Source organism: Myxine glutinosa, unplaced genomic scaffold, assembly GCF_964187855.1.
Source record: "Myxine glutinosa unplaced genomic scaffold, kmMyxGlut1.1 SCAFFOLD_154, whole genome shotgun sequence".
Taxonomy (NCBI): domain Eukaryota; kingdom Metazoa; phylum Chordata; class Myxini; order Myxiniformes; family Myxinidae; genus Myxine; species Myxine glutinosa.
In genome coordinates, this window is record NW_027616366.1 from 206,309 (window position 1) to 278,397 (window position 72,089).

General features: G+C 47.1%; 1 protein-coding gene, 1 long non-coding RNA gene and 2 pseudogenes across 4 annotated transcripts in view; 1 reads left to right on the plus strand and 3 right to left on the minus strand.

Moving 5' to 3' along the window:
* Nucleotides 1–10,512: 10,512 nt before the first annotated feature.
* LOC144888928 (uncharacterized) lies at nt 10,513–60,298 on the plus strand. Of its 3 annotated transcripts, none has more exons than XM_078768699.1 (12): nt 10,513–10,649; nt 18,185–18,250; nt 18,356–18,415; nt 18,504–18,548; nt 20,539–20,604; nt 20,710–20,769; nt 28,411–28,505; nt 35,112–35,200; nt 47,088–47,174; nt 47,931–47,972; nt 48,234–48,282; nt 59,612–60,298. In XM_078768699.1, the coding sequence occupies exons 1-12, from the start codon at nt 10,618–10,620 to the stop codon at nt 60,127–60,129; spliced, it is 1,209 nt and encodes a 402-aa protein (XP_078624825.1). In that variant the 5' UTR covers nt 10,513–10,617; the 3' UTR covers nt 60,130–60,298. The 3 variants fall into 3 exon arrangements, with proteins under 3 accessions (XP_078624825.1, XP_078624826.1, XP_078624827.1); XM_078768700.1 differs by lacking the exon at nt 10,513–10,649 and adding an exon at nt 10,829–11,116; XM_078768701.1 differs by lacking the exon at nt 10,513–10,649 and adding an exon at nt 10,829–10,965.
* On the minus strand, nt 23,423–24,253 carry LOC144888932 (uncharacterized; annotated as a pseudogene).
* Nucleotides 25,565–26,650, minus strand: LOC144888933 (uncharacterized; annotated as a pseudogene).
* An 11,028-nt stretch (nt 60,299–71,326) lies between the features above and the next one.
* LOC144888931 (uncharacterized) overlaps nt 71,327–72,089 on the minus strand; it is a 3,245-nt gene continuing 2,482 nt past the window's right edge. Inside the window, exon 3 of the long non-coding RNA XR_013621476.1 lies at nt 71,327–72,089. This exon is cut by the window's right edge and continues 9 nt beyond it. This is a non-coding gene — a long non-coding RNA (uncharacterized LOC144888931).

Below are 72,089 nucleotides of genomic sequence, written 5' to 3' on the forward strand. Positions count from 1 at the left end.
GGCTTCCACCGCCGAGCTGGTCTACGGCCAGCCACTGCGCGTGCCGGGCGAATTCATCCCTGATGCCACCGACCCCTGGTCCACGGCTCGCCAACGCTCGGTCCTCCAGGAGGCCGCCAGGAGATTTGCCCCCGTGCCCAAGTCCCACCACGGCTGCCCCCAACCCCACATCCCCCCAGCACTTCGCACTGCGGGGTACGTTTTTATCCGGCACGACGCACACTGGGGACCGCTCCGGCCGCCGTACGATGGACCTTTCCGGGTCCTGAAGAGGGACGACAAGTCGTTCATCATCGACATCGGCGGCAAGCCGAACGCATCTCCGTGGACCGCCTCAAGCCGGCCCATTTGGACCTCGACCAACCTCCACGGTTGGCCCTTACTCCACGACGGGGCCGTCCCCCGTCAACCAAGCCCCCCGCCCGACCATCCACCGCTACGCCACCTACCACCCCCACACGAATCGCCAGGGGTCGTTTCCGGTGCATGTTAATTCTGGGGGGCACATGTAGCGGTTACCGGTCGCATGACACAATTACCTTGCCCCGGCCGATGACGCAACCGGCGAGCGGTCACGTGTCCGGACTCGCCCGGGCGTGTTCAGACTTGCCTTTCCCGGGCGAACACTTGTCTTGCATACCACGCCCCATTGAGAGGCGTGGCTTACCTGTTTGCATACCACGCCCCACCTGAGAGGCGTGGCTTTTGTGTGTTTAGTTTCTCTTATAAATTGCTGCCCGTTCGATGGGCGGATTCAGTGCTTTTGAGTTATTTTGAGTGAGCTTGAAATAAACACGGAGGTATATAATAAACCTGGAGAGCCAATGACGGCTGTCGGCTGAAGCTAGCGGAAGTTGCTTGGCGGCCATATTTGGAAGCCGATTGTGTCTGCGTCCGTGTTTGATCTCACAATCAGCTGATCTCACAATTTCTGATTCATTTTGGATGCTTACCGACTGTAAGGAGTCTTATTTGTGAACGCGCTGTTTCAAAATGCCACAGTGTGTTGCATTTGACTGCACAAATACCTCAGGGAAGGCCTCCACATGCACATTTCACAAGTAAGTGACAAACCGCGATCGCGGGTGTTCTGCTTTTTCAGTTTTTGGCGTGGTCACGGTGGTGGGGCTAGGTAATTAAGTTTCAATGAAGTTTGAACACTGTGTTTGAATTTGATGATGTTAGACCACGCGCAGGGTGTGCAATACGACACAGATCTCAAATATAACTGTATTGTGTATTCACTAGGGCTATGTGAGTATGTCAGACTGATGTCTGATTGACTCATTCATTGATTCAGATTGAAGTATCGAGATTGACTCGTCAGCTCGTGATCATTGTCAAGTGATTTAATTTGTGATGAGCTTAACTTAATTGTCCAGTCTACTACTGTCAGGGTTTCCATGCCCTCCTGTGTCACTCGTGAGCAGAAAGAGCAAATGGGGGTTACTTGTGGAAGGTACGAAAGTCCGACACATGGCAAACATTAGCAGATGAAGTTGTATTTAACTATACATATGAAACTCAAAATATTATTTTGATATGGAGTCGTTTTGACTCGGATGTTTTGACTGCCCTCTGAGGTTTTGACCCGCAACCACATTTTGTGACCACAATGTATTTTGTTTCAAGGTTTCCAAAGGATAAGGACTTGTGCCCCACCCAGCAAATCCCGAAAAGAACATTTGTGTTGTACTCGATGCATGTCACATGCTTAAACTTGCAAGAAACTGTCTTGGATCCATGAAAATGATGGAGGATGGCAACAAAAACGTCATCGCGTGGAAATACATCCAGGCACTCTTTGATCTGCAGAAGAGGGAAGGCTTGCGTCTGGGAAATAAGCTCTCCCGGAAACACATCGAGTGGAAGAGCAATGTCATGAAGGTGGACACAGCCGCTCAGACATTGAGCACTAGTGTGGCAGATGCAATTCGGTTTTGCAGGGACACTTTGCAACAATCAGAATTTCAGGGCAGTGAGGCTACCTGCCAATACATTGAAACATTGGACAAACTGTTTGACATTCTAAATTCTCGCAATCCATTGGCACGAAACTACAAGGCACCACTCATGACATCACGAGAAGGACTTTTCCTGCCATTCCTGGATACTGCCTACAGTTACTTGTCCAACATCAAAAACATGAATGGTCAAGTTATGACCAATACGCGTTTGAAAACCCCCTTCATTGGTTTCATGATCTGCATAGAGAGTGTCACAATTTTGTATTTCACATATGTCAAACCTGCCTCATCTCCCCTGCGATACCTGCTCACGTACAAAATGAGCCAAGACCACATTGAACTTTTCTTTGGAGCGGTCCGCATTGCATGTGGAAGTGGGAATAACCCAACGGCCCGGCAGTTTGTTGCCGCATATAAGCGCCTCTTGATGCGACATGACATCAAGTCTGCAAGTGGGAACTGTTCTGCACAGGACTCAACCAGAATCCTGAATGCGGCTTCCTTCAAGTGCGTTGCAAAGCAGGCTGTGCCTGACGAGAGTCACGACATGTTGGTGGCCAGACGATACGACCTGGAGCTGAGATCGCCGGCAAAAGAGGACCACGACTATGCGGATATTCCAAATTTTGAGCAACTTTCCATCTTTACAGAGTCATGTGTTGGCTATATTGCCGGCTATGTGGTGAGGATGGTGAGGAAGACTCTGAAGTGTAGCCAATGTCTTTCTGCATTGACCAGTAACAACGAAGAATGGCAAACCACACCAATGTACAGCCTGATTGTTACCAAGAACAGGGGTGGCCTCATAGTTCCCTCGCACAGTGTTGTTCGTGTCTGTGAGGCGACTGAACGCTGTGTCAAGAGGCTCCTGGCTGTAACCAATGGCAAAATGCCTCGTGAAAGTGGGATAAGAGCGGCAATTTCCACTTCTGTCCTTTCTGAGGTCGGTCGGTCTACATTTGCTTCCTTGGATCGGCACATGTTTGACTGTGAGGCAGACAGCAACCATGTGTTTGCTTTAATACATTCTGTATCACAATCATACAGCAAGATACGTTTCCATCATGTTGTGAGAACACTCGATGATGACATGAAGGAAGAGCGCATCAGGAAAAAATATTGCAAACTGGTCCTGTTTGCTCACCAGTGAGGCAACACCAGAGCAAGCTGAAATATAAGAGCGACCTCATCTCTACATGGTAGTCGCGTGAATTGTGCATAAATATATATTGGTGTTTAGTTGTGGAAGATGTAGTCCTGTATATCTATTGATTTATGTTTTAATACTGGAAGAGTAAGTCGGGCTGGAAGCTCGAGAAATATATATTTCTACTTTGTTTGGTGACTTGAGTACCGATACGTTTGTTTGAAAAGCAATGAAGTACCTGGTCCAGTAGGCCTACTTTTGGTTGCAATTTATGATGTTCATGCAAGTGCATTTTCAATGTATTTAAGTACAATTGGCATTACTTTTTCATTATGTCCATGTTTATATCATTGTTTGATATGGGATGAATTGCTTTGAGGTATGTGGAATAAGTTGTGGGTGTTATGTTCACTGCAAAATTGCCTGTGTAGAACAACTGATCAAACATGTATTAACTGTCCTGCATTGTTTTCAAAAACTCGTGAACTTTGGTCAACCATTAACCATGGAAAATTAAAGATTTGTGTTCACAGATAGTTCATAGAACAGTGGCAAGCAGATCTTATCTGATGGTATATCTGTGAACACAAATCTTTAATTTTCCATGGTTAATGGATAGTTGCCCTTTGTCTGATATGGCGAGTTCACCAACACTTCATGTAAATATTTAAACTGTAAAAGATGTGTTGCATGAGATGTCTATATCTCCGCTCCATTATTCATGTAACAATTACCATGTCCTGCTGAACGTTCCATTGCAACATGTAAGTCTTGTATGTTATGAATAGCAAAAACTTCCGAAACCCAAGAATTGTGTGGGTTAACTACATGACAGCGTTTCATGTCATTTATGTGACTGACTCACTGTTGATGTGTTGCTGACCCATGTCAGTGTAGAATAAACTCTGGTTATCATTATATCTGCGTGGTTTCTAACATCTCGGTAATAGAAACATACACATCTTAGTTACAATATAATGACTGAATTAAGTAACATCATATAACATGACAACACATCAGATCTTTATATTGAGGAATATTATAGAACAAGCCAAAGAATGGCAAACGACGATGTACCTCAATTTTATAGATTTCTAGAAAGCTTTCGACTCCTTGCCCAGAGAAAGTCTGGGTCATAATGAAGAAATATAGCATACCTGGAAAATTAGTGAACCTTGTAAAAGCCCTTTACCAAGACTTTCAATGTGCGGTCGTCGACCAAGGTGAAACAACAGAATGGTTCAAGGTGAAGACAGGAGTTAAACAGGGGTGTAACATATCAGGATTCTTATTCCTACTAGTGGGTGATTGGGTCATGAGAAGAACGATAAAGAACACCGAGCGGTAATTTTGGGCACTTTTTTTTCAAACAAGCTCTAAACCATTGGATTCCCCAGGAAAAATGCGTCTAGAATCAACTTCAAACTTAATGAACACCATTTCCTTAAAGAACGGGATTCTGAGCCCGAATATCAGTTCAAATATTAGTATTCTATATTAATTAAATAGTCGGCGGTCCTAAAATTCGCTCCAGCTGCATCATCAGTGCGCCACGCCTTTGCTTTGACAGGCTTTGTTTACAAAACAATCGGCTTCCCAATATGGCCGCCAGACTATTTCCGGTGGCTTCACGGCGGCTAATGCTGCGAGGTGGCCAATTGGCTCTCCATATTATATACCTCCGTGGAAATAAATAGCTCAAGGAAACTTCATTCCTGGCGTCGTCCATTTTGTCCGGTTTTATCATGCGAGCACAGCTCCCACAAAATCGAATAAGAGCACTATAAAGTGCTTCTTACAATAGTGTTATGTTTTCATCTCTGTTGAAGCCTACACGTGTGTTCAGTCTTGGCAACCAAGATAAATAGAGGTTTCCTTTTTTTTTCTAAAAATGTTTTTGAGGCTTATGGCAGAGTATAAAGATTGAGTTTTTGAGGAATTCTTGCAGAAGTATATGAAACCCCAATACACACGGATAAGTGAAATAGAAGCGTTAAATACGTCAAAATAGATCCAAAGATAAATTCATGTCAATGGATATTAAAATGTTGGTGCACCGACACCTCATAAAGTAAATGTGATGCTGTGGCGGACACGAAAGCTCACTGGCGTGAGAACATCATTCCGCGCGCCAAGTGGGCGGCGGCCACGCCCGAGGGGTAGGCGTGGCCACGGGATATACACCGGGCGCGCAGCCCGGAACGCTTCAGTGTTACAGTGAGCTCTTGAATAAAGACTCTTACAAATTACCGCGTTGTCCGCTTCCTCCTTGCTTACAAGCAGCGCGCGTAACACCGCGCTTTATTGGTGACCTCGACGTTCTGGTCAGCCGTCACTGACCACCCGACCCCGCCACAGCCATGGCAACCAACGCGCTAGCGATGAAGCTTCCCGAGTTCTGGGAAGCTCAGGCGGAGATCTGGTTCCTGCAGGCCGAAGCCCAGTTCAGGCTTCGAGGCATCACGGCAGACGAGACACGCTACTGCCACGTGGTCGCCTCCCTCGGGGCCGGCACGGCCGCCCGCGTCGTGTCGGTCCTGAGGAACCCACCGGCCGACGACAGGTACGAGGCGATCAAGCATCTCCTCCTCGCCACGTTCGGCCTTACAGTGGACGCCCGAGCCGATCGTCTTCTGGACCTCCCCGACCTCGGTGACACGCGACCGTCGGTCTGTATGGACCACATGCTGTCGCTCATGGGCGGCGAAACCCCGAACGCTCTATTCCGGGCGTTATTTCGATGCCAGCTGCCGGCACGGGTCCGCCTCGCGTTGGCCGGTTCCGTGTTAACGGAACCCCGAGCGCTCGCTGCCGAGGCCGACAAGTACTACGCGGCGTTGGACACGCAGGCGAGTTTTGGCGCGGCCGTGGCGCATCCCGAGGCAAATGCGGTCCCTGATGCACACCTCGCGGCCACTGCTACGCCCCGCCCACCACCACCACCGCCGCCGCGGAGAAAACCGCGGCCGCTGCCGCCTCCGCCGCAAACCTGGTGTTTTTTCCACGACCAGTTCGGCCACGAAGCTCGGCAGTGTCGCCCGCCGTGCTCATTCAGCAAGTCGGGAAACTCCCGTGCCGGCGCTCAGTAGCGTCCCTGAGCATCGGCCGGTCGAACAGCCTGCTGTTCATCAAGGACACCTTGTCCGGGCGCCGTTACCTGTGCGACACAGGAGCGCAGGTGAGTGTCGTTCCTGTCGGTACATCTGACAAGCAAACCGCGGGCTGGGGTCCCGCGCTGCTTGTGGCCAATGGTACGTCCATACGCACGTACGGAAAACGCTGTCTCTCTCTGCGGTTCGGAGGGCAGGTTTTCTGGTGGTCCTTCGTCACAGCCGACGTGCCCATGGCATTGCTCGGCGCGGACTTCTTATGTGCTCATGCACTATTGGTGGATGTACAGCACAGAAGGCTTGTCCAGGCTGAGACGTTCAGCTCGCTCGCTTGCGCGCTGCCCCGCTCGTTGAGCAGCTCACAGAGCGGCTTGCTGAGCGGTTCTGTTCCGGCCAGGTTCATCTGTACGCTTCCGGCAGGGGACGAATTCACCCGCCTCCTCGCCGGCAACCCGGCCCTCACGCGGCCCACCTTCTCGGCGGGGACCGTCAAGCACGGGGTGGAACATCACATCCCCACCGCCAGGCCACCGGTCTACGCCCGGGCACGCCGCCTCGAGCCGACGAAGCTCGCGGTTGCTAAAGCAGAGTTTGCTACGCTGGAGCGGCTCGGCATCGTGCGGCGCTCCGAGAGTGCTTGGGCATCGCCGCTCCACATCGTGCCCAGGCCCGGCGGGGGATGGCGACCGTGCGGGGACTACCGCCGTCTCAACGACGCCACCACCCACGACCGCGACCCCGTCCCCCATATTCAGGACTTTTCCGCCTGCTTGGCGAATATGTCCTTCTTCTCGAAGGTGGACCTCATACGCGGTTACCACCAGGTCTCCGTCAGGCCGGAGGACATCCCGAAGACGGCTGTCATCACGCCGTTCGGACTTTTCGAATTTCTTCGGATGCCCTTCGGTTTGAAGAATGCGGCTCAGGCGTTCCAGCGCCTCATGGACAGCGTCTTGCGCGACTTGGATTTCGTCTACGTCTATCTGGATGATATCCTCGTCGCAAGCGCGTCCCGCGAAGAGCACCTCCACCATCTCCGCACGCTCTTCGAACGCCTGGGCCAGCACGGCCTGATAGTGAACCCCGCCAAGTGCCGGTTCGGTGTCACTGAAATCGACTTTTTGGGTCACCGGGTCACCAGGCACGGGGCCGTCCCCCTACCGGCCAAGGTGGAGGTGGTGAAGGGGTTTCCGTGCCCCCGCACGATCAGGGGGCTTCAGGAGTTCCTGGGCATGGTAAACTTTTACCATCGGTTCCTGCCCCGCATCGCCCAGCTCCTGCGCCCCTTCCACGAGGCCCTCCGAGGGAAGCCGGGCAAAGGTGACGTTACCTGGACCGAGCAGATGGACGCGGCGTTCGTGGGCGCGAAGCTCGCCTTGGCTTACGCCACCATGCTCGCGCACCCGGTGCCCGATGCACCGATCGCCCTCCCCACCGACGCCTCGGACTATGCGGTGGGCACGGTGCACGAGCAATGGGTGCGTGGCGCTTGGCAACCGCTGGCGTTCTTCAGCCGGCAGCTTCGCCCGCCCGAACGCCGGTACAGTACCTTTGACCCTGAGTTGCTCGGGCTCCACCTGGAGGTCAGGCACTTCCGCCATCTGCTCGAGGGCCGTGCGTTCACGGCCTTCGTCGACCACAAGCCATTGGTGTTCGCGATGGGCAAGGTCGCCGAGCCGTGGTCGGCCCGGCAGCAGCGTCACCTCTCGGCTGTGTCCAAATACACGACGGACATCCGGCACGTCGCGGGGAAGGACAACCCAGTGGCGGATTGCCTTTCCCGGTCCGTTGCCCATGCGGTCCACCTCGGCATCGACTATGCCCGGATGGCGGCGGACCAGGCCGCCGACCCCGACGTCCAGGCCTTGCGGACCGCCGTTATGGGCCTCCGTGTCACCGAGGTGCCGTTCAACGGCGCGGGCACGGCCCTCTGGAGCGACGTCTCCCTCGGGCGGCCTCGCCCCATCGTGCCCGTGGGCTGGCAGCGCCAGATTTTCGACGCCATCCACAGCCTCCCACCCGGGCACGAGGGCCTCCCAGAGGTTGATCGCCGACAAGTTTGTCTGGCGTGGCCTCCGGAAGGCCGTCCGCGCCTGGGCCAGGACGTGCCTCGCGTGCCAGCGCACGTAGGTGCACCGACACACCCAGGCCCCATTGGCCCCGTTTGTGGTGCCGGAACGGCGGTTTGACCACGTTCACGTGGACCTGGTGGGACCTCTGCCCCCCCGCGGGGTTTCACCCACATCCTGACCATGATGGACCGCACCACTCGGTGGCCGGAGGCCGTGCCGTTGGCGTCAACGACGGCGGCGGACGTCGCGCAGGCGTTCATCGCCACCTGGGTCGCCCGGTTCGGCACCCCCTCGGACATCTCGTCCGACCGCGGCCCCCAGTTCACCTCGGAGCTCAGCGGGGCGGTCGCGCGGGGGCTCGGGGTCCAGCTGCACCGCACCACGGCCTACCAACCCAGGCTAACGGCCTGTGTGAGTGGTTCCACCGCTCGTTGAAGGCCGCGCTCCGGGCGACCCTCCGTGACGGCGGCTGGGTCGACAGGCTCCCCTGGATGCTGCTGGGCCTCCGAACGGCGCCCACGGACAACCTGCGCGCATCCGCGGCGGAGTTGGTCTTCGGGCAACCGCTGCGGGTGCCGGGTGAGTTCCTCCCCGACTCCACGGCACCATGGTCCGCGGCGCAGCAGCGCTCGGCGCTGCAGGAGACCGCCCAGAGGTTCGCCCCGGTGCCCACGGCGCACCATGGGCACCCACCTACGCACGTCGCCCCGGAGCTTCGCACCGCGGAGTACGTCTTCGTCCGGCACGACGCCCACCGGACACCACTGCGGCCCCCGTACGACAGGCCTTTCCGCGTGCTGGAGACCGGGGTGAAACATTTCACCTTGGACATCGGCGGCACTCCTGACCGGGTCTCCATAGACTGCCTCAAGCCGGCCCACCTCGACGTGGACCACCCACCGCCGATGGCTCGGCCCCCGCGTCGGGGCCGCCCCCCGGCGGGCGGACCCCCGGCACCGCCCGGCCCCGCCGGCACACCGCCCCCCGAGCCTGCACCCATCCCGGGTGCAGCCGGAGGCATCCCAGCGGGCATCCCTGCACCCCGGACGCCGCCAGTCGCCAGAGGGCACTTCGGCCGGGTCATACGTTTGCCCCGCAAACTGGCCCTCCAGGTGCGCGGGAATTCTGGGGGGGGGGGCACGTGTGGCGGACACGAAAGCTCACTGGCATGAGAACATCATTCCGCGCGCCAAGTGGGCGGCGGCCACGCCCGAGGGGTAGGCGTGGCCGCGGGATATACACCGGGCGCGCAGCTCGGAACGCTTTAGTGTTACAGTGAGCTCTTGAATAAAGACTTTTACAAATTACCACGTTGTCCACTTCCTCCTTGCTTACAAGCAGCGCGCGTAACACCGCGCTTTAATGCCAATTATTAAGTATGTAAAATTTTGAAAATTGCTCTTCTTCTTCCTGTACTCTCCTACCTTTGCCCTCCCCAAACCAACCCAGCGGTGACACGTGTTCCGATAGAAACCCTCACCTGCTCGACACGCGCCGAATGTTTCGCATTTTGTTCGTCCATAGCCCACTGTAACTCGATATATTGCGTTTTTCTTCCGTTCCTCTTGGATGGCCAACCTCACCTCCTCCTCCTCCCATTTCACCCCTGCTGTCCCCCACCCCCAAGACCCTTTTATGTTCCCTGGGAACGTAAAACAATTTCATAATATTATTTTTGCAATGAGTGTGCAGATGACTATAAGTTAACACTGGGTTGTTCCCAGTGAACATAAACTGCCTATACACTGCCCAAACAGAGGGACAGTTTTCCGTGGAACCCTGTGGTAATCCAACATGGCGGATCAAGTATGGTGACGTCACATGCTGATTATCGCGGCAGCGGTGTTCCTGCGTGCGGGGCGGTTGAGGAGGTCAAATGGAAATAACATCTATTAAAACAATTACAATGTATTAGTTCAAGAAAGGATTTTAAAATCGACATTACTATTATTATGATTAAAATAGAATCAGAAAATCAACTTCCGGTGTCCCAAACTACCCCTAAAGCAACTTCCCAAAAATAAATATAAAACGATTGCTTTATTTTAAAAATTAATAAATAACGATGATGAAGACTTCAAATCTACCAATTAAACTTTACTCCTCATTATTTGAGGATGAGGATGGCTGACGTCACAAATGTATCACGTGGTAACGGTGAACGACGGTCGACGACGAAAACATCATATCAATGCACATTGTCGATGAGCTGGATGTTTTGTTTTCTCGGGAGCTAGCGAATTTTTCGTTGAAATTTTCTCAACACACTCCTCCTCCTTCTCCTATTCCTCCCCTCGTTCGATCTGTCTTTGTTTCCCAAGATGCGTCTTCGTAAGAAGACATCGCAACGAAGGTATCTTATCGTTATACGGGTTTTCACAACATCAAGTGAATTTTATCTCCAAGTCGAGTATTGCGTGCTAATCGATGTACGTCCGGCATCACCTCCTCAGGAAAATGACGCAGTGGCGACTGGCGTTTATTATTTATTAATTACGAGTATAAAGCCCGCCAAAAATGACGGGTTGGAGCAGTTTTTGACGGTGCAGCAGCGGCGTGAGCGTGTTGAAGTCTGGGCCAACTGGCCAAGTGGCGGTGTCAGGGCCCACGGCCCAGGGGTGCTTCGTAGGGTGCCTTTCTCATCTTTTTTTATTCGACGTTCGACAGACGTAAATGAACACTCGTTTTACTCTCCGCACTTTGCACGTCACTTTCAGCGAATGTCGTCTCCCTGTGCTTTGTATTTATTGTGATTTAAAAAAACGCTTCCATACACCGACCTTGAGGCTCGGTTTGCAAGCCACCGTCTACAATTCCAATGTAAGAGACATAATTACTCTTCTTTTGGGTCTTCAGAGTCCAAAGGGTCTCTTGGGTTGGGTCCTCTGGTTAATTTGGGTTTGTTGGGTGCCCAAGCTCTTTTGCATCCTTGGGATCTTCAGGTTAATTTGGGTCTTCAGGATGTTTTAGGTCATTTGGGTCCTTTGGGTCCTCTGCCTCTTTGGGGTCCTTGGGTCTTTTCAGTCATCTCGGTATTTTGGGTCTTTGGGTTCCACTGGGTCCTCAGGGTCTTTAAGAGTCTTTTTGGTGTTTTGGATTGTTTGGTTCTGTGGGGTCATTAAGGGTCTTCGGGGTATTTTGGGTTTTCAGGGACTTTTTGGTCTTCTGGGTCTTTTAGATTTTTTGGGGGTCTTTGGGATATTTTAGGTCTCTGGGGTCTTTTGGGTTTTGGGGTCTTTTTGGTCTTCTGGGTCTTTAAGGGTCTTTGAGATATTTTGGGTCCTTGAGGTATTTAAGGGTCTACTGGGTCTTTTGGATCTTTGGGGTATTTTTTTAGTTTTCATGGTCTTTTTGGTCTTCTGAGTATTGAAGGGTCGTTTGGGTCTTTGGATCTTCAGGGTCTTTGGATCTTCATGGTCTTTTGGGTATTTTGGTCTTTGGGGTAATTTGGGTGTTAGTGGTCTTTTGGGTGTTTAAGGGTCTTGTGGTATTTTGGGTCTTTTGGGTCTTGTGGATATTTAATGGTCTTTGTTTTTTGGGGGGGGTCTTCATGGTATTTTGGGTGTTCATGGTCTTTTGGGTCTTTAAGGGTCTTGGGGTCTTTTCAGTCTTTTGGGTCTTTGGGTCTTTATTGGTCTTTGGGGAATTTGGGGTCTTCAGTGTCTTTTGGGTTTTTGTGGTCTTTTGGGTATTTAAGAGTCTTCGGGGTCTTTTGGGTGTTTGGGGTCAATTGGGTTTTCAATGACTTTTCTGTCTTTTGGGCCTTTGGGGACTTCTGGGTCTTCATGGTCTTTTGTGTCTAACAGTCTACGGGGTATTTTGGGTGTTTAGGGACTATTTGGTCTTCGGGGTCTTCTGGGTCCTTGAGGTCTTCGGGTCTTTTGGGTCTTTCCAAATTTTTGGGTATTTGGGGTCCAATTGGGTCTTTAGGGTCTTTTCAGTCTTTTGGGTCTTTCGCGTCTTTTGGTTCTTCAGTGTATTTTGGGTCTTTGGGATATTTTAGGTCTCTGGGGTCTTTTGGGTTTTTGGGTCTTTTTGCTCTTCTGGGTCTTTAAGTGTCTTTGAGGTATTTTGGGTCCTTGAGGTATTTAAGGGTCTTCTGGGTCTTTTGGATCTTTGGGGTATTCTTTTAGTTTTCATTGTCTTTTGGGTCTTCTGGGTATTTAAGGGTCATTGGGGTCTTTGGATCTTCAGGGTCTTTGGATATTCAGGGTCTTTGGATCTTCAGGGTCTTTGGATCTTCATGGTCTTTTGGGTATTTTGGGTCTTTGGGGTATTTTGAGTATTTTGGGTGTTAGTGGTCTTTTGGATCTTTAAGGGTCTTGTGGTATTTTGGGTCTTCTGGATATTTAAGGGTCTTTGTTTTTTTTGGGGGTCTTCAGGGTATTTTTGGTGTTCATGGTCTTTTGGGTATTTAAGGTTTTTTGGGGGTCTTTTGCGTCTTTGTAGTCTTTGTAGTCTTGGTTCTTTAATGGTATTCGGTGTCTTTCGGGTCATTTGGGTCTTTAAGGGTCTTGGGGTCATTTCAGTCTTTTGGGTCTTTGGGGAATTTGGGGTCTTCAGCCTGGTGTTTGCTTAGCGGTTAGGGTGCTGGCTTGGGATCCTAGAATCCTGGGTTCGAATCTCGGTCGATCGCTAAATGAACACCAGGGGGGTTGGCACAGCCTGTCATCCTTCCGAGGTCAGCAAATTGAGTACCAGTTTGTTGGGATGAATGATCCCGGTGTGTACGCTGGTTTAGAATAGGTACACCGTATCCCTGCGCATCGTAAGAGGCGACTAAGGGTTGGCGCCAGGAAGGGCATCCAGCCATAAAACCATTGCCTCAAACACGGAACCATGATTGTCATGGGACCCGCAAGGCTAACCCCCGCTCTAGCGGGGAAAATGGCCTTAAAACGATCATTCATTCATTCATTCAGTGTCTTTTGGGTTTTTGTGGTCTTTTGGGTATTTAAGAGTCTTCGGGGTCTTTTGGGTGTTTGGGGTCAATTAGGTTTTCAATGACTTTTCTGTCTTTTGGGTATTTAAGGTTTTTGGGGGTCTTTTCAGTCTTTTAGGTCTTTCGGGTCTTTTGGGTCTTCAGTGTATTGTGGGTTTTTGGGGTTTGGGATTTTTGGGGTATTTTGGTGGTTTTCTGAGTCATTGGGGCTTTTGGGTCCTTTTTGTCATTTGGGACCTTGGGGTTGTTTGGGTCTTTTGGATCCTCATGGTCTTTTGGATCCTCATGGTCTTTTGGATCCTTGGGGTCCTTTGGGTCTTTGGGGTATTCGGGGTATTCAGGGTATTTTAGGTCTTCAGAGTCCTTGGGGTCTTTGAGGTCTTCGTTAGCTTTTGTGCCTGTTACAGTCTTCAGGATATTTTGGGTCTTTGGGTATTTTGAGTGTTTGGGGTCTTCTGGGTCCTTGGGGTATTTTGGGTCCTCAGAGCGTTTTCGGTCTTTTAACCGGTGGACACACAGTCATGTTCAAAGATTGCCCCTTAACCCCCCCCCTCCCCCCCACTCATATCCCTCCGAAAGCACTACTCAAAGCCTTCAAAACCTAGCCTTATGAAGGGGGACAGACACACAAACACACACACATTGTGTTTTAGATGGTAGATCTCTGTGAGGTGGTTTAGGATGAGACACCCGAATTGCGTACGTACTAAATATGTAGATACTTTCCAAACGCTGCAATCCATCGAATAATCCGATTTTTCAATCCCTCATCAGAACCCTTGTAATTCCAATCGGGGAAAGCGAACTCGGTGCTTTAATGATGAGAGTGTCCGCTACAAATGAGGGGATGTCGGTGGATCAAAGCCTGACCGAGTCATGCCATAGACTTTAAAAATGGTTTGTGCTGCTTCCTCTGTTATCGTTCAGCATTTAAAAGGATGAGAAATACGGGGCCTTCAGGGGCATTGACAATTGTCGTCCGCTCACAACCCCCTCCCACTTCGCACGTTTCCGCCCCTCCCCTACCTCCCACCCCACGACTCCCCATCCCCCCATACTCCCTCTCCCCTCTCCCTTCCCCCCTACCCCCTCCCCCCTACACCTCCTCGCCCCTCCCCCTTCTGCCGTACATGCCCTCTCACATTCCCACACCCCCTCTCACACATTCCCACACCCCCTCTCACACATTCCCACACCCCCTCTCGCACATTCCCACACCCCACATCACACATTCCCACACCCCACATCACACATTCCCACACCCCACATCACACATTCCCACACCCGCTCTCGCACATTCCCACACCCCATCTCACACTTTCCCACACCACATCTTGCACTTTCCCACACCACATCTCGCACATTCTTACACCCCCTCTCGCACATTCTTACACCCCCCTCTCGCACATTCCCCCACACCCTCTTACACATTCCCACACCCACTCTCGCACATTCCCACACCCCCTCTCACACATTTCCCCACCCCCTCTTGCACATTTCCACACCCCCACATGCACATTCCCACACCTCTCACACATTCCCACGACCCCTCGCACACATTCCCACACCCCCTCTCGCACATTCCCACACCCCCTCTCGCACATTCCCACACCCCCTCTCGCACATTCCCACACTCCATCTCTCACATTCCCACACCCCCTCTCGCACATTCCCACACCCCATCTCGCACATTCCCACACCCCATCTCACACATTCCCACACCCCATAACGCACATTCCCAAACTCCCTCTTGCACATTCCCACACCTCCTCTCGCACATTCCCACACCCTCTCCCACACCCCCTCTCACACATTCCCACACCCCCTCTTGCACATTCCCACACCCCCTCTCGCACATTCCCACACCCCCTCTCGCACATTCCCACACCCCCTCTCGCACATTCCCACACCCCCTCTCGCACATTCCCACACCCCCTCTCGCACATTCCCACACCCCCTCTCGCACATTCCCACACCCCCTCTCGCACATTCCCACACCCCCTCTCGCACATTCCCACACCCCCTCTCGCACATTCCCACACCCCCTCTCACACATTCCCACACCCCCTCTCGCACATTCCCACACCCCTCTCACATTTCCACACCCCTTCACACATTCCCACACCCCCTCTCGCACATTCCCGCAACCCCTCTCGCACATTCCCGCAACCCCTCTCGCACATTTCTGCACCCCCTCTTGCACATTCCCACAATCTATCTGGCACATTCCCGCTCCCCTGCTCGCACATTCCCACATCCCCGCTCGCACATTCCCACACCCCCGCTCGCACATTCCCACATCCCCGCTCAAACATTCCCACACCCCTGCTCGCACATTCCCACACCCACGCTCGCACATTCCCACACCCCTGCTCGCACATTCCCACACCCCGCTCACACATTCCCACACCCGCTCGCACATTCCCACACCCGCTCACACATTCCCACACCCCCGCTCGCACATTCCCACACCCCCGCTCGCACATTCCCACACCCCCACTCGCACATTCCCACACCCCCTCTCGCACATTCCCACACCCCCTCTCGCATATTCCCACACCCCCGCTCGCATATTCCCACATCCCCGCTCACACATTCCCGCACCCCCGCTCGCACATTCCCACACCCCCGCTCGCACATTCCCACACCCCCGCTCACACATTCCCACACCCCCGCTCGCACATTCCCACACCCCCACTTGCACATTCCCACACCCCGCTCGCATATTCCCACACCCCCGCTCGCATATTCCCACCCCCCCCCCCCCCGCTCGCACATTCCCGCACCCCCGCTCGCACATTCCCACACCCCCGCTCGCACATTCCCGCACCCCCGCTCGCACATTCTCGCACCCCCTCTCGCACATTCTCGCACCCCCTCTCGCACATTCTCGCACCCCATCTCTCACATTCCCGCACCCCATCTGGCACATTCCCGCACCCCATCTGGCACATTCCCGCACCCCATCTGGCACATTCCCACACCCCGTCTGGCACATTCCCGCACCCCATCTGGCACATTCCCGCACCCCATCTGGCACATTCCCGCACCCCATCTGGCACATTCCCGCACCCCATCTGGCACATTCCCGCACCCCATCTGGCACATTCCCGCACCCCATCTGGCACATTCCCGCACCCCATCTGGCACATTGCCGCACCCCATCTGGCACATTCCCGCACCCCCGCTCGCATATTCCCACATCCCCGCTCACACATTCCCACCCCCCCCCCCCCACCCCCTCTCGCCTGGTCCCACCACCCCATCATTTCAGTGAATTCATCAGTTTATTACCCCATGAGCAAAGTGCAAGGTAAGGTTAAGCAGTTGGTTCACTCTGTGTCTATGATCGGGGAGCAAACTTCATTTCAATTTCACTTGATATTTTGATCACGACAACACAAATCGGAACATGAAACGGCAGATTAGCAGTAGTTACCCTGCGCTCGCGAACTTAGGTACAGTGCATTCAGAAAGTATTCAGACCCCTTCACTTTTTTCACATTTTGTTATGTTGCAGCCTTATGCTGAAATCGTTGAAATTCATTTTTTCCCTCATCAATCTACACTCAATACCCCATAATGACAAAGAGAAAACAGGATTTCAGAAAGTTTTGCAAATTTATTAAAAAGAAAAAACTATAGGAGCGCCTCCTCCTTTAGCATATTTTGATGATAATCATGACGTCATAGGTCATGTGTTACAGGCGCCATCTTGGAAAAACCAAAAAACGTTGCACCTCTGTATCTCCAAAACCGCTCTATGGAAAAAAAATTGAAACGCAGCTCATTGTAAATAACTCCATATGGGGAATAGGTGTTAACGATGATGTCATTGGTGCCATAATTATGACGTCATAATTCGACATGGACAACGCTTAGTCTGATCAGTTTGAAATATATCGAGCATGATCTATGCAACAATTATTTAGAGATTATACATTTATGTTGTTATCGCTCATGTGGTCTGGCAGCCATATTGGATCAAAAAAAAAAGAAACGTTCGAAAACAGAAGAGTTGGCTCACACCAAGTTGACTGCACATTGTAAGTATTCTATGAATACCACCTCGTTTGACTCTGAAATTGGTTCGGAATCTTGTCCCGAGCGCACAGAGGAGTAAGATAATTGTTTTAGTCTGTCTGCCTGTCTGTCAGGAGGATGAAATTGAAAATCATTCCAAACATGAAACTTCTTGTTTTTGTGACGTCATAAAAAAAACACAAGCACCAGGCACAAATAATGAATTCAACGTGTTAAATAAGGTGGTGTAAAAATATCAATGGCGGTAAACTTCTGAAAATATTTTTTCTAGAGCCTTCAAAACATTTTATTTCAAATGAATTAAATACTCGAACACTAGAACACAAATCGCCTTTTTGACCTCCAGTTTTGAAAAACCTCCAGTTCAGCAGTACTTGGACAAAATATTACCCCATCTCGACCAATCAAATTTGATGAGCTCATGCTCTCAGCTTTGGGTAAATCAAGATTTGGACAAAATCCCGGCTCGTAGGAAACATAGATCGTGCTAGGAAAGGCAAAGAAAGATTTGAAAAGACGCGTCGTATGTCCTTTTTCTCAAGACTGTGGGGAGTAAGGTGTTCTATGAACTCTCCAGTTTACTTATTATCACTTGCCGGCGGGAGGAAGGAGTGGTGCGAGAGTGCGCAGGACGTACAGGAGCATCATCAGGGAATGAGGTGTGTCAGCTGATGGATGAACAAACATTGAGAGCACATTCATTTGTCCACCTGCCCATCTCAACCAAAATCATGGGGGGTTTTTTTGTTATTTTTTATGCACATTTTCCCAATATTTTTTAATTTTATGTGATGTTTAGTGCAGGGGAATTGTGGTGTCAGTTGTTGAAATGGAGAATGTATATACATCCGGTTTAGCACATTTGTATTCAGTTGTGGATGAAGAGTTCTGTTCTTTTGCAGGGAACCAAAGATGAACATGTCGTTACCATCCAAGACAAAGAAAATCAGTTGTTGGAACCGTCCGAAGTAAATAATTTTATTTTCCTCCTCTTGACTTTTTAAACTTGTTTTAGGATGTATCTACCGCATCACATGTAGAAGAAACTGACTTTTCAATCTTTTTCAACCTAGGCAAAAGTTTACCACACATGATGAGAAGAACAAGTGTTGTGGTGACACTGCACCTGACGTGTGAGTAAGAGAAAATATCCCTTTGGAATGATATCCGATTTAGCACATTTGCATTCAGTTGTGGATGAAGAGTTCTGTTCTTTTGCAGGGAACCAAAGATGAACAAGTGTTGTGGTGACACTGCACCTGACGTGTAAGTCTGAGAAAATATCCCTTTGGAATGACCTGGCATGAAACGTGCTTGCAATAGAAATGGTATTCCTTTAAGGAAATTCAAACTCTCCCTGTCGTATCTCGATCACATTTTGCTCCTTAAATATTTTTATATGCCACTTCTCAATACCAATACTCAATACCATTTCAACCAGACATATCAAAATATTAATCTTCGTTTGCAAATATTTGATCCATAACAAAGGACCCAACGACTTCTTTGTGCAATATTATATCAGAATAATACCAACAATACTGTCAGCCAATACAAGGAACTTTGAGGAGGCCATTTCTCCCATAATGCCTGCTCTCAATGAACACCACATTAATTAAATTAATCAGTTCATGTACTTATCACTGAGAAGGTGTTGGGTGTTGGGATGGTTTTGGAGTGTATGGAGATGAGGACATTGTGGAGGAGGGGCAGAAACATCACCAGGGGATGAACGAACATCTGTTACGGGTACATCGCCTGGTAACGGGTGGCCTCTCTCGGACTGCTTCCATGACGTAAGACCCTGAAGCCGACGAGTGGCGGACAACTCTTCGACCGGACGGGTTGCTAAGCAACCACGGACGCTATCTAAGATGATTAAAATCTGGCAGAGTCCCTGCGGCTAACTTTGTTTACTTTCCCGGTGACTAATTAGTTATGTCAGTTAGGGAATTTGCTCTCGGCTCGCACCTTTATCTTTTTATTACATACGGCTGAGCGAAACCGTAGGTGGGATGCCGGCTGGACTAGCATAGTGAATCAGTGGGGCACAACCTCCCTTCTATTTATTGTACGCTACGTCTAACCAATGAAAGAAAGAGACAGTCGAGCAGGTTTGGAAACAACAAATCTTGCATTAAACAGGCAAACAGGCATTCACAAGAAAATGCAGTGTCACATCAGAAACAGTCCTATCCCTGTCATTCAATGAAACCCCTAGTACAACAACAGGCATTTTAAGGCCATTTTCCCTGCTAGAGCAGGGATTAACCTTGCAGACCCCATGACAATCTTCTCCATTTTGCCCTATTTTCTAAATCTCCCCTTGTTAACCCCCTTGCCCGCACTTCTTCTTCCACCACCTTTAGCCAAGTCTTTCTCGGTCTTCCCCGTCATCTACTTCTGCATTAATTTCCATGACTCTTCTCACCCAGTCACTTTCATCCTTCCTCAACACATGACCAAACCATTTCAACCTGTTTCTCTTCACAGCATCCATCACAGGCTCTATTCCCATCATCTTTCACAATTCATCATTTGTCCTCTCTCAACGATAGTCCGCACATCCACCGAGCCATTCGCATTTCCACCCTTTCCAGCCTTCGTTACTGCTCTACCTTCATTACCCATGTCTCACTCCCATAAATCATAACACTTCTCACACATGCAGCATTGCAGCATACACCTTTCCCTTCAGCTTCAATGACACTCCCCTCCTCGTCAGCATGCCACTCAGTTCCCGAAACTTCTTCCATGCACATCTCACTCGAGCAACCGTTGCCGAGTCTGATCCACCTTCTCCATTCAGCATGTCTCCTTGGTAACAAAATGTTTTCACACCTTCCAGCTCTCGTGTTCAGGCCGTTAGTTCTCCTATGGTTGGCAGCGAGTGTCCCGGAAGCATTGAAGGAAAGAGTGGCAATCATATGTGGGAAAATTGCATACTCAGTCAGGGTCGCCCAGATAGCTCAGATGACAGAGCACTGATACGGTTTTCCAGACGACCTGGCTTCGATTCCCGGTCTGGGAATGTAATTTTCCCACATATATCTATTTAATTATTTAATCGTGTTCATTAACATAACATTTCAATCTTTTTCAACCTGGGCAACAGTTTACCACACATGATAAGAAGAACAAGTGTTGTGGTGACACTGCACCTGACGTGTAAGTCTGAGAAAATATCCCTTTGGAATGATATCCGATTTAGCACATTTGTATTCAGTTGTCGATGAAGAGTTCTGTTCTTTTGCAGGGAACCAAAGATGAACAAGTCTTTACCATCCAAGACAAAGAAAATCAGTTGTTGGAAGCGTCTGAAGTAAATAATTTTATTTTCCTCCTCGTGACTTTTTAAACTTGTTTTAGGATGTATCTACCGCATCACATGTAGAAGAAACTGACTTTTCAATCTTTTTCAACCTAGGCAAAAGTTTACCACACATGATAAGAAGAACAAGTGTTGTGGTGACACTGCACCTGACGTGTGAGTAAGAGAAAATATCCCTTTGGAATGACCTGGCATGAAACGTGCTCGCAATAGAAATGGTATTCCTTTAAGGAAATTCAAACTCTCCCTGTCGTATCTCGATCGCATTTTGCTCCTTAAATATTTTCTGTACCATTGTTTGGAGGTTTCAGGGCTGAGTGATTCCCTGAGCTCTTTAACCTGGGTTGACACGTCTCTTGTAAAGAGTTGACAAATTATCGCCGGTACCCTGAACAAATGACAAATTCTTGCCAGTCAACAAAACGATTGGTCAACCGATCCGTGAAAACCTTGTGCCACACCTGGTCCCACAGCCAGACTAAAAAGTTAGGGAGAGGTATCTGAAGAAGAAGATGAAGTTTAAGGTTGTAAGAATGTCCATCGAGAAGTGCAAATGACAAGCGTCAGGAGGTACCTGATCTGAGGAGAGGGATGTGATACACGGAATACCACTTCAACCAGACATATCAAAATATTAATCTTCGTTTGCAAATATTTGATCCATAACAAAGGATGCAACGACTTCTTTGTTCAATATTATAGCAGAATAATACGAACAATACTGTCAACCAATACAAGGAACTTTGAGGAGGCCATTTTTCCCATAATGCCTGCTCTCAATGAACACCACATTCATTAAATTAATCATTTCATGTACTTGTCACGGAGAAGGTGTTGGGTGTTGAGGTAGTGTTGGGCTGGTGTTGGTGTGCATGGAGATGAGAATATTGTGGAGGAGGGGCAGAAACATCACCAGTGGATGAACAAACATCTGTTGTGGGTACATCTCCTGGTATGGGGTGGCTTCTCTCGGAATGCTTCCTGACGTAAGACCCTGAAGCCGACGAGTCGTGGACAACTCCGCCATCCAAGGTGATTAAAATCTGGCAGAATCCCTGCGGCTAACTGTCACTTTACTTTCTCGGTGACTAATTAGTTACGTCAGATAGTGACTGCTCTCGGTTCCCACCTTTATCTTTTTGTTACATACGGCTGAGCGAAACTGTATGTGGGATTCCGGCTGGACTAGCATAGTGAATCAGTGGGGCACAACCTCCCTTCTATTTATTGTATGCTATGTCTAACCAATGAAGGAAAGACAATCGAGCAGGTTTGGAAACAAGAAATCTTGCATTAAACAGGCACTTATTTTCAAGAGAATGCAGTGTGACATAAGAAACAATCCTCTCCTTAGCATTCAATGAAACCCCTTGTACAACCGGCTTTAAACAAAATACAGGTGGGCGCCACGTTCATCCGGGGGAATTATATAGAAAAGGGGACATAAAGGAAGAAGTTGGTGCGTGTTGGTGACTCGTTCCTCACCCTCATGTAAACAGGCTTGGCCCCGTAGGTCTCAATGAGGTGTCGATGCAGGTGGATGCACGGTGTAAGTGAGATGTGTGCTGTCGTGGAGTGTATTGTGTGGTGCTTAGCTCTGAAAAGAAATGTTGGAATTCTTGTGTCGTTCATTTAACGTTTGCTGTTGCTGTTTTTGTTGAGCACATGCACTCCCAGGAAATTGTGCACAGGGATATAAAGGTAACCAACTACCCCAGTGCAGACCGTGATACGTTCTGCGTAACACTGCAATGAAAACCATTTTTTGATGGAGGAAAGGAAGGAATGGGAGTTGGAAGTGGGAATCACTAGAATGCACATTATCAAGTTGATTAAACATTCTTTATTCAAGAAGAAGAAGAATTGTCATACCAGATACCGATACCACGGGGTGGGACTAAACATTTACGGAGAGAGAATTGGGGTCTCCTTCTCACTCTGAATCCACTCCCACAGATATGCTACCCAGACAGAAACCATACTTGGGGTACCCTTAGGCAACATGCAAACTTTGAGTATTTTTTTTAGTTTTTGAAGACTATATATAACGAGAGCAATGTGACTGCGTCACCAATATGCCTCCAAGTAGTTCCACAATGGGTAGATGCCCTCGTTCACTGTCCTAAAAATGAAAAAGTTTGATTTAAATCCCTTCAGCTGTTTTCAAGTATCACATTTTCACCAGCCATGACAGGTTTCACATCGATCAGTGAAGCAGTTTCAGAGAAGGATTTAAAAAAAATATTGGCTTCAAGCTAATATGGCTGCCACGCCACGTTTTTCTATCCAAGATGCTGCCAAACCACGTGACCTACGAAATCGGCATTTTCAAACTATATGCAACAATGGTGATAGGTGATATTTATAAAATTTCGCATCGATAGGGTAAGCGATTTCAGAGATATAATTATTTAATATTTTCCTTCAATCCAATATGGCTGCCACACCATGTGACCAATGATGTTTTCTTGATTATCCTTTAATCGTAATGCCTAGTCAATGACACACGTAAAAGTTTGAGTCAATTGTTTTGGTGGTTCGGGAGATGTTGTTTTTTTTAAAGGTTTTAGGTTAAATCCAATATGGCTGCCAAACCATGTGACCTATGATGTCACAAATTTAATATTTCAATAAAAATGGGTCATAGATATTGCACATGCAATTTCAGATTTAATAATAATAATACACTTATTTTGTATAGCGCTTTTCAAGAAACCCAAAGACGCTTTAACATGGTACATAAAACAAAGACAAAAGAGACAAAAATACATAATTAAAAAACCAAACAGAAAGGAAGGAGAAGAGACGATCAGGGGTTGAATGCAGTGTTGAACAGGTGGGTCTTGAGTGATGATTTGAATGTGGTGAGTGAGGAGGAGTCTCTGATGGTTTGAGGTAGTGAGTTCCAGAGTGTGGGAACAGCGATGGAGAAGGCCCTGTCCCCCCAGGATCTGAGTTTGGTCCGGATGGGGGGGGGACAGGAGGTTGGCAGCAGCAGAGTGGAGGGTGCGTGTGGGAGTGTGTCTGGGGAGGAGGTCAGTCAGGTAGGATGGGGCCAGGTTATGAAGGGCTTTGTATGTCAGAAGGAGGATTTTGTACTGGATTCTCTGGGAGATGGGGAGCCAGTGGAGCTTGTGAAGGACGGGGGTGATGTGGTCCCGGGCCCGGGAGTGGGTGAGTAGACGGGCAGCGGAGTTCTGAATGTATTGAAGTTTATTGATGATATTTGAGGGTGAACCATAGAGGAGGCTGTTGCAGTAGTCCAGACGGGAAGTGATGAAGGCGTGGATGAGGGTTTCTGCAGCTGTGGAGGAGAGGGATGGACGGAGACGGGCGATGTTTTTCAGATGAAAGAAGGCTGTCTTGGTGATCTGTTTAGTGTGTTTGTCGAAGGAGAGGGTTTGGTCAAAGATGATGCCAAGATTCTGGATGTGAGGGGAGGTGGTACTGGGATACCGTCGATGTTGAGGGTGAATTTGTGGGTGGATTTGGTGAGCGTTTTTGGTCCAATAATGATTATTTCGGATTTATCACAGTTTAGTTTGAGGAAGTTGATTTGAAGCCAGTATTTTATTTCAGTGATGCAGTTTGTCAGGATAGAGTGGGTAAAAAATAAAATATAATCACCTTTAGAGGCCATTTTTCCCCGCAAAGCGGGGGTTGGCCTTTTTGGGCACCGTGGTTGTTGTTGTTTTTTTGGTCCCCTTTTTGAAGCAATGTTTTACGGCCGGATGCCCTTCCTGCCGCCAACCCTTTTTGTCGCCTTTTTACGACAAGCAGGGAATTACCAGTGAACTGGTACTCAATTTGCCGACCTCGGAAGGATGACAGGCTGAGTCAACCCCCCTGGCGTTAATTCAGCGATCGACCGGGATTCAAACCCAGGATCCTAGGATCCTAAGCTGGCACCCTAGCCGCTAGCCCAACACCAGGTCTCAGAGTGGGTGACGGTGGAAATTGACTTGGCAGAAATGAAAAGCTGGATGTCATCGGCAAAGCAGTGGAATTGGAGTCCATGACGACAGATTAAGTGACCAAGGGGGAACAGGTACAGGATGAAGAGGAGGGGACCGAGAACTGAACCTTGGGGGACACCTTGGGGGAGGGGAGCGGTGGGGGATTTGCAGTTATTGATGGAGATGAACTGGTGCCTGTCGGAGAGGTATGATTTGATCCAAGAAAGGGCAGTGCCAGTGATGTTAAAGGTGGTTTCAAGTCGGGTAAGGAGGCTGATGCGATTGATGGTGTCAAAGGCAGCGCTGAGGTCGAGAAGGATGAGCATGTTGAGGTTACCGGCGTCGGAGGAGAGAAGAAGATCGTTGGTGATTTTGAGGAGTGCAGTTTCCATACTGTGGTTGAGGCAGAATCCGGATTGGAATGTTTCATACAGGTTATTGGCAGAGAGGTGATGTTTGAGTTGAGTGGCTACAGCGCGTTCCAAAACTTTTGACAGAAAGGGTCGGTTGGAGATGGGTCTGAAGTTATTTGGGGTGTCAGGATTGAGTCCAGGTTTTTTCAGAATGGGGTGACAGCAGCGATTTTGAGGGATGGTGGGACGATGCCAGTAGACAGGGAGGAGTTTATCATTGCAGTGATAAGTGGAGAGAGAGCAGGAAGGCAAGCCTTAACAAAGCTGGAGGGGATGGGGTCCAGAGTGCAGGTGGCAGTTTTCATTCCTGTGAGGAGTTCAGAGAGGTCAGTAGGGGAGACTGGGGAAAACTGAGATAGGGGTTGGCAGGATAAAGGGGGGGCAGGTGGTTAGAGGGGGAACAGGTGCGGTGGTGGTTAAGCTGCTGTAGATGTTGTCTATCTTGCTTTGGAAGAATGAAAGGAAAGAAATGCAGTTGTCGACTGTGAATGACTGGGTGGTGGTATCCAGGGGGCTGAGGAGTTTGTTTATTGTGGAGAAGAGTGCTTTTGGGTTTCCGGAGCCAGAGTGGATTATTTGAGATTAGTAGGTGGAGCGGGCGTGGGAAAGGGCATCTTTGTAATGCTGCAGGTGGTCTTTGTAGGCTTCGGAGTGGATTGTGAGACCTGTTTTATTACGGAGTCTTTCCAGTTGGCGGGCACGGGTTTTCATCAGGCGGAGTTCAGGGGTAAACCAGGGAGCAGAATGGGTGAAGGAATCTGTTTTGGTTTTTATAGGCGCAAGCTGGTCAAGGCAGGAGGAGAGAGTGTGGTTGTAGTAGTCAGTGAGGTCAGAGGGGCTGTGCAAATCACCGAAGGGAGAGGTGGACAGTTTTTCGGAGAGGGAAGATGAGAATGAGGTAGGTGAAAGAGAGTTTAGCTTACGAAAGTTGATTATGCGTTTTTGCCTTAGTGCTGGGGTGGGAATGTTGATGGTCATAGTGATGGCTAAGTGATCGGAGAGAGTGAGGTCAGAGCCAGAGAGATGGTGTAGATGTAGTCCAATAGAACAGACAAGGTCCAGAATGTGACCACGGTTATGGGTGGGAAAGTTGACATGTTGAGTGAGGTTAAAGCAATTAAGAATATCAATGAAGTCAGCGGTTATTGCGGAATCAGTGGAGTCCATGTGGATATTGAAATCACCGAGGAGGAGGGTTGAGGGGGAGAAGGAACAGAGCTGGGTCAGAAAGTAAGAGAAGTCAGACAGGAATGATGGGTGTGGTTTGGGAGGGCGGTAGACAACTGCCATGACTGACTGTGTGTGACCAGAAAGTTTAAAAGCCAGGTGTTCAAATGATGGAGCAGATGAGATGGAGACGGGGCTGGTCTTGATGTCCTGTCAGTGTATTACAGCAATTCCACCACCTCGGCCCTCCGAGCGTGGTTTGTTGATGTATGAGTAACCATTGGGTGTAGTGAGGTTGAGTGAGAGGTAGTCCAGAGGTTGTTGCCAGGTTTCAGTCAGACAGAGAAAGTCCAGTTTATTGTCCAGAATGAAGTCGTTTAGGATGTGGCTTTTATTGTTGAGGCACCGGGTATTGAACAGAGTAAGCTTCATATTGCTTTGTATGGTGTGGATGGACTCGGGTGATTTTGCCAGGGCTTGCAGACAGGGGGCGCGTTCGTGTATGTTGTTGTGATGACGTAGTCGACGGGTGAGAGTGCGCTCAGCTGACCAGAGTGAGGGGATGGAGTGACCTGCCTGGGAATATACAAACTTGCGACCGGAGCCTCTATGGATGTATCTGGGTCGTCGTAGGAGTCCGTGGTTTTTGATGACAGAGATGCATGGCGGAGTGGAGTGGTTGTTGAGTTGAAGAAGCCTAGCGGTGGAGTACCTCAGAGCCATGCCAGGTAGGAGTGAAGGGGCACAGAGCCCGGAGAGGTCCTCTCACAGATCACAGATCACAGATAAGGATAAGGAATTCAATTAATTATATTCTTTATAGGATAAGGAATTCAATTAAAACATTTTTGGCTGGGATACCACTTCACCAATGATGACATCATTATCATGCTTTTGTTCTCCATTGGGAGTACTTGACAATGTGCCAGGTTTCAAATTTTTCCATTCAGCGGTTTCTGGGAAATAATTTTTTAATTACTTGCGTTTAATCGAGGATGGCTGCCATACCACGTCACCTATGACGTCACAATTATCATAAAAAACATTCTGCATGGGTGCCACTCCTACCCTCAAAGTTTCGTCTCAATCGGGCACGTGGTTGCTGAGAAAAACAAGGTTTAGCCCGTACGGATGGATGGACGGACAACCCGAAAACATAATGCCTCCAGCCACCTTCAAGGGCAGAGGCATTAAAAAACTATTTTCCCAAAACAAGGCTGAAAGCCACTACATGGAAAGAGCTACAAGGAAAAAGAAAAGGAAAAACTGGCAAAACCTTCATCTAGTCCTGAAACGAGGAAACGTCTTCACAGGACCACTGTGCAGGAGGGGGTATCTAGGCCAGTGGAAAAATTAATTTTCCTACACCCATTGGGTGTATTTCAAAAGACCCCATATCCGTACTGGAAGGCTGGTGGCTACTGAAGGGAGCTCATCGACCCTTTCTCAGGTGTTGTTTTTAGTCCTTGCAGGGTGTCACAGTCACCCTCCCCGCTTGCAAAGCCCTCAGGTACTCAATGACTTGCATCCTTCCAGGCAGACACTTTCCCATTCACAGCCACTCTTGGGTTCCTATCACTCCTCCAGTTAGTTCTTAGTATAAACTTCTTAAAGTTTAGATGCAGTACATGCATTACACTTTCCTCGTGCATCCAATCTTGAACTTTCAAAGTCAGCGCTCACTAATGTGGAGGATTGCTGGAAGTGAGCACTGTATTTGAAATTTGCATTTTGATTAAATGTTGGGCTGTTTCGACTCCCCATTAAAGCACTTCCTTCTTTGAGATGCAGATAGATCTTCTTTAGTACAATGCACGTGGCTGTGGAAAGCATCATTTGCAGGCAGGTTCAACGTACATCCGAAGTAAGGCACACATTGACGAATCATCCTTTCTGTGAATTACCAGGATGGCAGCATATTGCTGACCCGGGATTCTATCCCAGGCTACACAGCTCAGAGGTGAGTGTAGGAGCTTGCGACACGAAGGGGAAAGAAAAAAGTGTGGTTAAAAATATATATTTAGTGATCTTCACCCCCTCTTTACACGTGACATTTCTTGGCTTCATTGTCAACTGTATTTGAAGATGCTTGGTGGGGTAGCACAGTGTAGTTAGTGGTGGTGTTTGCTGTCTGAATGTAGAAAACACAAATACCTGATGCAGTCTGATTTTTCACCTGCCTGACTGCATTTTTATTCTCACATTTTCTTATTTGTGACATTTATTTAACGACAGCTTTACAAAATCTTTCTTTTCTGCAGGAATGCTGAGCTTAAAGTGATAAATGAATCTGTTGAGGAAGAGTATGCTGAACCCCAAGTAACAAATGTATCTGCTGGGGAAAAGCTGCGAACTGGTGAGTTTTGAGAAATAATCTTTTCACAAAATATATTATCGTCTCATTTACAAGTACAACAAGAGTGACCTGAAAATGTTTGTTGTTGATTTGTTTCTTTTTCAATTTGCTGGTGGTGCCTGCTTGTTCCTCATGACAGTGATACAAACAACTTCCTCTCATCACAGTAATCTTTCCCGTGAATGCTCCAGACTTTTTGTTTTGATCCTCCAGGAACGCCATGGCGGTGTTTTAGTAGCTCCACTCGGTCACAGGTGTAACTTTAGTGCAGAGGCATCCGATGTGTAATATTTGGCCAAGCTGAGCATCACCTCAAGCAATACAAAACAATACTGATTGGTGATATTGATGGAAGAGGAGGAAGACAAGGATTAAAATGGACAGCCAAGATGATGGAATAGATGAGGAAGTTAAAGATACAGCTGCTGAATAAACATTTGAATGGTGTTCCGTAAGAGGCAATCTCTGGATTGTAGACGGTACCAGATGATGGTGAGAGAGCAAATTAATTTAAAATGAAAATATAAAACGGCATGATCACTGAGGTGGAGGAAACGCTCAAAGGAAGCAAGTAATAGGTTTGGGTTGGGAAGGGTTAATGCGGTTCAGAAAGATCATGGTCAGGAGGATGGATGACGTGAGATGGTGGTTAAACTGGGTGTCCCGTCTGCCAGCATGAGGTGGTGAGTGTTAAAGATCACATAGTGTCCTTCACAAAGAGGAGGGAGCTATCACTGGCACCTTGGGCGAATTCCAAATTCCTCTCATCACCAGCTGAGGACACTGCATCAACGGTACATCTGCCTTCTTAGCCAATGATGCTTGGTACTCCACAGTCTTGTTTGTGCTAAATAGAACATGGAAAAAGCCTGCTTTGTCTGATTCGAAAATATAAATCCCATTAACATCCTTCCACAAACATAAATTTGCCTTCTTTGTTGTTGTCCAACACCGTTTCAGATGCATATTTGTGTGTTTTTTCCACCATTATTCCTTTATCCTTTTCCTGGAGAGAATCCACCATTTATAAATTACTAGGGCATGCCCGTACGTGGGTGCAATGCCCGTACGTGGGTACGTGGGTACGTGGGTGCGAGTACGGTGACAATCCCCCCCCCCTCTTTTTACATGAAATGGTTTGGTCCATGAAATGTTTTGGTCCATTCGCAACGCCAAAGCGAACGGCGAACGCTTTACATGAAATGGTTTGGTCCATGAAATGTTTTGGTCCATTCGCAACGCCAAAGCGAACGGCGAACGGCTTGCGAGTACAGTGACAATCCCCCCCCCTCTATTTACATGAAATGGTTTTAATTAGTTTTAAAACATAGTTTAACGCCAACATAGCGGCAACATAGTTTGCCAACGTGAAATAAATGAATACGCTCTCAAATGTGCCGTCCGAGGCAGAGTGTGTTCGCCACGTTCGGCACACGCGATAACTCGCTGCTCTCTGATTGGTTGAATCGTTTTTTGGACATAGCTCGGTAAGTACTTGTCCGATTAATATGAAACCTTGAAAAGGCACATCCTCGGGTCCCCAGCAATATACCTGGCAAGTTTAAAGTATATCGGACCCGTGGTTGTCGAGAAACAGCGGTCACAGACATACATACAGACATACAAACATACAAACATACACACAGAGATTACCGGAATTATAGATAGACTAGGGCATGCCCGTACGTGGGTGCCCGTTCCTTGCCAAAAAAAAAAAAAAACGCTACCCGTACGCTCTACCCCGCCCGTACGCCCGTAAACAAAAAAAACAACGCTCTTCGCTTCCGCCCTTCGCTCTGGGAGAAATAATGCGCATAAGAAATCGAGAAATTATTATTTTCTCCGGAAGAAATCGAATTACGAACCGTAATGGCGCACGCGCTCGGCTCGGCTCGCAACAACGCGTTCTGTGATTGGCTGCCGGAAGTGAAGTCTTCACTGTCCGGAAGTTCGCATGTCGCAGTTACGATTATTCGCAAATTAGTTTTAATTAGTTTTAAAACATAGTTTAACGCCAACATAGTTTGCCAACGTGAAATAAATGAATACGCTCTCAAAAGTGCCGTCCGAGGCAGAGTCTGTTCGCCATGTTCGGCACACGTGATAGCTCGCTGCTCTCTGATTGGTTGAATCGTTTTTTGGACATAGCTCGGTAACTACTTGTCCGATTAATATGAAACCTTGAAAAGGCACATCCTCGGGTCCCCAGCAATATACCTGGCAAGTTTAAAGTATATCGGACCCGTGGTTGTCGAGAAACAGCGGTCACAGACATACATACAGACATACAGACATACAAACATACAAACATACATACACACAGAGATTACCGGAATTATAGATAGATACTGTGTCCAACAGGGCTGTACACAACAACAACAACAACAAACAACAGGCATTTTAAGGCCATTTTCCCTGCAAGAGCGGGGGTTAGCTTTGCGGTCCCCATGACAATCTTCTCCATTTTGCCCTATTTTCTGCATCTCTCCCTGTTAACCCCCTCACCCGCATTTCTTCTTCAACCCTCTTTAGCCAAGTCTTTCTCGGTCTTCCCTGTCCTCCATTTCCTTCTACATTCATTTCCATCACTCTTCTCAACCAGTCACTTTCATCCTTCCTCAACACATGACCAAACCATCTCAAACTGTTTCTCTTCACAGCATCCATCACAGGCTCTATTCCCATCATCCTTCGCAATTCATCATTTGTCTTCCTCTCTCTCAACGATATTCCACACATCCACCGAACCATTCGCATTTCCACCCTTTCCAGCCTTGGTTGCTGCTCTATGTTCATTACCCATGTCTCGCTCCCATAAATCATAACACTTCTCACACATGCAGCATACACCTTTCCCTTCATCTTCAACGACACTCCCCTCCTCGTCAGCACGCCACTCAGTTCCCGAAACTTCTTCCATGCACATCTCACTCTCGCAACCGTTGCCGAGTCTGATCCACCTTCTCCATTCAGCATGTCTCCGAGGTAGCAAAATGTTTTCACACCTTCCAGCTTCACGCCATCTCCAAGATCCAACTCAACATTTCCTCCATCTGCAGCTCCCTCTGTGCACACCTTACACTTGAATGTAGCTGCCACACTGGTTAATGACCCTCTCAAACCACTACATTTTTGATGAACCCACTCAGCGCACATTGTACATTGAATGGAATTCACTCCGACACCCTTCCTGCACATAGCACACGGCCACTTCCCAGTTCTTTCTACCTCACCACATGCTTTACCACTTGCCATCACCTTCGTTTTTCTGATATTCACCTTCAGACCTTTTGTCTCCATACATTCCTTCCACTTGTTCATCTTCTCCTTCAGTCCATCCATACATTCTGCAATCAACACCAGATCATCTGTATACAACAACTCCCACGGTAAACCCTCCTTTACGTTCCGAGCCAGCACCTCCATCACAGCTACAAGGCTGTACAACCACCGTTTAGAGGCCATTTTTCCCCGCAAAGCGGGGGTTGGCCTTTTCGGGGACCGTGGTAGTTGTTGTTTTTTGGTCCCCTTTTTGAAGCAATGTTTTACGGCCGGATGCCCTTCCTGACGCCAACCCTTTTTGCCGCCTTCAACGACAAACAGGGAATTACCAGTGAACTGGTACTCAATTAGCCGACCTCGGAAGGATGACAGGCTGAGTCAACCCGCCTGGCATTAATTCGGCGATCGACCGAGATTCGAACCCAGGATCCTAGGATCCTAAGCCGGCACCCTAGCCGCTAGCCCAACACCAGGGCTAGGCCCAACACCAGCTACAAGGCTGTACAGATGTAGTAAATTTACCTCTGAACTGTGCAGTCTGCTTTGCTTCTCAAACTGATCGTGCACTTTCGAATAAAGAGCTAGTCTTGCACGTGAGGCCCTGTGTCGGACTGTTGTACACCGCACCTTTCCTATGCCATCTCCAGGCGCTGCATAACCTCATTTCCGGGCACCGAAGGGGGCTCGGTAATGACGCCCGCTAAAAGGGAGTACTCCGTTTTCACTCTGGTTGTTTGTTTTCTTGCTTTCTTGTTTGTTTGTTTGTTTGTTTGTCTGGGCGATATCTCAGCCATCCTTTAAGCTGGGAAGCTGAAATTTCAGCACAATAGTGAGCAAGTACTTTGTCAAAAACGGTATTTTTTGTTTTTTGATTAATCAATCAATTGATGAGTTATTTAATTATTAGCGATTAATTGGCACTCTTATACATTTACTTTCTCTTCTGACCATTATCTCAGGCACCTTTTGAGTTAGGAAGCTGAATTTGGACATGCCAAGGATCCTGGGTTCGAATCCTTGTTGATCGCTGAAGTAACACCAGGGGGGTTGAAGGCCTGTCACCCTTCCGAGGTCGGCAAATTGAGTACCAGGTCACTGGTAATTCCCTGTGTGTCGCAACAGGCGACTAACAGGGTTGGCGGCAGGAAGGGCATCCGGCCATAAAACATTGCTTCAAAAAGGGGGCCATGGTGCCCGAAGTGATTTGGCTGCAAAGGCTATTTTTGATTTATTGATTAATCAATTAATCGATTAATTATTTGATTAATGACTAATGTTTTAATTTTTTTTGATTTACAGATTCGGATGAAATGGTGGTGCTTTATATGTTCTATTGGCGAATTGATTAATTATTTATTTATTTTTTATTGTTCTTTATTTATTTTTCTTTATTAATTATTATTTATTTTCTTTCTCATCTGGCCAATATCTCAGGCACCTTTTGAGCTAGGAAGCTAATATTTGGACATGAGAGTGACCAGGTGATGTGGCCATAAAGGATATTTTTGATTTATTGATTAATCATTGAATCAATTAATTATTTATTGATTAATCAATTAATTATTAAAATTTTTATTAATGACTTTCATTAAATTTCTAAAAGATTCATCTTCGGATGAAGCAGTAGTGGTTTTGTTATGTTATTAGCCAATTGATTAAGAAAATATTTTATGATAATTGCACACCGCACCTTTCCTATGCCATCTCCAGGCGCTGCATAACGTCATTGCCGGGCACCGAAGGGGGCTCAGCAGTGACGCACGCTGAAAGGGAGTACTCAGTTTTCACTCTGGTTGTTTTCTTTCTTTGTTGTTTTCTTGTTTTCTTGTTTGTTTGTTTGTCCGGGCGATATCTCTGCCATCCTTTGAGCTCGGAAGCTGAAATTTCGGCACAATCGTGAGCAAGTCCTTTGTCAAAACTGTATTTTTTGTTTTTTGAATAATCAATTAATTGTGGAGTTTTTAAATTATTAGCGATGAATTAAGTACTTATTTAATTAATCAAATTTCCTTTCTCTTCTGACCATTAACTCAGGCGCATTTTGAGTTAGGAAGCTGATATTTGGACATGCCAATGACTTGGTGATTTGGCTGCAAAGGCTATTTTTGATTTATTAATTAATCAATTGATCAATTAATCGACTAATTATTTAATTATTCGATTAATGACTTAGATTTTTTTTTTTTAAGTTACAGATTCTGATGAAATGGTGGTGGTTTATGTGTTCTCTGACCGAATTGATTAATAATTTAATTTTTTAATGATTATTATTTATTTATTTTCATTATTAATCATTTATTTATTTTCTTTCTCATTTGGCCAATATCTCAGGCACCTTTTGAGCTGGGAAGCTAATATTTGGACATGACAGTGACCAAGTGATGTGGCTATCAAGGATATTTTTGATTTATTGATTAATCATTTAATCGATGAATTATTTATTGATTTAATCAATTAATTATTTAATTTTTTATTAATGACTTATTTAATTAAATTTCTAAAAGATACATCTTTGGATGAAGCACGAGTGGTTTAGTTTTGCTATTCGCCAATTGATTAAGAAAATATTTTGTGATAATATTTTATTGATTTTAATTATACAATTGATCAATCAATTTATTGTACACCTCTCCCTTGCAATGCAGTCTCTATGAGCTGCACTGCGGTATTGCCGGGCGCCGGAGGCACCCCAGCAATGCCGCGCCGTAGGATATTTAATTATTTGGCATGGGGGCGGTGTAGTTTGAATCTATCTGTACTTGTTTTTGGCTTTTTTGGTCCGACGAAGGGTTGATGCCAGAAATGTCAACTTCCCCTCGCTTCCAACTGTGGAAAGCATTGCTCGATCAATGTCCTTCCTGGTGATTCCATCCGTTCCAGTAAATCAAATGGTGCTTCACAGGTGGTGTGTTTGCTCACAAATGTGTGGTCCCTCTGAAGGAACTTGTGCTGGGTATTCTGTCTGGTCACATTAGTTTAGAGACATTAAACATCTCATGGTGTCTTTCATGACGAGTTGGCAAGTCAACGCCGGCACCCTGAGCAAATTACAAATTCCTGCCTTTACCCAATACAATCATGTCAGGCCTCGCCAACCAGTTCCTGAAAGACTTGGGTCAATTCTGCATGTTCTGAGCCCTTGACTTCTTAGGAAGGGATATGGTTTGTGAACATTTGGCTGGCAAAGAATAAGACAAAGACTCATTGATGAAATTGATGTCTCATTTCCACAATGTACACACATCTGAACACGGTGATATTCTCTCCATTGATCTTTTTCTGTCTCAATATCTGTTTTATGTTCATTTTGCCTCTTCTTTCCAGGATCTTCTCTCCGTCATGGTGAAGATGATAAGCGTACTTTCAGTTATAAGAATAGAGTACTTCCAGAGTTCGATGTGGGGCATGTCGTGGTAAGCAAGACATTCAATTACCTTTTTCCAGTAATTGCTCGGTTTGTGTCACGGATGCTTTCCTGAAATGTCCGACGATTATCAAAACGATTTAAATCAAAATAATTTTTATTCCTCCACCGACGAAGTCGCCAGAGACATTATGTTTTCAGGTTGTCCGTCCGGATGTCCTTCCGTCCATATGACCATACGTACGTCTGTGGATCCGTCCGTGATAGGATTTCGTTACTGCGTTAACTTAAGAAGGGTTGAAGGGATGTTAGTCAAACTTGGTGCAGGTATGTATAATGAGTTAAAAATGAACTGATTCGATTTTGGGGTCATGAGGTTAAAGGTCATCGGTCATGTTAGGTAAAAATCCTGTTACCGTGATAACATGTGAACCAGTGATGTGATTCTGACCATAGGTGGTCCAAGTGCGTATCGTTTGATACAAAGATGAACTTATTTGATTTTGGCATCAAGAGGTCAAAGGTCAAAGTCTGTGATAGGTGTCGAACTTGAGAACGACGAAAGCAATCTAATTCAAACTTGGCACAAGTATGTTTAATGATTTGAAGATTTATTGATTCGATTTTTGGGGCAAGAGGTCAAAGGTCAGAGGTCCCGTTAAGTAAAAAAAATCTGTCACTGTTCTAACTTGCGAATCGGTGATGGGATTTTGCCTAAACTTGATATAAGTATTGTCATGCGAATCCCTCAGGGTTAACACCAAGGACCGCGGATGGACCAAAATGGCTTTACTGGAGGCGACGATCAAACACGGATTTTACTTCTGTAGCGCGGGAAGAAGAAGGGAAGTGGAAGCTGCGGCAAAAGCGCTTACCTTCAGCGAACCGACGGCAGCTTCGATCCTGCAGGAAAATTAATGAACTCGAACAACGAATTAGAATGTACAAAAATAGAGATTTATTCACGGACCCGATACAATGAAACGTGACGGCAATCAAATAAACTAAATCCTATATTGGGATCCCACACACCAGAATCAACAACAGGACACAGGAATGAATGAAAGGAAAATAAGCATTATGGTGTGTATTTGTGAAATGTGGTGCATCTTAACTGTCCGTCTGTAGTCGTGTCGTATCCACCATGGCTCCAAGCTCCGGTGCGGAGAAACCCTCCGTCCGCCTTGCACGCTTCGCTAGGCCCAAGCCAACGCCCTCGCTCCAAACCCCTCGCCGTTCGCACACGAGGTCCCGCCCGTTCACAGCACCGAGCCTCGCTCCTGCACCACGCATATGGTGAACCAACGACCACCAGGACCTCTCAAGACCAAGAAGAAGCGCAAGAGCTTCAAGCACAGAGAGATATCGTGCAAGAGACAGAGCTAGAGCTGGAGTTGCTGAAAAATGTCCTGCAGCGCCCTTTTATAACCTGGGCGGTGACGTCAGCCTTGGCGCGCCACCAACCAGTGCCTTCCACCGAACCTTCTATCGCCTTCCCTCCAATCACATGTTCCCTGTGGCGTGGTCATAGCTCGTGTCACGCGATGTTGCTAGGCCTAGCTGGTGGTGTAGCTGACGGCGGCCACCCGGCGGTGCCCCGATCTGGCTTCTTCCAAAGTCGTTGTAAGGGAAGGGGATTTAATTACTGTGTGCGCTAAAGGGCCTATCTAAGTGTTTACGGGTGTGCGTTGCCATAAGGGACAAAGGTTTGACGACAGAGGGGACGACGAACAAAGGAATCTTTATCCATAATCCCTGCACTATATAGCACGCCCTGCTCCCTCGTAGTGGGGACATCAATACAGCTTATCCCGGCAAACCTGACTAACATAGAACTTATTACAGGTAGATTCCTTATCGCGACAGTCGAATACCTTCCTATACAGATCTACCTGGCTCCAGATATTCCTCTACCCCACCGACATAATAGTATGTATAATGATGCGAAGATGCACTGATTACATTTTTTCATCAAATGTGAGAAATGAGGTGATTTTGTGATTTTGGTAAGGTCATATGTCATGTCAGCTAAAAAGGTGATACTTGAGAACAGCTGAATGGATTTATATGAAACATGGCACAAGTACTGTATGTGTAATGATGTAATAATGTGGGCGTATTGGTCGATGTCACGACGTCGAAGTGTCGTTCTAGTTATCATTAGCATTACTAGGATAAGCTTGTGATGCGTTCTTAATGTTGCCACTTCACATATTGTATTTCACTTTTTACCGATGATATTCCTCTGTTTTTGAGTAATGCCAGCTATATTCAAGTACACAAACGTACAGTAGTTCTGTCGACGATTTTGCAATCTTCCAATTTGGTACTTTGCGATGTATAATGGCATTTTTATCAGTCTTGCAAGTTCTGAAAATGTTCGAGAATCAAAGGTGTGGCTTATAAAGCGACGTAAATGTGAGTTGAGGCGACGCAAGTAGGGTATTGCTATAATCGCGTGACGACATAATGGGTGGTCTTACTCTATTTATTTATTTATTTATTATATCAATTATTTCCTTCTTTTTAGTTCCCATGAGATATCTTATAGTCGTTGATGTGAGATGCCTAGCCTGGGTTTGAATCCCAGCCCAGCTATAAACTGTCATTCCTGTGTTTCATAGGCAGGGTGATTCATCAATGTGTGTGCCCTCCCTCGGATGGATTTTAAACTGGTCATCCTTGTGCCGGAATTAGTTGTAGGACATCGAATATCCCATGGTGTTCACAAATAGGAGGCAAACTATCGCTGGCACCATGAACACATTTCAAATTCCTTTCCTAACTTCTTGAGCCGGAGTCGCGACTTCACCAGCATTGTGGCCAAATATCTGCTCTGCCTGGAGCAGGGGTTCCCAACCTTTTTTGTGTTATGGCCCCCTTGGCTCCCAGAGCACACCCCCAGCACCCATCTCCCTTTTTGCGAGGGTCGAGCGGCAGAGCGTGTGTAAGCAGGCTATGGGGGTCTGGGGGCAAGCCCCCCAGAAATGTTTTGATTTATATGTGCTCTGTGGTGCATTCTGAGAGGTGTTTTTTTTCCTTTAATTGGCTATTTTGCTTGTATGAGAATCGGTAAATTATTACACAGAAAATGAGGAATTCCAAGTGGCCAACATGAACATTTAGTTCCATAGTTTTTTTCTGTTCCTTACTGGCTCCCAACTACATCGTTTTTGGAAGAAGCAAACAAAGCAACGTCGCTCGAATGATGCATGTTTGATATGAGATTTTAATATTATCAGTAACAACACTATGGACAGCATATAATAGAACTGTCACACACGAAAACAGTATGAAAAGGTTCCAAGTCAAGAATATGTGAAAACTAAAAACCTCTGTTATGTCTGTATTTAACACAGTGTGTTATGATCACACAAAATGAAACTCAATTCGACAACAACTCAGGTAATCAAAACTCGTGACGCGGTGCATGCGCCGTAAAAGTGAATTAAAAACTCAGTGGGATGGCTTAAATTGCATTTTAGCTACCAATTGGGGTATCCATGGTTGAGTCACAGTCAGGGCACAGTGGAGGTCATCTTCCACGTGGATCCGATTACGCTGTTTCAATTTGATATTCAACAGCGTGGAAAACCCCACTTCGCAGAGATAGGTAGACGAGAATGGCAGAAGCAACCGGATAGTTATCTGGCTGATATTAGGGAAGCGACCCATTCCCTCCCAAAACTCCGTCAAGCTCTTCTCTTCTAATGTGTCTTTGGCAAATCAATCGTTTCGGAGATTCAGGAATTCATCTTGCATTGCCTCCGGCATGCTCTCCACGCAAAGGTTGACGGAAAAAGGATTCCTCACAATTTTTGCCTCATTCTTGTCTAAATCACAAAAATACTTATGAAATTCCAGCTCCAGTGACTGCAGATGCTCAAGAATATCATTTTTCAGTATGGGATTTTTTTATTTTTTTTTTGTATACAAGATCGAGGCTCGTGAAAGAGCGAACATTAATCACACAGAAAGACAAACCGACACATAAAACATATAACATCGGGAGCGGTAGACAAGATGGGGAGAGAGGGGGAAGGACACAAACACAACATTTGAGAGCAGGGACCGAGAGACATGGAGACATCGAGAGATCTGAGAGAGGGCGAGGGCTTTGGGGGGGGGGCATGGGAAGGGGGTGGTGGGAGAGGTATAAAACATATGGACACTGCCAGGACTTCCAGGAAAGAAGTTGGAATTTCAAACAAGGTGGATCTGGGGTGAATTAGCGGGGGTAGAAAAGATCAAGGTTTTGGATGGGGGAAGATAAGAGATGGTGGTGAACAGCTGTTTTAAAGACCTGGAGGGAGGAGTGGGATTGAAGGGAGTGAGGGAGTTTGTTCCAGAGGCGGGAGAAAAGAGGAATGAAAGAGTGAAGGTGAGCAGAGAGCCGAGATTTCGGCAGTTTAACCATCAGAGGGTTGCTGGCAGATCTTGTGCGACCTGTAGGAATATTTGGGGGACAGAGCACAGAGAGAGCTGGGGGTGCAAGGCCGGAGAGGAGTCGGTAGAAGACAGAAAGACCACCTACCTGCCTGCGGTGAGTGAGTGAAAGGCCCTCAGAGATAGCTTCATCGCGGGAGATTCCAATAATTCTGAAAGCTTTGGTTTCAACAGCGTGAAGCCGAGCTAGGTGTGAGGCAGGAGCACCGGCCCATAGGGGAGAACAGTATTCCATTGAGCTGCGGATGAAAGCCTTGTATGTGGTGAGGATCTCAGGTGTGCCGAGGAAGGACTTCGCACGACGGAGGATGCCCAGTCGGCGACTGGCTTTGGAGGCCAGCTTGGAAATGTGGTTTTCCCAAGAAAGATCATGGCAGATAGTGAGACCCAAAATCTTGAGCGACAGAACTTCTTGGAGAGGATTGTTGAGAAAGTAGATGGGAGGGTTGTCCAGTCGATCTTTTCGGAGAGACATAGTAAGAGTGTGAGATTTGTCAGGATTGAAAGACATGTTCCACTTGTTTGACCAGTCTGTGATTTTGTCCAGGTCTTCAGAGAGTGAGGAGGCAGCAGACTCTCGATCTGAGGGAAGAGGAATGGAGCGGCAGAGAGTGGAGTCATCAGCAAAGAGATAGAGAGGATTTTCGAGAGAGTCAGAGAGATCATTGATGAAGACCAGAAAAAGCACGGGGCCCAGAACACTGCCTTGGGGAACTCCAGCCTGAACAGGAAGAGGAGATGAGAGAAACCCATTCAGGGCCACACGTTGACGACGACTAGAGAGGAAGTCCGCCAGCCATGCATGGAGATTTCCATGGATACCAAAGGAGGAGAGTTTGGTGAGCAGAGCGGGGTGCCAGACCGTGTCGAAGGCACGTGATATGTCGAGGGAGACAGCTCTAATTTCCTGTTTGGCATTGAGGACCTCCATCCATTGTTGAGACAGCAGAAGCAGCATGTCCAGAGTAGAGTGACCTGGTCTGAAACCAAATTGATGATCAGAGATCAAGCCATTGGAGAAGAGGAAAGATTTCATATCCGAAGCAATGATGGATTCCATGACTTTGCTGATAATTGGGAGAAGGCTGATTGGTCTGTAGTTGCTAGGATCTGTTTTTGCACCTTTTTTGTGCAAAGCGGTGATGTTGGCTGATTTCCAAGCAGATGGCAGTTGACCTTGAGCAAAAGAGAGGGTGAAGAGAACAGAGAGAGGGTGAGATAGAGCAGCAGAGCAGGATTTTAGGACCCGTGGGCTGATGCCGTCGGGTCCAGTTGCAGAATCAGAGTCGAGGGTTGACAGAAACTTTTCCACCTTGTCAGGAGGAAAGGACACGGAGTCCAGGAGCAGCAGGGTACGACTGGGTATGGTGGGTACAGAGAAGGATGGGTTTGGGACACAAGATTTAGAGGCAAACACAGAGTTGAGGCATTCAGCTTTTTCACGTGCGGAGTCAGCTGTGTAGCCGTTTGAGGTAAGGGAGGGGATGGAGGGGGAACAAACACCAGAAACGGATTTGACCAGACGCCACCAGGATTTGGAAGAGGGAGACAGATAAGAGAGTTCGGTCTTGAGAACGTGAAGATATTGTTTCCTGGCTCTCCTGAGGGTGGACACACACTTGTTTCGGGCTTTGTGAAAGGAAATGAGATTTCCTTCCGTTGGATTTGCTTTCCAGGAGACGAAGGCAAGTTGTTTCTGGGCAACAGCCTCACCGCAAGATTCCGTGTACCATGGACGGGAGGAAGGGTATGACAACTGAAGACGAGATGGGATAAATCTGTGCATGAGAGAGAGCAATTTACTTTGGAAGAATTCCCAGGATGAGTTGATGTCAGAGGTGGTAGAGATGGGAGACCAGTCCAGATGATTGATGGCTGCTTGAAGACCGTGCCAGTTGGCCTGAGTGAAATGCCAGACTCGTCGACGCTGAGCAGGCTCCCTGAGGATGGTCAGAGAGATGTCCACTTTAACAAGGACATGATCAGATGATCCGATCAGAGCAGAAGAAGAGCAGCAGACATTTTCAGGGAAGTTAGTCATAACCAAGTCCAGAAGAGAAGATGTTCCGTTGACTGAGATCCGGGTCGGGAAATTGACAGATTGTGTCAGTCCCAGTGAGTCGCAGAAGTCCTTTGCTGAGGAGCCATGGCTGGTGAGAGAGGTACCCACACCCAGCCAACTGGCATGATGACAGTTGAAATCACCACATATGAGGAAGAGAGAGTTGGGATGAGTAGATAGAAGTTGGTCCATATCGTCAGACAGCGAGATGTAGATGGAGTCATCACTGTTTGGTGGACGGTACAACACACATATGAACAAGAGGTGGGAGCGAAGGGGAAGCCGTAGCCAGAGGTATTCCTGGGGGTGAGGTGGAGAGAGTGCAGTGTAGGGCGAGTGAGGAAGAGAGTTTTTGATAAAGATAGCAACCCCGCCTCCAGGACGAGGCTCAGGTCTATCACACCGGAGGAGGGAGTAGCCCGGGAGAGATACTATGGATTGAGCTCTTTTCCCATGCTGTCTTGCAATTCAGACATTCTTTCGAACATGGCAATGTTTCCTGTGTTCACATTCCTGTGCCAGTTTTGGAGCTTGGCAACAAATCCTCTGAGATGATCGTGGAAAAGAATAATAATATTAGTCGCTCTTCCTTGGAGCTTGAGGTTCAGCTGGTTCCGCTGCTCGAAAATGTCAGCAAGATAAGCAAGTTGTTCGTTCCACAATTCATTGTCGTAATGCTGCAGGAGGTCATGTTTTCCTTGAAGATTCAAGAAATGTTTGACTTCCGCACGAAGTTCAAAGACGCGGTTCAGAACATTCCCTTTTGAAAGCCAGCGTACAGCAGTATAGTACAGCAACGTTTCATGTTCCGCGTTCATGTCTTTGCACAGCTCCTTGAACATTTGGGTGTTGAGAGCCCCTGCCTTGATGTAGTTAACAATCTTGATTACGACTTCAATAACTTTCTTCAATGAGAGAGGGAGAGTCTTACAAGCCAGGGCGTAGCGATGAATCGTAGTGGGTTCCTTTCGCTTGTGGTGCCAGCATCTTCACTTTTGCTTGGAATCCGGATTTGGAACCAAGCATGGCAGGAGCACCGTCAGTGCAGACACCGCATACATTCTCTCACTGAATTTCTCCCGCATCGAAGAACGACTTCATTTTTTCCATGACGTCGTTAGCTTTTGTCATTGTTTCCAGGGCACTACAGAACAAGAATTCTTCCTTGATATCATCTTCCTTGACATAGCGAACGGATGCCAGTAGTTCGGAGCAGGAACTAACATCGGTTGATTCATCATGTTGAAAAGAAAACAAGCCAAAAGGCACCACCTTAATCTCATGGATGATCTGTTGTTTCACATGTCACGGATACGATGCTGCACTGTGTTATTCGATAAAGACACCTGTTCAACTTTGTGAGCCTCTGCCTTGCCGAGAACCCGTTCGACAATGAGGAGGGTACAAGGCTTGATGAGTGTCTCCCCAATTGAGTGGGTTTTTTTCTGCTTTGCAATTTCAAGAGAAACTTCATAAGAAGCCTGGACAGTTGCTACATTTTGTTGTTGAAAAGCTCCTCCCTCATCCAACTTCTGTCGCTTTAAAAATTTTCAAGCAGCTTGAAAAATTCGGGATCCTGCTTTGCATGTTGTGCGTGATTTGTCTCGAGGTGCAACTTCAACTTGGATGGCCTCATGGATTCAGGACTCAAAACCTTGTGACACAGCACACATTGTGGTTTCTCTTGGCCAGACACGGTAATGGATGTGAATCCAAGCTTTATGTATTCGTCAAGATACTTTCTTTTTTTACTCCCAGAAGCCATAACGTCAAATCTGTAATAAGTAAAAATCAAAACAATATCAAATTCAAAACAATAAAAAAAAAAAAATATTGTAACGGTTTTGAGAACCTGCACTTAGTAAATTGTTTGTAAAGTTCCATTGTAAATAATTCCCTGTAAATACTCCTGTAAATATCCCCATTTCTTGTAAAGGTCAAAGGTCGCACCCAAGCTAGTCCACATTGCAACAGGCAGGACACCATAGGACCTCTCAATAGATATTTCCTTAATATGTGTTTAGTTAAGGCTGTGTTTCCAATAGTTGAATCGACGTTGCATTAATCAAATAACCTAGGCCCCTTGCAACCCCATTCATCTGGCGGCGCAGCCGCCCTTTCATTGGTGCCAAAGTTCTGCCAACTGGATCCACTGGCCCGTGTGAGACGCCATAAGCCATGAGGTAAAGCCCGAAAAAGGAGGCAGAGCGCCAAGATGGAGGTGTGGCCACGTCATCTCACCATCAAGGTCGTGGCCGGTAAGCCCTCGCCGGCTAACCAAGGCTGAGGGGAGTCGACCGGGAGGCGTGCCCTCAGAGACGCGGCTTGATTCGTGCGGCGAGCAATAAAAGCGGTCACGGGGACTGCTTACGGAGATGAGTGAGGGAGCACGCAGATGAGACAGGAGAAGAGCACGTAGAGGAGAGGGAGGAGCACAGACGTGCACGGAGAACCTTTTGTTGGCCCAAACATTCCTTTGTGCGTACGAGAATCGGTGCGCTCGCCGCAGCAATATCACCAGCGCTGCCGGCCGGGTTTTGCCGCTGAACCAGAGCGTGGGCGTTCGAGCGGGACCTCGACGTCGTGCCGTCATCCCCGGACCTTTTCCTGCTCCGCCAGCTCCTTGGACCGTCTCATCCTTCCAGCCATTCCTACCATTGCCATCTCCCACCCGTGTAAGTGTGTCTGTATTGTCCTGGGCGTATGATAAGTAAGACCGTATAGATAAGCTTGCCCTGTGTCCTGCTTTGCCTCTTTTGTATATTCTTGCCCTTTCGTTTTCCTCTTGTAGAAGAGAAATAAACCTGTGTTCCTTCTTTACCTTTGGTTTCTCTCTTCATTCGATCGCTCTCGTCCTGTCTTTCAATTGAATATCTGTGGCACGATTTGGCCAACCGCTATAATCGGGTGTAGTCTGTTAATAACGGCCCGAGTCGCAGCGCGCTTCGCTCGGCGCATCCATTGACGCTGCGGCCCGGGTGGAAATATCTCCTCGCTTACGGCCGGTCCTAGTACGCAGGTATTTGGGGATACCACCATTGACCCATGACCCTGGCTACGACCGACCGGAAGTGACGTCATATTTCCAGGACCGGGAGGATCGGCCAGTGAAAACGACCAGGGGATTGACCCCCAATTGATAACGGGAGTGCCGACCCCGGATCCGCAACAATATATATATTTTAGTATGGTTCAAATTACCCCATGGCCCCCCGAGAAATACACCATGGCCCCCAGGTTGGGAACCACGGGCCAAGAGTATGGTACATGAATATGAATATGAACATGATGATGATGATTATCGAGTTGATGTGAAATAATCATTTAAACATGGCTTTGTCATTACCCTTGCCAGAAGAGAGGGTATTGCATTTGAGTCTGTTAGTTACTTGGCAATTTTTTTTTTTTGGACAAGGATGTTGATCACGTGTGTGTGTGTGTGTGTGTGTGTGTGTGTGTGTGTGTGTGTGTGTGTGTGTGTGTGCGTCCGTCCGTCCGTCCGTCCGTCCATCCGTCCGTCCACTCACTGATACTTGCCTGCATGTAACAATTTGAAACTGATCTTCACAAAATCGTAAAGTTTGTGGTCCGACAAAATGAAGTCAAATGGTTTCTTTTGGTCAAACACTTTTTTTCAAATCTCTAAAATCCTCAATTTTCATCCCATTGACTTGAAATTTGACGAGGATTTGTATATCTGGTCACTGAATTCAATCATCATGCATATTTGAGGTCAACATAGGCCAAAAGGTCACCAACGTTTCTCGGATTACTAAAATCCTCAATTTTCATCAGATTAACTTGAAATTTGAAAAGGATTTGCATATCTGGTCACTGAATTCAAACACCAAGTATTTTTGAGATCAACATCGGCCAGATTTCTAGAATCCTCAATTTTCATCCGCTTAAATTGAAATTTGGAGAGGATTTGTATATCTGGTCAGTTAATTCAACCACCAAGTATGTTTGAGGTCAACATCAGCCAAAAGGTCAACATAGGCCATAGGTCAACAAATAAGCTGCAATTTCTAAAATCCTCAATTTTCATACAATTGACTTGAAATTTGAAGAGGATTTGCATTTGAGGTCACTGAATATAACCACCAATTATCTTTGAGGTCAACATCAACCAAAAGGTCAACATAGGCCAAATTATTTAAAATTGTTAATTTTCATCTGATGACTTGAAATTTGAAGAGGATTTGCACGTCGGTTTACTGAATTCAACCACCAACTATTTTTGAGGTCATCATGGACCAACAACCAATTTTAGGGATTTTGCAAGTATCGTGCCATGCACGACATATTTGTTGTGTGTCTGTTACTTGGCAAAAAAAAAAAAAATTGACGTTGAATGTTGATCATTCCTGTTTGTGTGTGTGTTTGTGTGTTTGTTTGTCTGTCCGGTCACGTATACTTGCCTGCAGATCACAATTTTAAACTGATCGTCACGAAACTTCACCAAATGGTAGAGTTTGTGGTCGGACAAAATCAAATTTATTTTGAGGTCAAAAGGTCAGCTTAGGCCAAAGGTCAAACACTTTTTTTTCAAATTTCTAAAATCCTCAATTTTCATCCGATTGATTTGAAATATGAATAGGATTTTCATATCAGCGAACTGAAACCAACCACCAACTATTTTTGAGGTCAACATGGACCAAAAGGTCAACCGAGGCCAAATTTCTAAAATTGTCAATTTTCATCCGATTAACTTAAAATTTGAAGAAGATTTGCATATCAGGTCACTGAATTCAACCACTAATTATTTTTGAGGTCAAAAGGATGCACTACTGAGTGCCATTCTGCTTTGTTTTGTTTTGCCAAGTGTTGCTGCATGAGTGATTTTTCATTTGTCTGTCTCAGTCTGTCTGTCTGTTTGTCTTCACAGAATAAATATGATTTTCTCTGCAAGCGTTGGTCCGATTGGCAGGAAATTTTCACCATCGACATTTGACAGGAAAATTTCACTCCTTTTGCAGAGTTTTTAAAAGATAATTACGACATCATAGGTCACATGGTACGGGCGCCATCCTGGAAAAACCGAAAAACTTTGCATCTCCATATCTCCAAAAGCACTGCATAATAAAAATTGAGACATGGCTTATTGTAAAGAACTCTTCATGGGGAATAACATATGTTAATGATGATGTCATAGGTGCCTCCATTATGATGTCATAATTCGATAAGTACTAAACTTAATCCGATCAAAATGAAATTTTATGAGCTCAATCAAGGGGTAAATTAGTGGAGAAAACAAAACGACGTCATCGGTCACGTGGTTCGGCCGCCATATTTGTTTTAACACAAAGCCTTAAAAACCACCAAAAACACGTCCTGGCGAGGGTCTGCAATCTCTGATTGCTCTTTCTTAATTCTATTTTATTTCAGAAGCAATGTTGTGAAGCTCTGTTTGTGCCTTTGTTTTCAGTTCGATGAGTGGGAGGTTATCTCCAAAATTGGAGAAGGAAGTACTGGATTCGTTTACAAAGCAAAGAATGTCAACTCTGCAAAAAAGGTACAAGCTGTGTGATGTACCTGCTATGTCTTCATTTCACTTTCTGGGAGATGGAACAGTTTGTGGGAGAGCGAGATAGAACACAGAACTGTACACGGTGGAAAATACAGACAGCAGGCAGTGTAGAGGGACACGACGGGGAGACACATGGAAGAAGGACGAGAGCAAAGGGATCGGGAAATTCTGCATCTGAATGTATCGTATCTTCTCTATTTCTGATGAGATGAACGATGCTTTTTGTTTTGACTTGCAGGCCCCACATCACTCCTGCAAAAAATTACATCATAGATGTGATTGCAATGAACAAATAATGTGTAATCTGTGACAGATGATGGTTGAGTGTCAAATATCACCAAAAATAATGTGGAAAATCACTGGATGCAAAGTTGAGGGGGCTTCTTCATTCCTACCATTGATTTTTCTTTTCTTTTTTCCCCTCAATTCACACTTTGATGCCCATCACTGCTCCTCACCCCCTCCCACTCCCTCATCGCTTGTACCTCAATGTTTTGTCCTTCCAATTCTTAACACTCGACTAGATTCACTTGTGGTGTATTGATGTAATCGTTTACCTATTCCCCTTTTTATCGTCCGTCTATGTGAAATTGTTCCTTTCTGTCATTTATCTCCGACGTTGACTTTAGTATAAACAGATATAATAATTGTACATCACCACACACCAATATCATATATTTTACTCATTTTCCCAAATTGTAACTGAGATGTTGTAATACGATCTCTTGTCGCCTCTTTCAGGTTGCTTTGAAGTTGACAAAATCTGTGGGAGATGGAGACATTGTAAGTTTGTGTTTATATTGAGATATTGGTGTTTTTAACTGTTGAACTAACAACACAGTTTAACTTACCTCTGAACTGTCCTAGTAGAATCTTTGTCCGTTATACATCTTTGTCTCTTGGCTCCTGAGGCCGTGCATCTCTGTGTGAGAGTTACAATCTTGTGGTTTTGGTAATGGGGTGACCTAACCTGATTCCAGCTTATTGAAGGAATTTGTATAATTTTCTCTTTCTGTTTTCTGCTTTTATTTTTATTTTTTACAGATGTTGCATGAAGCACGCATAATGAAGAAGCTTCATCACTACAACATTGGTAAGTATGGATTTCACTCAAACTTATTGAAGTTTGATTGCAATATAATATTGTTACAGACGTGGCTTGGATGTTATTCACCGAGCGGTTTTGGGATGACCACGTCTGCACAAGATTATACTCGATATTATACCCGAACGTTGACTAGTCGCGCGATGCTAGGTCAATGAAGGAACAGACACACGGCTGGGATTAAAATGACGACACCAGGGATACGGTTCTCAAGACCTCCGGAGGAGATTATATTCGTTACGGAAGGTCAGATTACAGGGACGAGAGGTACAACATAGAAAGACAAGCACTTAGACACAATCTTATATTATTCCCAACAGACGACAGATAAACGGGACAAAGCTGACTCACACGGGGATTGATGGCTAGGAAAGGCAGGTATCGGTGGCTCCAGGTGCACCTTGGCTCAAGGACAGGGTACTGTACGGTCCAGTAGATGCAGGAGGTTTCACAGCGCTCGAGGTGGCGTCTTGTCGTCTCAAGCTGGGGGCGCATCTGACGTCACATCCGGCGCGGGGCCGCGTATATCCGGCGGGGAGTGACACGCCCTCGGCTCGTTAGCTCCGCCTCGTGGAATCGGCACGTTGCTTCTCATTGGGTGCGTGCGGGGGGGTTACCGGCTCCGCCCTTGACGAGGAGCTGACAAGGAGCCCCTTTGTGGTAACCCCGTGGAGCGCATGGTCTGGAGCGCGTTGTCTGGAGCGCATTGTCGATGGCGGCTAACCGAGCCGGTGGGAGGACGCACACTCCCCCCCGCGCAGCGCCGTGCCCCTCTGTTGTTGTAGACGGGGAAGAAGATGGGAGGAGGTATGGGAAAGGTCCTAAACTCACTACTGGTGCCATATAATCACATTCTGGTGCAACGAAGAGTCATAATTAATGGAAACGAGGCCTTAACTGACATAGACTAAGAATAACTAGCAAGATGTCCGAAAGTTGTCTACGTGTGGTGCGGTGGACCTGGGCACGACATTTAATGGGGGAATAAGGGGAAGGTCGGCTCTACTGATTGTTGTTTACAGACAATGGGACTAGGGAATGGGGGATTGGGGAAAGTTGGGGAGTATTGGAGAAATAGGGGAATATTTACAAGCGGATATGGAGGCCAAATTCCATATTCGCAACATTGCACCCTTCTCTACCCTCGGGGCGTCCCGACCCGATAAATTTTTACCTACTTTAGTGTGGCACGCAATGTAGTTCCCTCTACTATTAACTCTACCCTGAGTGCGACAGTTTTACAGATATTCACAAATGAGTAAATATGTCCCCCTGCGACGTTGCACCCTTCTCCTCACAGAAACACACCCACAGGATAACCGAATCCGGAAAGAATTCTCAAACTACACATACAGCCGGTAGGGAGCATTATTTACAAGACTACGCTGATATTTACACTACGATCCAGGACCTGTTTTTGGAGGAACACATGCAGATGTTATGCATAGAGAGAGTGCGCTTGCCAACATCGATACACCAACCCACGAGTGCTCTGTGGCCGACGGCCTTTAATAACGTGCAGAGCACCCTTCCCGAGCATCAAAAGCACCACCCCACCACCAATCGGTGCAGTCACCATTGTTCATTGGAATAAAAATAAATTCGACAACCCCTAACCCTGCAGGTGTCTCTTGCTCTTCTTGTGGTGCACTTGGTGTTAACTAAAAGTGGTTCACCTGTATGGCATAGGTGCCACGTTGACCCATAGGTCCATCCCCGGGTGGTGCTTGGCCGCAAACGAACTGCGGTCCATTGTGGGTGGCCACAAACATTGCGGTCCATATGGTGTATCGATCCCGGCAGCAAACAGCGAAAGTGCAGGCCCACAACTGCGCAGCCAGCACCTCTCTCTCCTCTCTCTCTACCCCAAAGCCAGATCCTCGGAGGTGGGAGACAAAAGAAGCAGACAAGTGAGTAAGGTGGTAAGGGCGCAAAAGTGCACGCAATGTAAGGTGATGCACACTGGGGGCACATGGGAACCAGGTGAGACAGGTACGTTCCTATCGTACGCCCCCCCCACCAGGTAACCTACATGGCCCCTCCCTTACCCCTTACTGTATCCACACAACACAACACTACCCATAAACATCTACTTTACAAATCAACAAACATCCCTACTGTCTTCCCCGTTCCTCCCATAAACCAAATTCGTCTTCTCTCCCTCCTAACCAATCAAATTTGCCATTTTCAACTTTCATCAAAATTTGCCATCTCCAACTCAACATCATAATTTGCCATCACCAATTCATCATCAGTCCCTCCTAAGGAGGGAGAGATGGAATCACCCCAATGTCTCATCCACGTCGTGATGCGTCTCACAATCCACACAGCAATTTCATTTCCTGCAACAAAACAAAGAAAACACAGGTGTGGAGTCATCATCATCACCACAGGTAAGTGGCTGCGTATGGTGCGACAGGTTCATCAATCCTAACTATTTCCTAAGTGACTTTAACAACTTTACACTACCCGGGGTCTTTCTCCGGCCAAACCATTGGCCCTCTTACACTATGGGTTCTAAAAACCAATTCCCATTGGCCAGACTGTGGTGCTCTTCAATTTGGGGTCTCACTCCCCCGATTCATCTCCCGGTGCCCTCGCACAATTTCTGGGCTGTGGCGTGTACCTCTCCCAGTGGGTCTACCCACCTGCACACCTCCACCACTGCAGTTGCCTCCGAGCTTACCTGCTCCTCACCCTAACCTAACTACCTGGGGAAGGCCCTCTGGCTCTCTCCCCACTCGGTGCCCTCTCTGGCACTGGGCTACCCGATCCACACCCGGGATCCTCAGGCACCCACTCACAACTACCGGCTCCCAGAGCCCACCTGCGGCCTCACCTGGCCGACATCCTCACAGTGGTGGAGTGCCCAACCAACTACACACACTAACAGGCTACACGCCCAGCCATTTCCACAACACTAATGCACCCATCCACAACACCATTCTGCAACCGCACCACAAATGCCAATATCCAACCACAATTTACCTGTACCCTCTACCTAACACTTACACTACCCGCCCCGGGTATCCGTGATGGGGGTCCACTCTTCCCCCATTCACACCTTCGCACCATGCACACCACTCCGTACCACTTACTCCAACTCTCTCCACACACCTGTACTTGCACACCTGTGCTCTCACACCTGGTGCCACCTGCACCCTTCTCTCCCCAAGCGCATTCGCGCTGATCCACAACACTCACTACTCATCCACTGCTCCACACACCTGTCCAGTTGCACACCTGTGCAATCACACCTGTTCAATTCTCACCTGTTCAATCTTCACACACACGGCATCATCTCAGCTAACTACTCCCTTCTGAAACTTGCGCTTCCCAGTCGTCCCTTTAAACTATTGCGCTCCCTCGTCATTATAATCCATACTAAACTACCTGCGTCCCCACTACAGGTATCAGTCACTAACTAACCTTAACGTCACCTACTGTCATCTTCGCTAGATCCCTACAATATAACCTAACCCACCCGGGCTAGTTTTCACTGCCATACACCCCATAAGCTATTGCTCCTTTGCCCCACTTGGGCAGGGTGGCAGGGATGCCATCCCACCACATCGGGGGTCTCTCACTACCAATTTTGCACATCAAATTTCAACAAATCAAAAATTTGCCAATCACTGCCCATCATCTGCCAATCACCACTGCCAATCCTTTGCCAATCATCAAATTTTGTTTTTCTCTAATTTTGGGTCCAAAACACTAACCTCATCACCCAGTCGACTCACTAATACCTCTCGGTGCGCCAATCCCTGTCCAAAGCCCGGCTTCGTAAAGCCAAGCAATGGATGCTGGTTGTTTTGTGCCAGCGGCTGGATGCGTCCGGCATTCGGGGCAGGGACGGGGGCTTACCCGGGCCGAGATCCCACGCACCACCTCGGCGTGGAGCCATCCAATGTCCCGATCTCGACCTGCCGGCACGTCTCAACAAAACGTGGTCGCCATAACGACCCTTCCTATCCTGCCGCCCGCTCCGCCTGGTGGAGCACGGACGCGGCCGTTCAAAGCGAGGCCCAGCACGCACCGAGGGCCCGATTCGGCTATAAGTCGTTCTACACTCTACCCCGTCTAACGTCGATGCTTCCCCTGGACGCTTACACCCCGCAGCCCGTTCCTTGCTCACACATCCAGCCGTGCCCATGCTCCTCGTACCTTTCCTTACACACCCAGGTACACCCATTCCACTCACAGCCTTGGTCACACACCTGACCACCGAACACTTTGGCACACATTCGTTGCTCGCACACCTCACCAATACACCGCTTCGCACCCCCTCCTCGGTCACCTCCTCTGTGACAATCACAGGTGTGCCCTCATTCGCACACCCAACCACGTGCCTCACCACCAACTCCAGCGTGCATTCCCACTCACGCTCTACCATTCCAGGTGTGCATCCTTCCATCCCAGGTGTACATCCTCTCTCACCTGTCACAACTAACTCACGCTCCATGTCACTCTCACTACTCTCACCCTTACTCTTGACAGCGCACTCTTTCCTCGTGCACCTGTCCGTCACACACCTTTCTCGCGCACACTCTCCCGTTACACCCTCTGTAACACTCACCACAGGTGGACACTCTTCCTTACTTCTGACAGCGCACTCTTTCCTCATGCACCTGTCCGTCACACACCTTTCTCGCGCACACTCTTGCGCACACTCTCCCGTCACACCCTCTGTAACACTCACCACAGGTGTGCATTCTTCCTTGCCTTTGACAGCGCACTCTTTCCCCATGCACCTGTCCGTCACACACCTTCCTCGCGCACACTCTCCCGTCACACCCTCTGTAACACTCACCACAGGTGGACACTCTTCCTTACTTCTGACAGCGCACTCTTTCCTCATGCACCTGTCCGTCACACACCTTTCTCGCGCACACTCTTGCGCACACTCTCCCGTCACACCCTCTGTAACACTCACCACAGGTGTGCATTCTTCCTTGCCTTTGACAGCGCACTCTTTCCCCATGCACCTGTCCGTCACACACCTTCCTCGCGCACACTCTCCCGTCACACCCTCTGTAACACTCACCACAGCACGCTTCCATGTGCTCCCTCGCACACGCGCTACGACCGACTCACTCTCGCCAGCACCCTCACTCCTTGGCGTGCACTTTTTCCTCACACACCCCAGAGTCGGACTTTCTCGCACACCTCCTTTTTCGCACACCAGACCTGTCGCACACTTCACCAGTGGCCTCTCACGAACACCCGGGTCTATCTCGACCCCCAAGCTTCTTAAATCCCCTGGCGCATCATACGCACGACCATATTGGTCACCACTTACACCAGGTCCTCTTCCTCTTCGCTTCTCCTCCATCACCTGCGAATCCCTCATCCGGTTAATGAGCACATCATCACGATCCAAACACAGACTTTGGACCAATTCTTTTATCTCCTCTTTTATTTCTTTCTTATCCCCTCTCCGTCGCTTCCTAATTTCGCTCATCCCTTCTTCCACTTCCTCTAATTTTTGCTTCATCTCCTTCATCTCTTCGTGCGCCCCTTTAAGTTCTTCCTCTAACTCCACTTTATTTTTTTCTATGTGCTCCCGCACCTCCCGCTCTTTAACCTCCATCACCTCTACCACCTTGTCCATCTTCCTCGTCAGGTCCTCATGTACCGTCTGACACTCTTTTTTAATTACCCCTACGTCCTTTTTCATCTCCTTCTGTGTCGATTTTAAACCCTCTATTACCGCTGTGTTCTTCTTTACCTGGTCCCCCAACTCCTTTTGTCCCACTGTCAGTTGTTCTACTCCCAGCGTCAACTCCTCTATACCACCTTGCAATTTTACAGTCCCCTTTCTCACCTCTTTCTCCATGCGCTCCTTACAGTGCCTCACCTCCTCGCGCACTCCTCCGACCTCCTCACTCACTCCTCTTCTGATCTCCTCTCCCATCACTTGCATCTCCTGCCCAGATGCCACCCTCATCTGCTCCATTTCCTCCCTGTGAGCATCCAGTTTGGTTTCTACCCCCATTCTGACCCCCTCTATCTGCTGCCCCATTTGGTTAACTTCCCTTTCCGCTTGGTTCCTCATGTCCCTCAATTTGCCTTCCATGGTGTTTTCTAACCCCTCTAACCCTTTTTGCATCCCTTCCATTTGATTCTCTTGAGCGGCCATTCTGTTTTCTACCCCCATTAACCCATGTTTCACCCCTTCTATCCCATTGTCTAACCCCTCTAATTTCTTGTCTAATCCCTCACCGGTACCCCTTGCTTCGTCCCTCATTACCCCCATTTGGCCCTCCATCCTATCCATTTTTGCATTCAGTTGGGTCAAGAATAATCTGAGGTCAAACCCGGTTTGCCCAGCGTCCCCAGCCGCCACCGCAGGCTCGCCCTCCGCGGCGCCGCTATTTTGGGACCCTTCAACCACGTGAGCGAGCGCGCCATTTTGCGCGCCCGCTACTTCGTGCGTGACGGCGCTATTTTGCGAACCTGCCGCCCTCACTGCTTCGCTCTCCTCTTGTCCCTCAATTTGGTCCTGGATCGACCCTACCTCACTCTCCTTTACCGGACCCCAGCTGTCTTGACCCGCCATAGCGCGACTTTCAAAATTCGGTTTTTATTTTTATTTTCGTAAAACAAATTCAAATTTCGCCGTTATAATTTCGCGCGGGAAACGCGCTCCGAATCGATTCTACTTGTTACAAATTTGGGCCTAATAAATTTAGTCCCGGGTTCGAATTCCACTCCTCGACACCAATTGTTACAGACGTGGCTTGGATGTTATTCACCGAGCGGTTTTGGGATGACCACGTCTGCACAAGATTATACTCGATATTATACCCGAACGTTGACTAGTCGCGCGATGCTAGGTCAATGAAGGAACAGACACACGGCTGGGATTAAAATGACGACACCAGGGATACGGTTCTCAAGACCTCCGGAGGAGATTATATTCGTTACGGAAGGTCAGATTACAGGGACGAGAGGTACAACATAGAAAGACAAGCACTTAGACACAATCTTATATTATTCCCAACAGACGACAGATAAACGGGACAAAGCTGACTCACACGGGGATTGATGGCTAGGAAAGGCAGGTATCGGTGGCTCCAGGTGCACCTTGGCTCAAGGACAGGGTACTGTACGGTCCAGTAGATGCAGGAGGTTTCACAGCGCTCGAGGTGGCGTCTTGTCGTCTCAAGCTGGGGGCGCATCTGACGTCGCATCCGGCGCGGGGCCGCGTATATCCGGCGGGGAGTGACACGCCCTCGGCTCGTTAGCTCCGCCTCGTGGAATCGGCACGTTGCTTCTCATTGGGTGCGTGCGGGGGGGTTACCGGCTCCGCCCTTGACGAGGAGCTGACAAGGAGCCCCTTTGTGGTAACCCCCGTGGAGCGCATGGTCTGGAGCGCGTTGTCTGGAGCGCATTGTCGATGGCGGCTAACCGAGCCGGTGGGAGGACGCACACTCCCCCCCGCGCAGCGCCGTGCCCCTCTGTTGTTGTAGACGGGGAAGAAGATGGGAGGAGGTATGGGAAAGGTCCTAAACTCACTACTGGTGCCATATAATCACATTCTGGTGCAACGAAGAGTCATAATTAATGGAAACGAGGCCTTAACTGACATAGACTAAGAATAACTAGCAAGATGTCCGAAAGTTGTCTACGTGTGGTGCGGTGGACCTGGGCACGACATTTAATGGGGGAATAAGGGGAAGGTCGGCTCTACTGATTGTTGTTTACAGACAATGGGACTAGGGAATGGGGGATTGGGGAAAGTTGGGGAGTATTGGAGAAATAGGGGAATATTTACAAGCGGATATGGAGGCCAAATTCCATATTCGCAACAATATATTTATATTATAATAATATGAATGCTTAGAATGAAATGCACCTCCTTAATATCAATTTCATTGACTTCAAGAATGAATTTGATCATGTTTATATAGCAGGCCTGTGGAAAATACTAAGATCTTATGGAATTACACAGAAGATGATCACTCCAACAAGCAAATTCTATAACCACTTTGCATACATTGTCATCCTGAACACCTCTTTATCACAGTGGTTCCCGGTAGAGTCTGGAGTTCACCAAGGTTGTATTATATCTCCTATCCACTTTCTGATTACAATCGACTGGATCATGAGGAATACCACATCATATAGACCTCGAGGCATCCAGTGGACCCTTTCCACCCAACCTGAAGATCGAGACTTTGCTGACGATTTTGCTGTTTTGTCATCAAGGGACACACATTTGCATGGACAATCTGACAGGCTAGCTATCCAGAAGAAGGACAGATCTTAATGTCCATACCACCAAGACAAAGGTGATGAACAGCAACACCGTACCTCCTGCATCCATTACTGTAAATGGAGAAGCCCGGGAGACTGTAGATGAGTTTACATACCGAGGCAGTCTAATCGGTAAAGACAATGGAGCCAAGAAAGACATCAAGTAAGAATCCGCAAAGCTTGCAATGCAATCGCTCAACTCTATTCTATTTGGAAGTCGAAGGAGTACAGCTTTTTTTTTTTTTTTTTTTTTTGTATACAGAGTCGAGGCTCGTGAAAGAGCTAACATTTATCAAAGAAACAAATCAAACAAACAAGCAAACAAAGTATATAAAAAGGGGAGCGGTCGACAAGATGGGGAGAGAAGGGGAGGAAGCACACAAACACAACATTTGAGAGCAGGCTTTGCGCTTCGCTCAAGGTTTTTCACTTCACCTTAACTATTGTCACCGCATTCAGACGTGAATCTGGTGTGTGTGTGTGTGTAACGTGGCTTTTGAGTGGGAAATCTGCGGTTCGCCGGTTGGGAGCCGTGGAACATCCATACCCGAGGATGTGATTTCCCAGTCGCCTTGAGGGCACCTTTGTGCAGCTTTGGCCGCGTGACTGTGACTGTCATCCGAACGGTATTCTGATCTCGATTAGACATCGTTCTGACGATCGCTGGAGCTGATCGACTTTGGCTTGATGCCGGAATAGAGACATTGGGGAATGTTCTTCTTTTCACTCACTTGGAGCACAGTGAGTTATATTGTACGAACCTGATGGTACCATCATAGGAAATATATATTGGTTGTACAATTGATTACTATTGTTGTACTGTTATTCTTGTGTGATCTTGATACAATACTTGTTTGTTGGTAACAATTGGTGTGGTTTCACCATTGATCTTTGACATACAGAATAACACATCTTTCTGCCGTGACTCCTCTCGGGGCTCGGAGGTACACCGTGACCAGGGTTTGGGGAGGAGCACGTAACAGAAATTGGGGGCTCGTCCGGGATTAAATTGCCCAGCACTCTTCCGGGATAGAATACCTTAACATTCCCAAAATTCCCAAATTTGGAATTTTTCTAACATTCCAAAATTTTTAAAAAAAAAAATTGAAATATTTTGTGTGAAGGTTAACAGGTGTTCACTGATAGTCACCATGGTGTTTGACGCAGAAAAGTTTGCGGCGTCCCCTAATGAGGCACAGTTCCAAGCGTTAAAAAGATCGGAACTCTTAATATTGGCCAAACATTTTAACTTGGAGGTCCGAGTTAATATGAAGAAAGCAGAGATGCAGACATTGGTGGTAGAATCTCTGGTGGGACAAGGAACATGGAAAGAGGTAGCCTTGGATTGGTTACCAGAGGGAAAAAAAAAATGTGGAGCTCCGGAAAATGGAGATGCAACTGCAGATCCAGGAAAGGTTAAAAGCAGAGGAAAGGAAAGCAGAAAAGAAAAGAGCAGGACAGGAACGAGAACTCGAGGAGAGACGAGCAGAGGAAAGGAGAGCTGAAGAAGAAAGAAGAGCAGAGGTAAGAGCAGAGGAAAGGAGAGCCGAAAGGGAGTTAAAGTAACGTGGCATGGAGTGTCAGAAGGAACTTAAACTCAGGGAGCTGGAATTAATGGGAGAACGGAGAGAAGTAGTATCCATGCCGGCTAGTTCGACAACTAGTCAGAACACTTGGGATGTTGGTAGGCATGTGAGGCTGGATCCACCCTTCAATGAAAAGGAGGTAGCCAAGTTTTTTTTTACACTTTGAGAAAGTGGCTCAAATGCTAAAATGGCCTGTGGGGTCCTGGACTATGTTAGTGCAAAGTGTTTTGGTGGGAAAAGCTCAAGATATCTATTCGGCTTTACCGATTGACCAATGTGCAGATTATGAGAAAGTGAAGAAAGCCATTCTCAAAGCCTATGAAATGGTCCCTGAAGCTTACCGGCAAAAATTCAGTAATGCCAGGAAGAGGGAGAGTGAGACCCATGTGGAGTTTGCCAGAATGAAGGAAACCATGTTTGATCGGTGGTGTGACTCGAAGGGGATTTGGGAAGACTTCAACCTGTTGCGACAATTGATCTTGGTGGAGGAATTCAAACAGTGTGTCCACGCGGTCATTAAAGTACATCTGGATGAAAAGAAAGTACCAGAGTTGTATGAGGCAGCAACCGTGGCAGATGACTATGCCTTGACACACAGGATGGGGTTCCACAAGCCTAACCTCCCACCTAGAGTTAGCCAGGGGAGTTATGGTAAATCAAGGGCGGAGAACAAATATTCATGGAGGCGGCCTAGAGATGACTATGGGGACAAATCTGATACCGCGCATTTTATGGATCAGAAGACTACAGTTCCAAGACAGACTTGTCTTCCGGGGGGGCCCGAGGCAGACCACGAGTTTTTCCTCCGGGCCTACTTGCGCTTTTTGCAAGAAACCTGGGCATTTGATGTCCCAATGTTACGCCCTGAAAAGGAAAAATCAGGAGCGGAGTCAGACTAGTACAACTCCGAATGCATTGGCAAATGCGAGAAATCGTCCTTGGAGGACAGTGCCTTGTGAAGGTTCCCATGCCAAAGTTACGGCATCACAGAACGACCTTGTTCAAGCGGGTTACAAACCTTTTATTTCAGAGGAGTTTGTGTCACTGGATGGAGACTTAACGAACCAGAGACCTGTTAGGGTATTGAGGGACACAGGAGCACATCAATCTTTGATGCTTGAGGGCATTTTGCCATTGTCAGAGAAGACAGCAACTGGTGTTAGTGTTCTTTTACAGGGGGTTGATGGCTATGTTAAAGCTCCACTTCATGTCATCCATTTGAAGTCTGATTTGGTGTCAGGACCGGTCACCGTAGGTTTACAAGCCACTCATCCTGTAGAGGGAATCTCTTTTGTTGTCGGGAATGATTTGGCCAGTGGTCAAGTTTCTGATAATCCGATGTTTGTTGAAAAGCCTAGTATGGAAAATAACACCGCACAGTTAGAGCAGGAGATTCCGGGTATCTTCTCACAGTATTAGAAAAGCCTATTCTCACATCGCCCGTCTCCGTCCATCCCTCTCCTCCACAGCTGCAGAAACCCTCATCCACGCCTTCATCACCTCCCGTCTGGACTACTGCAATAGCCTCCTCTATGGTTCACCCTCAACAATCACCAATAAACTCCAATACATTCAGAACTCCGCTGCCCGTCTACTCACCCATTCCCGGACCCGTGACCACATCACCCCCGTCCTTTACAAGCTTCACTGGCTCCCCATCTCCCAGAGAATCCAGTACAAAATCCTCCTCTTGACCTACAAAGCCCTCCATAACCTGGCCCCATCCTACCTGGCTGACCTCTCCAGACACACTCCCACCCGCAACCTCCGCTCTGCTGGTACCAACCTTCTGACCCCCCAACCCCCCATCCGGACCAAATTCAAATCCTGGGGGGACAGGGCCTTCTCCATCGCTACTCCCACCCTCTGGAACTCGCTACCTCACACCATCAGAGACTCCTCCTCACTCACCACATTCAAAACATCACTAAAGACCCACCTGTTCAGCACTGCATTCAACATTCAACCCACAGCATTTAACCCCTGACTATCACTTCTCCTTCTCCCTCCTTTTGCTTTAAATATTTCCCTATTGATTCTTGTCTTTTTGCAATTGTTGTTTTCATGTTTTGTTATGCATTATGTTTTGCACTCTGTCAAAGCGCCTTTGGGCTTCTTGTAAAGCGCTATACAAAATAAATGAATTATTATTATTATTGTTATCTTTCCATCCTGTGCCGCGACTCGTGCTGTGGGTAGGAAGCGCTCAGAAGAGAAGGAGAAGGTACTGACGCGAGAAGGTACTGACGTCACGCTTTGCACAGGCACTTCTTGTCGAGTACCCTGAAACTAAGTGTCAGCACACACAAGTCATGGATGGAGGCAATGTTTGCAAGCTCTTTGTAGGTGAACTGAACTTTGACACAAGTGAAGATGTTCTGGACTCTATCTTTGGCAAATATGGACCACATTTGGAAGTGCTGCTGATAAAAGACAGGGAGACGCAAAAGTCGAGAGGGTTTGGCTTTGTCACGTTTGAAAACACAAAGGACGCCAAAGATGCAGGAAAGGATTTGGATGGTCGGACCATAAAAGTGGAGAAGGCAGGCCATGGGCGTCGTGGGGGCTACAGGGGAGGAAAACGTGGAGGTAGTTTCAGGGGTGGCTGTGGCTCCCGGGGTGGGAGTATTAATTTTGGTGGCGGCCGCAGTCGTGATTACTACGGAGGCTCCCAGCAGCAGCAGCAGCAGCAGCGCAGTTTTGGCAACACTCGATGGGATGACTATTACGGTGGTAGCCGAGATGGGGACCGCTACTCACGTGACTACAGCACCCGACTCAACAACCGTGATTATGATTTTTATGATCAAGAGAAGAGTTGGAAGCACTGAGTGCTCAGGAGCAGCCGAGCCAAGATTCCCACACGGATTAACCCATGAACTCCACGTTCCTAAATGCGTCCATGCAGTGAATACTTCCAGGCCTCACCACCCAACCACCATGAAACCTGGCTCTCAGCTCAGTCTCCTTCAAAAAGTGCTATAGATTTGCTTTGCTTTGGATTTTTGATCACAACCCCTTAACCTTCATTCAAAAAATGAAAAATAAAAACCAGAGGTTGATGAGATGGAGTTTGGCTTTGCAGGAGTTCAACTTGGAAATTGAGCATGTAAAGGGCAGGGACAATGTCGTTGCTGATGCTTTGTCCAGAATGAACCAACTTTGGAAATTTCTGCCGGTTGTTTGGAAGTTTTGTTGCTTTATTTTGGGGAATATTAATTATTGTTGCTCACGTGAATTGATAATTTGGGTGTGAGTTTTACTTTTGTTTGTTAAAAGAATTTTTGCCTGCAAAGAAAGTTTTCACTATGTTCAAACTTTCTTTCTTGAGGGGGGTTAGTGTTACGGATTCGTCACTTCCGTTGTGGTTTTCATCCACTGTAAACATTTTTGATTCCATGTACTATTATTGTTGTCATTTGAGGGTAATAGATATTACTATTTTCAAAAGGTAAAAAAGTTAATGTTTTATATGAAACCGGAACCGGACGACGACGAAGAGGAAGGAGAGGAAGAGAAGGAGGAGCGAGTGAGTCGGAGAAGAAGCCTAGCTGCTTCGAGGTCTGGAGCGAACGATTGGCGAACGAGTCACGAGTGAACTTTGGGTTTCCCAGGAAAGGGATTCCTGCGACAGAGTTGTTATCGCTGTGACAGATCAACCTGCGTGTCAGATTTTGCTGTTGATTCCGAGGAGAATCATTGTCGTGCCGTTACGCATCGAGAACGGGCCGTCGGCCATTTTGACTCGCGTGCTTTGCGCTTCACTCAAGGTATTTCACTTCGGCTTCACCATTGTCACCACATTCAGACGTGAATCTGGTGTGTGTGTGTGTAACGTGGCTTTTGAGTGGGAAATCTGCGGTTCGCCGGTTGGGAGCCGTGGAGCATCCATACCCGAGGGTGTGATTTCCCAGTCGCCTTGAGGGCACCTTTGCGCAGCTTTGGCCGCGTGACTGTGACTGTCATCCGAATGGGATTCTGATCTCTATTAGACATCGTTCTGACGATCGCTGGAGCGGATCGACTTTGGCTTGGTGCCAGAATAGAGACATTGGGGAATGTTCTGCTTTTCGCTCACTTGGAGCACAGTGAGTTATATTGTACGAACCTGATGGTACCATCATAGGAAATATATTGTTACGGGACCGCGGCGAGGATGTTGTTTGCCGAGCGGATGGCCGCCGCGCCCGAACAGTTACCCCGACTAACCCGATTCCTGAATGTTGGCCGAATCGCGCCACAGATATTCAATGGGGAAAAGACTAAAACGAAGGATGTAAAGAAGAAAGAAAGACAAAGGGTAAGGAATACAAATATAATTTATTTACTATTTACACAATTGAAAGAAACCAAGGAAGAAGGAAGGATAAGAAAATAAAATACAGAAGAGGAAAGGTGACACAGTGAAATTCTAGCTTATCTATTACTGTCTTAATTAACCCAGGGACAGAACAAACAAAGACGGACTCACACGAATGGGGAATGGAGGCAGGAATGATTGGCTGGACCGGGAGGAAGGTTCAGCTCGGACCACAAGCTGGAAGGCTTGGCAGGGCGCACAGCAAGCCGGGCCTCGTCAGGCTGGGAGCGAGCAGGGTGACGTCGTGCACTTCTCTCAAGGCTTCCCCCGCGCACTTGTGTTAAAGGCTTCCCCCGCGCTTCTGTCGCACTTGTCTCAAGGCTTCCTTCTCGCTTCTCTTCCCTCCTCGCGCACACTTCTTTTAAAAAGGCTTCCGCGCGCTTCTCTTCCCTCCTCGCGCACTTCTCCTAAAACGGCTTCTGCGCGCGCTCTTTATAACGCCGCGGGCAAATCAAGCCGCCGGCCTCTAGAACACGTCCATCGGTGAGATCGCCCCGGCCCTCATGATTTGAACCCGTCACGCCAGACCCCCCACCAGCAGCGTTGGCTCCACCAAGCAGCTCCGACAAGTTACCCCGCGCACACGACAGGATCGGTGGCATCGGCGGCCGTCGAGGTCCAGCCCGACGTCCCGTGCGGGACCAAGCTCCAGCCAGCTCCGTGCCTGCCTCCCCCTCCAGCCACCCACCTCCTGTCATTCCTGCCTGCAATTTCCCCATTCGTGTACATGAGTTTGTTCTGTTTGTTTTGTCCCTGGGGATTTAGTTAAGCCTGTTTAGATAAGCTAGGAATTTTCACTGTGTCTCTAATATCTTCTGTATATTATTATCTTGCCAAAACGAAGTTTTTGCTAGATGTATCAGTCAGCTTGTATGTTTGTTTGTTTGTTTGTTTTTTTGTTTGTGGTTAATCATTTTTTTTTCACGTTTAGATCACTCTGTAGACCACAGTTATTATTGGAAACTCCTGTAACTTCGCATATCAGAGTCCTATAGAGATACCCTTCAGCACACAAAATTTTGAAGGTCAAGGTCAAAGGTCAAGGTCACTTTGCGGTCAATCATGGAGGTCAACGAAACCCTTATTTTTTGAGTAACTTTGATCGGATCGTCTCCAAACTTCATGGGAATCTAGTATATGGTCCGGCGCTCAGCTGATTAGTTTTTGGTGGCGATCGGCCTTGACCTTCAAGGTCATTTTGAAGGTCATTCAATTGGGTCAATCATGGAGGTCAACGAAACCCTTATTTTTTGAGTAACTTTGATCTTATGATCTCCAAACTTGGTGGGTATATAGGGTGTGGTATGGCGCTCAGCTGATTAGTTTTTGGTGTCGATCGGCCTTGACCTTCAAGGTCATTTTGAAGGTCATTCAATTTTGACCAAAAGGTAAAATTTTCAAGTTTCAGTTACCATATTTACCACAGTTATTACTGGAAACTCCTGTAACTTCGCATATCAGAGTCCTATAGAGATACCCTTCAGCACACAAAATTTTGAAGGTCAAGGTCAAAGGTCAAGGTCACTTTGCGGTCAATCATGGAGGTCAACGAAACCCTTATTTTTTGAGTAACTTTGATCTTATGATCTCCAAACTTGGTGGGTATATAGGGTGTGGTATGGCGCTCAGCTGATTAGTTTTTGGTGTCGATCGGCCTTGACCTTCAAGGTCATTTTGAAGGTCATTCAATTGGGTCAATCATGGAGGTCAACGAAACCCTTATTTTTTGAGTAACTTTGATCTTATGATCTCCAAACTTGGTGGGTATATAGGGTGTGGTATGGCGCTCAGCTGATTAGTTTTTGGTGTCGATCGGCCTTGACCTTCAAGGTCATTTTGAAGGTCATTCAATTTTGACCAAAAGGTAAAATTTTCAAGTTTCAGTTACCATATCGAGTAGTACCTCAAATTGAAGCCCTTGTTGAGTGCTTTCCAAACATATAACTAGTTTGACAATGTGACGTCATTTGACGGCGTTATGACGAAAAAACTGCACTTTTCATGTATATTGTATTGCTTTAGTTCGCATTGTTTAGGTCACTCTGTAGAGCACAGTTCCCTTTGGAAACTCTTGTAAGTTCGCATATCAGAGTCTTTTAGAGATACCCTTTAGCACACAAAATTTTGAAGGTCAAAGGTCAAGGTCACTTTGCGGTCAATCATGGAGGTCAACGAAACCCTTATTTTTTGAGTAACTTTGATCTTATGATCTCCAAACTTGGTGGGTATATAGGGTGTGGTATGGCGCTCAGCTGATTCGTTTTTGGTGTCGATCGGCCTTGACCTTCAAGGTCATTTTGAAGGTCATTCAATTTTGACCAAAAGGTAAAATTTTCAAGTTTCAGTTACCATATCGAGTAGTACCTCAAATTGAAGCCCTTGTTGAGTGCTTTCCAAACATATAACTAGTTTGACAATGTGACGTCATTTGACGGCGTTATGACGAAAAAACTGCACTTTTCATGTATATTGTATTGCTTTAGTTCGCATTGTTTAGGTCACTCTGTAGACCACAGTTATTATTGGAAACTCCTGTAACTTCGCATATCAGAGTCCTATAGAGATACCCTCCAGCACACAAAATTTTGAAGGTCAAGGTCAAAGGTCAAGGTCACTTTGTGGTCAATCATGGAGGTCGACGAAACACTAATTTTTTGAGTAACTTTGATCGGATCGTCTCCAAACTTCATGGGAATCTAGTATATGGTCCGGCGCTCAGCTGATTAGTTTTTGGTGGCGATCGGCCTTGACCTTCATGGTTAGCGCTGGAGGTCGAAAATTATTGACCCCAAGGTCAAATTTTGAAATCGTAGGTACCATATCGAGTAATACCTCATATGAATGCCCTTGATGAGTGCTTCCCAGATCTGTAAACAGTTTGACGCTATGACGTCATTTGATGACGTCATGACGAAAAAACGGAATTTTCATGAAAAAATTATTTCCTCAGTTCTCATCAAAATCTTTCAATATTTCATGTGCGTTGGTCATGAAGACATACTATTCACCATACGAAATTATTAAGGTCAAGGTCAAATGGCAAGATACGGTTCACCCTGTGGGTGACATATGTTCATTTTCTTATCTTTCCTTCTCCTTGGTTATTTTGAGCCTGTAAATAGTAAATAAATTTAGTAGTATTTGCCAACCTTTTCGTCTCCTTCCTCTTCACATCCGTGTCGCTTTTGTCTACTTTTGGGTCCGGCATCTACTTTTCCGGCATCTACTTTTGGGTCCTCGGCATCTACTTTTGGGTCCTGGGCATCTACTTATGGTTCCTTAGCATCTACTTTTGGGTGTTCAGCGTTGTCTTTTGGTCCTCAACAGCTTGGGGTCATAGAGTCTCTTCAAGAGTAGGCCATTGGGTGCTGGTACCCTTGGCGGGTAAAGTCCCTGCTCACAGTTAGCTGTATAATCGGTATACCACTTCACTCAGGTGGATAGTCAAGTGAAAATCGCATGACTGGTACCCACCAAGTTAGGTCGTGCCTAAGTCGACGTAGGTGCGAATATACCTGGAACGAGTCATGTCGGTCTCCCATCTTGTCCACCCAGGACGCATCGTTCATCCGCACACTCCACCTCCCCAACCACCAGATTTTCTCACCCCAGCCCCACCAACCACGCTCCTTTGTGATGCGTTCAAAGGAGGCCAGCTAATTACACAAACGGAACGAGCGGGATGCAAACACTCTGCTAATCTGCCAGCGAGCTCCATTGCTACCCCTCCACGTGCAAAGCGCCAGCCCCACCGCGGCCATTCTGCGAAACCTCAAATGGCGCCCTTTATCCTGTCAAGGCTCAAACGCACACAAAGGGCCTTCCCCATTACAATTCGCCAACGATAACGAGGCACTGAAAGAGCGACGCGTCCAAACACCGAGCCATTCACCCCCGGAATGTTGCGGGTAACGCGAAATCGTAAGAAATTCACAGTAACGCGGATGCTGAGACTCGCTGAGAATATGACCTTCCTTTGCGATCTCTGCTCCGCTTATTTGGCTCTTCCTGGTGTCCTGGTGCTTCCCGGACATGGCGTTGCATCAACGAGCCCACTATCCTTGTAAGGGGGGGGGGGGGGGGATACGCTCCACAATGATGTCTCGAAAAGAGCAGGCCATTGTGGTCCACGCCCTTGGCCAAATTCCCCACTTCCTGAACCAGAGGCTTTGGGAAGAATTGCGCCAATTCCATGCACTTTACGGATCGCCATCCTCGTGAAGCATATCAGGAACGTAGGTTTGACAAGGTGTGCTCACCCGAAGTTGGGGAGAATAAAGGGGGTTATAGCGTCTCGAAGAGTAGGCCATTGGGTGCTGGTTGCCTTGGAGGGTAAAGTCCCTGCTCACAATTACCTGTATAATCGGTACCAGCATGCCAGGAAGAAGTGGCAATGCTGGGAAGTGGAGATGGCACAGATATATTGGGTCAATGACCAAATTCCAAATTTCTTCTCCAACCGATATGGGGCACGGCATCAATTGCACAGTCACGTCCTCAGTAGATTATGTTACATTAAGCCCTGCATACATCTATTTCTAAAGTCAGTGTGGACGTGATTCAACCTCTTGAACATCTAGGCCTCATTGTCAGTCATGATCTTTCCTGAGCTGACCACATAGCAAAGATGGCCTCCAAATCCTTCCTATGTCAATCAAAGTCTGTCCTTAGAAACGTCACATGTACTCGGTCTATAAAGCTTTTTTTCTCCCCAGCTCAATGGAGTACTGCTCCCCGCTATGGGCTGGCGTCTCTGCATCACACCTGTCTCTCCTGGATTCTGTGGAAGAAGGTAATGTGTTGCTGAATTATAAGGCTCTCAACATTAATGGAATCTCCCATGATGAAGCCAAAGCACAAGGTCTGTTGCTTTCACATTGCAGACCGGTAGGTGGTCTCTGTTTTCCACCGTATCAGCCTTGCCCTTGAAGAAAAAAAGAATGTTGGCCAGTGTAAGGTGGTCATAAACAAACAAATGAAAAATCACTCATGGAGCGACACTTGGCAAAACAGGACAAAGTAGAATGGCACTCAGTAGGGCATCCTTTTAACCTCAACAATAACTGGTGGTTGAATTCAGTCACCTGATATGCAAATCGCCTTCAAAGTTTAAGTCAACCGGATGAAAATTGACAATTTTAGAAATTTGGCCTATGTTGACCTTTTGGCCCATGCTGATCTCAAAAATAGTTAGTGGTTGAATTCAGTAAGCCGATATGTAAATCCTATTCAAATTTCAAGTCAATCGGATGAAAATTGAGGATTTTAGAAATTCAAAAAAGTGGTTGACCTTTTGACCTCAAAAATAGATAGGATTTTGCCGGACCACAAACCCTACCATTTGGTGAAGTTTCATGAAGATCGGTTAAAACCTGTAACCTGTAGGCAAGTATAAGTGAGCGGACAGACAAACACACAAACAGGAGTGAGCAACATACTTGCAAAAAAATTTTTTTTTTTTTGCCAAGTAAAAAATCACTCCTGTCTGAAGGAAGCGGTTCAGTTTGGCATGTTTAATATGAAATAGGTAGGGCCTAGAAACGAACGAAAACCATTAGAATTACTCTAGAATTAAACGTGGTGGGTTAGAAAGGTTCCTCTTCTTCATTTTGTTGTGCTTCCTGCAGGAATATTTGGGGGACAGAGCACAGACAAAGCTGGGAGAGGAGTCGGTAAAAGACAAAAAGACCACCAACCTGCCTGCGGTGAGCGAGTGAAAGGCCCTCGGAGTTAGCTTCATCGCGGGAGATTCCAATGATTCTGAAAGCTTTGGTTTCAACAGCGTGAAGCCGAGCTAGGTGTGAGGCAAGAGCACCGGCCCAGAGGGGGGAACAGTATTCCATTGAGCTGCGGATGAAAGCCTTGTATGTGGTGAGGAGCTCAAGGTGAAAGCCTTGTATGTGGTGTGGTGAAGCCTTGTATGTGGTGAGGTGAGGAGCTTCGCATGACGGAGGATGCCCAGTCGGCGACTGTCTTTGGAGGTCAGCTTGGAAATGTGGTTTTCCCAGGAAAGATCATGGCAGATAGTGAGACCCAAAAGCATGAGTGACAGAACTTCTTGGAGAGGATTGTTGAGAAAGTGAAATTTTCTCTAAATTTCGATGTTCGTCAATGCTGAGAATGCGAACGGCAAATTTGATTGGTTAAGATGGCATAAATTTTGGCCAAGTACAGTACTGCTAAACTGGAGTTAATGGGAAGTGTCAAGAAGGTGATATTTGTTCCACAGTGTTTTCATAAATAATTCAATTGAAATAAAATAAAGATATTAAAGGTTGTAAAAATAATCCCGGAAATTAACCGCCCTTTATGCACCGTCTTTCACACCACTTTATTTAACGTGTTCCATTATTATCCATGCCTGTTGTTTGTCTCATTTATGACATCCCTAAAAACAGGTTTTCCTGTTATGAATGATTTTCAATTCTGTTGGACTGCCAAACATGCAGACAGACAAAAACAATTATCTTATTCCTCTGTGTGCATGTGAGTTTGGGACAAGTCTCCATACAATTTGCAAACTTCAGAGCCAATGTCCTACTAAACTGCAAGCTTGTGTTCCAATTTGTTCCGATTAGTGTTCTACAATATAACATTGAATTGAATCAAGTGACTCCTCGATCACAGAATGACATCTGTAGACAGACAGACAGACACAGACTAACCCAATTGCTTAACCCCGTTTTGTGCTTCGTGCGCGGAGAAACAATAGCTCCATCATATCATCTCCATTTTTCTTCTTCATTCATTCACAAAATGGGAAAATGTTTGCAACAAATCCATACAATGAAAATAATCTTCAGAATGTCCCGATCAGATCGAGTGTTCAATGGCAGTGAGAGCTATGGTTCTGACATCATCAGGTCGCCTGGGAGATATTCCATAGTAAGTCATACGTGACAAAACTGCCCTGCTGACTTTCAAATTATTCTTTTTACCTTCGCCTGAGGAGACAGTATTGAATTTGAGTCCGTTTGTTTGTTTGTTTGTCCACACAGAATAAATACGATTTTCTCTGCAACCGTTGGTCCGATTGACAGGAAATTTTCACCATCAGTGCAACTGCAGCTGTATAATTATTTAATGATAATTATAACGTCATAGGTCACGTGGTATGGGCGTCATCTTGGAAAAACAGAAAAACTTTGTACCTCTATATCTCCGAAAGCGCTGAATAGAAAAAAATTTACAGGCTCATTGTAAAGAACTCTCCATGGGGAATAAAATATGTTCATGATGATGTCATAGGTGCCTCGATTATGACGTCATCATTCAACAAGCCATATTTGTTTTAACACAAAAGCCTTAAAAACCACTGAAAACGTCCTGGCAAGGGTCTGCAATCTCTGATTGCTCTCTCTAGTTTTTTTTTTTTTTAAATATTGAAGGCTCCACTCACGGACTATATAATCCTCATCGAGGCCAGGCCTTAAATAAAATAACTGCATAAAGAGATATGAGAGAGAGAGAGAGAGAGAGAGAGAGAGAGAGAGAGAGAGAGAGAGAGAGAGAGAGAGAGAGAGAGAGAGAGAGAGAGACAGAGACAGAGACAGAGACAGAGACAGAATGTAAAGGTGAGGAGTGAAAATGAGGAAGAAAAGTGTATGATGTTTGCTTGCGAGAAAGGGATTGAAGCTGGCCCGGTAGCTATAGTTTCAGTGAGACAGAAAGTAAGACCAGCAATCCTGACACGGAGTGTGTTAGATGGTTCCGGGCACCACTTCAACGCTCCTAAGTCAGAGCGGTAGTACTACCCTGGGCAGTTGCCGTCTTCAAGCAACTTCCTAAAAAACCGGTCCAACCAGATGGGTGTTTTTTTTAGTAGACTCCATCTCCTTACGGATGGCCGGCGTTGGCTCACGAAGGAAGCTCATCCGCCCGTTAACAGGTATTGTTTTTAGTCCTGCAGGGTGTCAGACACCCTCCCCACTGGTGAGGGTAGTCGGTGTAGTCGCAGACGACCTGACCATGCGGCAGATAGCACTGGGTTGCATGTGTATAAGTGGCAGTTAAAAAAGAGATTTTGTCCCGCTGACTGTGGATAGATGAGTGATGTTGCAAGATGGCGTCACTGATACCAGGAAGTTACATCACTCCCTGCAAGGTCACTGGGCGGTGTGCATCTGAAGTCAGGGCCAGCATTGCCCACAATCTCTGTCTGCATGCGTGTGCGTGTTTTGTGTAGCAAGCTCCTCTGTCAGTCTGGCATCCTGTTTAAAAAATAATAATAATAAAATAAATCCCCAAAAATGGTGTGTTGTATTTCCAGGATATTGATTTTGGATACTTTACATTTTGTAACCTTATTTGATGCATTGGCAAGTAAAGAGTACGCTTGAGCAGAATGCAAAAAAGAGAGAGGGAGTCAAAAAAATTGTCCCTCCCTAATCCAATCTTCTTACTTGCAGGGCACTGTATTTCCTCCCCTACTCTCTCTCTCTCTCTCTCTGTCTGTCTCTCTCCTCTTTCCTTGTTCATTCTTTCCGTTGCCTACCATGTCCAACTGTTGCCCCACATCACGTTGCCCATCCATTAGCCTTGATCTTGTAAAGAACAAAAGAACAGATAATGATACAAGTACCAATGAACGAGACCTCAAGTGTCCAGATTGCTGTACATTTGAAGTCGTTTCCAAAATTTTCTGTGGTGAGGGAGTTGGGGTGGAGGGGAGGGGGGGGGGTCGCAGACAATCCGTTCCTCCTTAGCAGGCTGACTTGCTTCGATTGCAAAGGTTAGTGGTAAAGGGTCCAATAACATGCTGAGAAACACATTTACAATCACATTTATCTCAAATTTTTGCACATTGTGTCACAACAAACGAAAATACATAATTAACATTTTATTGGCTCTTCCTGGAGAATGCATTAAAACCAAATCATGAGAGGGTAAAGAAGTAAGAGTTCAGTCAAGGCAGAAGCAAAACAAATGAAATATCTACAACAGAGAAGTTGTTTTTGGAAGTTGCAAACTTGTAAACGTAAGCACTGGCCCCAGTGGTCCCAACTGAAGTGCAGCCAAAGGTTGATGCCTCCCGATGCCACCCCATTTCGAGTCCATCAACAATTCTCCTTAATAAGTGTCATTATAAAGGCAATCGGAGCAGTGGGATGAGCAAGGCAGAGATGGTTCAATCCAAGTGAGGTGGCACTCGCATTGAGACAAACTTGGACACTGGACTCATTCGGCGAGACCGATGGCGGGATTTCTTTTTCCTGGAAACTCAAAAATAGCACATTTTCCTCTAACATACTAGTTTTGGAACATTTCAAGCAAAGCCATGAAACCCCACAAGATGTATGCTTACTTCCAATGATAACTATTATTGGCACTGGCACTGAGGGCTGTGGAGGAGATAGAAACAAACAGGGCGACCCTGAGAGGTGGAAAGATGCGTCGATCCCACAGCTAAAGAGGTGGTGGGTGGGGGTAAAATCATCCCCATTGAAGTCCTTGCTAGCATCACAGCGAGCATGTGGTGAGCCTGCTATGCACCAGTGTATACGATGTTCATCAGATTGACCTTCCCATTTTCTCATGCAGTAGTACAGCTCGTCATATCATAATCATGCGCTCGATGATTTCATTGG

Bases quoted from the DNA above. Each gene is read 5' to 3' on its own strand.
- LOC144888928 (XM_078768699.1), top strand. From the start codon at position 10,618: ATGCGTCTTCGTAAGAAGACATCGCAACGAAG. The intron at 20,770-28,410 runs GTGAGTAAGAGA...TCTTTTCTGCAG, and splicing joins GGTGACACTGCACCTGACGT to GAATGCTGAGCTTAAAGTGA. The intron at 48,283-59,611 runs GTAAGTATGGAT...TCTCCTCCACAG, and splicing joins GCTTCATCACTACAACATTG to CTGCAGAAACCCTCATCCAC.